Raw genomic sequence first — 72,089 nt, 5'->3', positions numbered from 1 at the left:
CATTCCGTATTTTCCTGTGTTTGTTTTGTAATTATCATTATATTCTGCCCCCTTGTTGCTACGAGGGATAGATATCCAACCCCAAAATAAAAATAAAAACAATATCTCACGGCATGTTTTACTTTAATTGTGTTGCACTATATAGACCTTGTCAAACTTCCTTACCCATCACCATCACCATCACCCCCAACAAAAAAAGACAATAAATGTTTGGTTCATAATCGGATTACATTACCACTTTGTACCATACATGACGCGAAAACCAGAAGGTCAGAAAGTGTTCAAGTCCCCTATTCCCCCAAAGTCCCAAACAAATCACAATTCCAAAGTGCCCCCCCCCCTCACCGGGCAGTTACTAGGATTATGGTCCGGTTCGTCAGCACAGGAGCAGGGGATTTCTCTGTATAATTATCAAAGATAAAAGGTGAAATATACCTACTACAGTGTGAGTCAAAAAAAACTTTACACCTAGAAAAATGCTAATAATTTTAAGAATCATTTATGAAAAGTAAATTATTATACACCATATGAAAGAGTGTTTCATCCCAAATCGTTTGGTACCATTTTGGGTGGTATGTGTTCACGCTTGGATAAATAGGAGGCATTGTTTGCGAGAGTGCAAAAATCGACTTGCGCCAAAATAATGCTTATGTGATGTTTGAATAAAACAATTGGGATTTCGGTATTAATTCGGTCTTTGCAGATCCAAATAACATCCCTACCAAAACTAATCATGTCACACATATCAAAACACACACAGAGTCACACTCAATAAGTCACACAAACACACGCACACACTCGCACACGCATACACACACACACACATACATACACACACACACACACACACTCGTATAGCAAATTTAGATGCAGACTGACTGAGTCCTTTGGGAGAAACAATTCATTATGATGTTAATGCACCAAACTTTCATTTAATGGCATTATGATTGAATTTTAATTCCATTTTGATATCAATTGGGAAATTTGCAAATTTACAGTAATGTTCATTACGTAATGATGTCTTGGTTCCAAAAAGGTAACCACAACACATATGAAGTTATAAACCGTCTGAATACACGACAGTGAGAGAGAATAATCAATGGTCGCCTCTTTTATTCCCAAAGAATGGCAGCTTTCAACATGCTTTTGTCCTTTTGTGTGAGCTTGTGCTCAAAAGGCTTGCCTGACCTGGCAGGCATCACATAAGAACTGAAGATGGCAAACGTGATGCGTCCTCAGTTTACCCCGCAACAGCGATCTTTTTTGGTGACAGAAAAGGCACGATGTCAAGGCAATGTGGCAGAGGTCTTAAGACGCTTCCGACGACGTTTCCCAAACGTCAGGCGTCCTTCTAGGCAAACTGTTTATAACAACTTTAATAAGTACCGCAGAACGGGAACGAGCCACAACCTCAACAAAGGACATTCAGGCCGTCGAAGAACAGCTAGGACACCAGAAAACATTGAGGCAGTTCGAGATTCGATACAGCAGGCACAAGGCGGTCAGAGGATATCATCCCGTCGACATGGGCTCATGCTAACACAGAGTTCATTCAACAGAATCACCAGACTCCAGCTTAGACTCTATCCATTTCAGATGATCAGGAGACACGAGCTCTTCCCTCCAGACCACGCGCGCCGCAGAGCCTTCTCCGAATGGCTGATAGGTAGACACCCGCGCTTCCTTGAGGATGTCGTCATTGGAGACGAAGCATGCTTCTGCATGAACACTTCGCTCAACACACATAACGTTCGGCAGTATGAACCTCGAGGGCAGAAGCCCCTCAACTTTACCTATGAGAAGAGGAACTCGCGACAGAGAGTGACAGTTTGGATCGGCCTTCTTGGAAATGGAAGTCTTCTTGGACCCTTCTTCTTTGAACAGACAGTGAATGGGGAGCGCTATCTAAGAATGGTAGATGATCAGGTTGTCCCGGCTCTGGATCAGATGGCACGATTTAGGCGTCAGAGAAACGGTCCTTTCAGGCACCTTTGGTGGGCATAAGATAGTGCCTCTGCTCACAGGACAAGGATTGTGATGACCAGGTTGAGAGAACTCTTCGGGAACAGGATCATCGCTCTGAACGAACCTGTGGAGTGGCCACCTCGATCCCCGGACCTAACACCGCTTGATTTGTTCGTCTGGGGTTACCTCAAGTCTCGGGTTTACCAGAGCCCACCTGCCAACCTCAACGACCTACGAGAGAGGATCAGGATTGAGAGCGATGCACTTGGGAGAGACAGGCGCATGCTTCGTCGAGTGTTTCAGGAGATGCTCCATCGCGCTAGAAAGTGCATCGAAAGGGACGGAGGTCATGTCGAGGAGTAGATGAACGGACAGTTACTTGCTGGTCACAAATGAAGCTTCAAAAGATCCATGATGATAAGCATTTGAATTAACATTATCATCATAATTATGATGATCGTTAACAATTTGAAGATCAAGTAAAAAATAAAGTTTGACAAAGCATATTGAAACAGAATGTGTTTTTTTTTTGTACATGCGTATTTTACTCCAAATGAACACCATTATCATATGTTTGCGTGTGTGCGCGTGTGTGTGGGTGGGTGTGTTAGTGTGTGTGTTTCATATGTGCGTGTGCGTGTGTGTGTGTGTGTGACTTTGCTACTGAAAAAAGCATCTGCAATGCATCTCATTTCATACATTCAATTCATTCTCTCACTTTAATACTTTGGCGCAATTCGATTTTTGCACTCTCGCAAACAATACCTCCTGTTCATCCAAGCGTGAACACATACCACCCAAAAATGGTACCAAACGATTCAGGATAAAACACTCTTTCATATGATGTATAATACTTCACTGTTCACAAATTATTTTTTAAATTATTAGTAATTTCCTAGGTGTAAAGTTTTTTTTGACTCACACTGTATAACAAAAAAAAAGACATTTATTCAGGGCCATGTGTCGCCCCCACCCCGACAGCTACGCCATAGCCTTGGGGTGTCCTCCGTCCAATATATTCCCTTTGTTATAAGCATGTTGTTTATCATTTTATTCAAATTTTTAATAACACCCTCATTCCGTATTATGAATAGCGACCCTCACTTCGTATCATAATGATCATTCAACCAAGACGACAAGCATCTTTTCTGCAAGATGACCGTCTATACAGTCAAAAGTGCGTGGTGACCGTGGTCGTATCGATAACAATGGTTGTGTGATATAGTACTCCGAAAGCTGTGACTTAAATTAAGCTTAAATAAAATAATTTATTATTAAAATAATAAAAGAATTAATTAAACACAGTATAACATTCAAAGACCTACACTATAAGTTTTTTTTTTCTTGTGTCAACTCAAGCTAATGCTAATCCTTTGCCCCCCTCCCGCCCCCCCCCCCTTCTCCCAAAATTTAAAGAAACAGGTCTACTTATAGGTGTTCACTATTTTAAGTAGAGAGTATATTTCACCCCCATTCCGCCGGAACGAGAAAACAAAACTAAATAATACACTATAAGGAATTGAAAAAAAAGAAAAAAAAGATCGTCCAATTGAATTTGATTGGTTAGACCAAGACAAATCTAGGCAAGCCTGAACCTCCTTGAGCATGAGCTTGAGCATCATTCAATATAGATTTCTAAGCTTACTCCTAATTTCCTTTCTATATACTGATTGAATTGCAGGATCAACAGTTGGATTCCCAGCAATACATCTTAAATTCGATGCTACTTCGTGCTAAATGCAGGCGAGGTCTCCAAGAGAATTGTGACAATCCTGATGTAAATTTGCTCTGTCAACAGATGATCGAGGCTCTTAATATCAATGAACCTATAAGCTCAAGTACACCGTCACTTCCAGGTTTCTCCCAAGGAGGAACAAAACCCTGTCTCGGATCTGGATGCAAGACATGCACTCTGGTACTTGACGCCCCCTGTGTGAATAGTCCCAGTGGAGGGAATGTGAAGGTTGAAGGCAATTTCACATGCAAGTCTAAACGTGTCATCTACTACATCCATTGCACAAGATGCAAGATAGGATACGTTGGTAAAACTACACAGAAGCTGCAAGATAGAATGAGTCAGCATTGTAGAGATATAACACAAAGAAATGCAAGATCTTCTGTGGCCAATCATTTTAACCTTCGTGATCATACTATTGAAGACTTAAGAGTGTGTGTGATCACACGATTCCACAGCAGGACATCAGATGCGAAAATAAAGGAGGAAGAGAAGAGAATGATGATGATTCTAAGGACCATTCATCCACATGGTTTGAATCAAGGTTAATCGAATTTAACTGAATACTATTTACTCAATTTTGGGGTTAAGTACCATGAGCCCCAAGCTGGCGGATACAGATGCTACTAAAGACATCATCATTATTACTTTCTGTTTTTCTTCTCGTTTTTATAGATATGTTTTACTGAGTTTAAAAAGTATATAACTCAAAAAAATATAAATTACATCATAAAAAATAGAGGCCTATAAATTATCTTGTTATGAATATGTTTTATTTATTTAAAATGGTATAACATTATACAGTGCGTCCCAGAAAAAACGAGACCGAGAAGTATCGATGTTCTATCATAACTTAATCACAACTTTAATTAATGAATGATACATATTTGGAAAGCTTAGAGTCTCCTCTTTCATGTGATGCTACTAAGATAATGCATATTTCACGTATGAGTGATTAAAAGCAATTTGAAGAAAGGAAACCAACAAGACATTTGGCGGGCGGTATCTGAATTTCGAAGAAAAATTCACATTTCTAGAAAGTTGAGTTTCTGCCCTTTCATATGACACCTCAATCAGGAAAAATGAGCAAGAAATGACAAAGTTCTGTATGTTTAAAGTAGTGCTTGCATTTCCATTATTTTATTAAACGAATTCGTTTTCACTGGCTGCCTGCCGTATCAATAAACGAAATTAACAAAAGACTTAACTCCGTTTCGTTGAGAATCAGCCGTAGACGAGAGTCTTCATGCATGGATGATTGTCAACGAAACGGAGTTAAGTCTTTTGTCAAGTCTGCTTTTTGCTACGGCAGGCACCCAGTGAAAACGAATTCGTTTGTTAAAATTATGAAAATGTAAGGGCTACTTTAAACAAACAGAACTTTGTTATTCCTGGCTCATTTTTCTTGATTGAGGTATCATATGAAAGAGCAGAAAATGAACTTTCGAGAAAAATGAATTTTTCTTTGAAATTCAGATACCGCCCGCCAAATTACTTTTTGGTTTCCTTCCTTCAAATTGCTTTTAATCGCTCATGCGTGAAATATGCATCACGCGAGTAGCATCAACTGAAAGAGGAGACTCTAAGCTTTCCAAATATGTATCATTCATTAATTATGGTTGTGATTAAGTTATGATAAAACATCGATACTTCTCGGTTTCGTTTTTTCTGGGACGCACTGTATAAAAACAAATATAACACAACAATGTAATGTAATGATCAAATACAAGAGAATCATTAACAGAAAACGACAACAATAAGATTACCTTCGTTTTGTCGTCCCCTGTCATTTGCATGTTTTTGTTTAATTCTAAATTTACACTTTCTTTTTCCTCTCTCTCTCGAACGTTTACTTTCTATAATTACTTTGTGATGCCTACTAGATCTTTAGTGACATATTCAGGCCCAGGTGCAATGAGGGATAAAGCAGGTAAACACACATTTGTATTGCACTATATCGCGTTACGGTGAGGGAGGGAAATAACGCTCCAAATTATTTCATTATTTGGAAAAGAAACGGAGAAGCTGGAATAGCTTTATTCCAAGAACTTTAAAGGTAACTGCGAGAAAAATATCCTTTGTTTGTTTTCTCGTTTTTAAACAGTTATGATTGTTTATAATATATAATATTATGCGAAAAATAATACACGTCCTTATAAAACACATATTCAATAAAATTTAGATTTTTTTGCAACCAAATAATAAATCTGTAAATAATTAACTTTAGTTTTATTTTCGTTTTGGGACCAAGTCTTTTTTTAAAGAGATAAGTTTGAGTTCTGGTCATGCGATTTGGATTGGGAAAGAAAAAAAAACTGAGTGGAAGCGATTGGACATGGTTGATAATGTAGCACATGAGTATTATTATATACCATGAGGTTTTGGAACCGTCAAAATTATATGGAATTTGTAGCATTCCAGCTAAAAGTCACATTAACTGTACACAGCAATGTATATACATATAGGAATACACAAACGTAACGGCCCGAATTCACAAAGTAGGTTTGTCGACAAACCTAGGTTTACGTGCGTCATATGACGCGTTTCGACGCGTTTGTACAAACTTTGTAAAAACGAGGTGAAACGCGTCATATGACGCACGTAAACCTAGGTTTGTCGACAAACCTCCTTTGTGAATTCGGGCCATTATGTGGCATGAAAGTAAGGGCTACAACCTGTAAAGCTATCACATTTGTCACAATGCTTCTATACGAAAAAATAAAACCACAAAAAATCATCCCAAACCGTGCAGACTTACATACAAAGAATAAAAAAAGCCCACGAATTGTATTTTGTTCGACTACACCAGAGCTCAACCGTGTCTTTAAGTCATTATAAGGCTATATAAGTCTATAAAACGTTAAAGTTAATTGTTAATTTTGAATTCCAACGTTGTTATGCTTCCTGCTTATAAATTGTAAATTTGTATGCCGACACCTTCATGTATATTCTCTTAATTACTATGATGAAGGGATTTTGCGGGGTTACGACTTATGTTTTAGTCATATTAATATGGCCACACGTGGTATGCTGAAATACTAATGGGGAATGAATACTGATCATATAATACCGACCTTTGTGGTATTTTAATGAAAGTATATTTTTTTGCTGAATTGTGTATCGTGGTCAAAAGTCTTAATACTTGATTCCATTATCAATCTTTAATTTGATCTTGCTATTGAAATATTTATTGTGCTATTTTACTATTTATTAAGTTGTCTATTGTTTCACCTTATATTGGTGTTGCGCACGTAGACGTCGTTTTACATGTGATATAAAGAAATTGCATATTTTATTGAATACTTTTGTCTTTGCCAGATATTTTATGGTGAATCGTGTTAGTAATTGTTTTCTTAAATGAGAAAGTGTTATATTGTACTTCGTTGAGTAGTCTAGGTTCAGTTTGTATGAGCCTGTATAATGCAGAGTCTCTAATCCAATCTCTCAGAAAAGCGACAACAAAAAACAAAATATTGCAAGTGTGTACATGTGGGTTTGCAGGTGAAGTAAGTCTTCGTTTCGTTTTATTCATGAACTGATCATCTTATATAAATTTATATAAACAAACAACTAATATGGTTTAGACCCTTATAATGTACATGAATATTGGGATATTAATTTTTTTTTCATCGACGCCTTGGAGATATGTAGAGTGTTTGATATTGTCAGGTTAAGCATTCCAAATGTTTAGACCATGGGATCCTAATAATTTATAGGCCATTCTAAATTGTCGGTTAGTTATTAAAATGGAAGTCAGATGTGTGTCGTGTAGGATAAGAATGTATATTACTATTGGACACAAAACTATTTCGAAATGTTAATGGTATTAGTATTTATCCGAAATGTATACATAAAGATTGAAGTTTGAAAAATGTGAATATCAGCAATTTTAAAAGTTTTTAGTTCATACAATATTGGATTAATATGGGCTATATAATGTGGTTGTGTACATTATACTGAGAGCTTTGTTTTCAAGACGATCTCATACTATGGTACAACAATATGTGTATAACAAAATGAAAGTATTGTAAACAGTGACTTTTGTGAAAGATAATATTTTAATTTATATAGAATGCCTAGCCCCTCGGGACTGTTAACATGCAATTGTTGTATTATATATGACTATTTTAAGTCAGATTTGAATAAATCATTACACCAAGAATTTTGAAATTTCTTTTTCAATTTGGTCATGACATGTATAAGAATATTATGAAGTATATGTATATAATTGTTTTTTTTTGTAAATAAGTATAATTGATCGTATTACTACCCCCTCAAAACAACAACTACATAGACAAAGCAATATAAAGAAACAAAGAAATACCAAAAACAACGAAACAACTGGTATCAGCGTGCTTAGTTATACGACAAAATTCTCACACAAAAAACATAAACGATGGTTCATGCCCTTTCGTACTTTGTAACAATTAAACAACAAAAAATCATCAAAATTTACCGATGTAATGTAGTGTTTAAATTTGGGTTAAATGAGGAGAAGGTTTGTCGCGCCCCTGCCCACGCCCCTCTTCAAGCGACCTCTTTGTTCATTACCAAAACACACATTAAAAACCCCGTCATTCCAATCGGAAATTCAGTGTTTACATGTATACAGGATCAAAGAACTAAAATTAATTTTGTTAAGAGTTTACGAGACATTTCCCGTTTTTTATTATATAAAATATATAATAAAGACACATTATAACGATAAGCAGTACAGTTATGTTTTTGTGAATGAAAAAAGAAGAAGTTTATTTTAAGATAGCTTACGTTGAAACATGTATTTGAATGATATATACAAGTATTGTTTGCAGATTGGTTGAATAGATGTAATTTTTGGTGATTTATGTTGGTGTTTTGTTATAACAATACAAATTTCCCACTGAGGAAAACATATGAAACTTGCCATTTTTATTTAAATTGTGATGTGAGAGTAGTACATATTAATATTTCATTATTATTCCGTTATTCAATATCTGTTATCATTAGTATCTATTTTTATATGTTTGATTAATGCAATCCTATTCAGTGATAGGTCAACATAGCATCATGTGTCCATAAATAACATTGCTATGATTTAACCGATAAGAAACATGTGTTAGACCATGACGTCATCCATGCACAATGCCATGGCATTATACCGTGATGACGTCATAGATATGCGATCGATCTAGATCAATGTAATATCGGTTTCGGCCCGCTCGCGGTAGCGGTACGTCTGCGCTGCTCTCAATGCACTCTACACCACTTCAGTGACTGTCTACATTATTGTTTTTATTATCATTAATTTTATGAAGGTTGGTTTGAAAAATATATCACAAATGTATTAAGCAAATATTAATCGACTACGAGGGTAATGGTATAGTATTAATGACTGCTTGAGAGAAACAGTTGTTTTTATACGCTCAAGGGAAGGTTATAATTGTGCTATTGCCCGAGGCGTGCCGAGGGCAATAGCCCATTGTAACCTTCCCGAGAGCGTATAAAAACAACTATTTCTCGAATATTAAAGCAGTCATTAATACTTTTATATGCCGAAAAAAGAGTCAACTTATGACACCTCGATCCATAATTTCAAATACAGCCTCTCAGTGCATGTTTTTTTTTTGTTTATTATTATCATTATTATCATTATCATTATTATTATTATTATTATTAATACTATTATTATCATTATCACTATCAGTACTATTATTATCATTGTTATTAATTGACATCTTCTTTCACATGTACAATTTATGTGAAATTTCGTCATCAAATTTGAGGCTCCAAACACTTAAGAGGGACTTTAATTCATTACGAAGATTGAATGTTGATAACATTAGATTGAAAACAATGTCAAAAAGTTATTTATCAGCTTCTGAATATCCAAATAACATGAGCACTGTGGGATATTGGCGAGGACTCTTGAATCTCATACAAAAGGTTCGTTCCTTATCAGCGCTACTGCTTACACTCTTGGACAAGGTGTTGTGCCAAAATATTATATCGAGAGACATAAGCATGGAAATTTGGTAACACATCCTAGTTATGCTGAGATTTCTAGCAACTGCTCTATCAGACATGGCTATTATCTAAACAAAAATCTTCTGGATCTGGATTTGAATCACAGACACGACTATTTCTTGTTCATACTAGTCAGTTACGTAAATATTTTCCAAAATATTTAATTTCTTATAAAACGATTTTAAGTATTACAATTTTTGTGTCTACCTTATCGTGACCTCAAATGGATCAGATTGGATTGCAATCAAACCGGAATCTAAAATTACACAAACTTGGATGCTTACATTGTTTTGTAAAAATTAGAAATAGGGGTATTTATACAACTCAAATTGGTAAAGGCCATGGTGGTCACACCCACCACCAACGTTATGACAAAACTAGTAGATTTTGATAGCTGAGGTACTACATAACAAACATGTATATTTGCTATTGTTTGTTTTCCGCTTGTTTTGTTTTAAGTTTTGATTTGCTACATTTTTTTTTATTTTTGAGGGGGAGGGAGGGGGGGGGTCCTCAGATAACAGCTTATTTAACATTCCGTTTAGTAATACATGGAAACGGCCTTATTGTCTTAATTGAAATGAATCCAAATTTAATAATAATCAAAGTTATTAGATGCTTTTTATTTCTTGATTAGTTTTCATTATAACGGCCCAGCGCTCATGTCCATCACCTACTTTATGGCAATTAACCAGACGGATAATCATACCCGAGCGACCTAGGAAACAGAGAGTCATCATTTTAACTCATGCAGACTTTTATTTAACATTAAACACAAATCAGTTTCAGAATTTTATTTTGTTTAGTTATCTTTTCCATTAATTTTTCTAAAGTAAAAAGAGTATGTCTTGACATAATTACTTTGTGTTTTAACATTAATTAGGAAACATGGGACATTTTCTTATCCTACCACAAACTCTAGAAGATGAAGATTAAGATAAATGGTATTTTATTGCATCTTTCATTGCAGTTTCACAAATGAATTACACCTGAATTACACGAATTGGATATATACATTGTAAAAAACTTACAAAACATTAAGTTAAAAATTATTTAAACGTGTCACGTTACTACTGCCTAAATACCATAAACAATTAAAAAACATTTAATGAACATAATTTCTACCAAAGAAAGAAGAAAAAAGGTATAAACATAATTACATGCCAACATATGTTTATACCTTAGGAGCAATAAGCATATTCTGATAAGGAAGGGTCCTAACTAACACATTGTGTCTCAGGTGGTGTGTGTGTTTTCTGATTTTGGCCTATGGACTTATACTGCTAATATGTTGAAATTACCATATACGGTACATGTACAGTGTGTTTCCAGTCAGAATGCGCATCCAAGACAGCAAGTCGAGTCACGACCTGAAGCACGTTCGCGGCACTTGTGGATTTTGTACGGAGCGGGGGTGGAGGGGGGGGGGGTGAAAATGGCACTCAGTCAGGTTTGTGTCATATCACCATATGGAACCATAGTAACCTCGTCCATCTTTACGCGTTGAAAAGTGGGGGAAAACAAATACCCGATGAAATAGACATCTAGGTGGGAACCCTTTGTTGCATGAAATCTTGCAAGCCTTGGTGCGTGAATATGGGAAAAGACACACAGCAAGACAAATAGATACCTGATGATATAGACCTCTGGTGGGAACCCTTGTTGCGTGAAGGTTACCAATCCTTTGTTCGTGAAAAAAGGGAAAACACAGTAAGAAAACAAAATAATAAAAAGCAACCCACACATGTTTTTGTTGTCGCTTTCAAAAGGGAGCACACCGTATTTGTTCGTGCCTACATTTCAATCAAAATTTCTTGTCGACGTTGCGCTTTCATTAAACCAGGGACGTGATAGAGAAGGACTGGAATCAAGCCGTTCTCCTTTGACCACATGCTCTAAGCCACCCAAAAGTTATTCTGCGACTGTTGACCAGGTGGTGGGATAAAAGAGCGCATGAAATTTCAGGATTTAGAATGCCTACATCAGAAAATGGTATCACAGCAACTGTTCGCTGTCCCTTTCAATGATTTATCATCCATTGTTGAATGTGTAAAGAGTAAAACAAGCGAACACAGACTTTGTGTAATGTCTGCCTTTTTTCCAACTGCAAAAATACAAAAAACACGCGAAAACACGCGAAAACACGCATTAGTAAACTGAAAGTTATCGAAAATTGTAAATCATGGATTACATAACGGAACATTAAAACATGCACAAATTAGCACATTATCCTAAAATATTGAGTTTTTGTCAGGATCTGATATTTCTTTTACCAACTCTGGCACACAAATTATAGGAAGGACGGAGTCCTAAATTTGAAAAATTGTTTGATGCACTACTCCCAATACAATCCCCATATAAAGTTTATAATCTACACTGACATTTTGCGGCTAATTTAATATTTTGTAATAAATGTGAAACTGGTGCCTGGCCTCCGCAGTGGAAGCGCGGCTCGGAGCGTGGTACTTTAAAGCCAAGTGGAATGTTGCACATCCCATTGTTACGCTTTAGAACTCACCAATGTGTTTGAAAAAATTACAAGAGTTTCGCCTCCTTTCTTTCACCTCCTTGATTAAACAAATAATAAGAACAAATATAGGCATTGTTATCTTTTCCATTATGACTTTCATGGAAGAATGATAGGTTCGTGCGAAATGATCGAGAAATGAATTTTGTTATAAAGAAACTAATCGAGAAAACAAAAATCAGATGCAAGTCACTTGCAGATATTCAATTTGAATGGAATCGGGATTGGAAGGGACCTAGATAATAAGGCTCGCAAGATGACGTGCGTTTGGCCACCAAGACTACGCATGCACAATTTCAACGAAAACAAAAGGACGGAGAGCGAAAAGCGGTATGAAAATATGACGTCATGTAGCCGATACCTGTTATTAGTAGGCGGAAACTCGTATAATGGCCCTTGTTAAAGGGATTGGGTAACTTTGTCTCAGATTCTGAAATAAAATCTGGATTTAGCTCATGCTGCAATCATAATTATAAACATTTAGGTCAGTTAGGAACCCCATGGCGTTTACAAGCCGATCGCCTGTCTGATTATTGGGGAAAACGAGTATGGTAAAACCGGTCACTCAAAGATTTTTTTACTTTTTTGAGGCACTTCTTGATCATTTTGAATCGCATTTTTGTTAGGGCTTCACTATTACACCATATCACTGACACTGATAACACGAAGAAAAAGGCTTTGACGAAAGTTAACGATCATTAAAAAAATGCATTGCTAGGCATGAGTCCTCAATTAATTGGGAATCACGGGCGTATGACCAGGCGTCAGTAGAGGGGGGAGGGGGTAAATTGCGCTGCCGTCGGAAAAATGAGAAAAGAGGGATTTGTTGGTAATTGGTAGCTAGTTTTGTCGGTAATCGGTTTTACAAGAAAAAATGCTTAGTACCCCCCCCCCTCCCCCCCCCCCCCCCCCCCTGTTGAGCAAACACAAAATTGTGTTCCTTATTCCCCCACCCCCCCCCCCCCCCCCGTCCCCCGCTTATTCGCCGGCTGGCTGATTCACCGCTACATATTCCGTCCTTGTTTTCACGAAGTGACGGTAGTGAAAAAAAAATGCATTCACTTTGCGTTACGATTTTTTTCACTACCGTCACTTCGTGAAAACAAGGACGAGATTTTCTCACGAATTAGGGGGGGGGAGGATATAGTGCTCATTACCCCCCACCCCCCCCCCCCGGCCCCCGCGCTTATTCGCCGGCTGGCTGATCCGGCTAATTCGCCGCTAAAAACTCTCTTACAAATTACCCCCCCCCCCCCTTGCCGCAGGCTGGATCCGCCCCTGTCTACACCCTTACTCAAAAGGTCTAGCGATACCGCCTGCGTATGGCAGCATTTTAATGAAGGGCGGGGGGGGGGGAGGATATGCCAACAAAATGAACAGAACTAATACACTCAATCATTTGCTAATGGAGTGTTTGTAATATCCTTTAAAGGAGCTACACAAAGAAAATTCACTAACAACTCATAATTAGAACAATTTACATATGGATGGAAAGATTTTCTCTTGAAAAACACGAACAACTTGCTGAGAAATCGTATAGATATCATGAAAAGGCGTAAAATGCAATTTGTCATGACCCTCCTTAGACCCCGAACGCCCCTGAATGTAAGTCAAACACACAAGCGTAGCGAGCTCTGAATTGTGACGTCACACACTGGACGAACAGCTCAGTGCCGTGTAGCAGTATGCAGCTAGCCAGCCGTGTCCCGTATGTGACGTCACAAATATTGACGCTCTACAAAGGACCGCTGAATGCAGAAAATCTGGATCTCAAAACTAACATTTTTGAGAGATGATTACTGCGGGCCCCAAACATATTTTTCAGAGAAGAGTTGTTGTATTTGATCGGCAAGGCTTCACCTTCGCAATTATATGAGTTTTGCATCAATTCAAAACACTTTTGATTTCTTCGTGTGACTACTTTAAGGGAATGATCCACCGGTGACTAGCCAAATGTTTCAGACCCTTATCTCCAAGCAAAGTATGAGGAAGAAAAATACAAAAGATTTCCATAATCAGTTCAACTAAGTTCCAGATAAAATCTATTTAATCCAACCGCTTTTCTATTCGCATTGTATCCTTCTCTCTATCTCCTCTCCACTTTCCTAAAGCTGTTTGAATGTATTATGAAATGTCAATGTATTATCTGATTGTTATACTCACTGTATGTTTTCCGATTGGTCAAATAAATAATAATAATAATAATAATAATAATGTTACAAAACAATCAAATGTAGAGAGTATCACGAATACATCCATAGATGCATTAAACAGCTTGTGTTGAGATAACAAACATTCATAATGAGTTCTTGTTTCTACAAATTTGTTATGTAAAATAATCCAGTAACAAGGCGATTTTTGGATTAACAGCTGTGATTAGGGAAAATGATACGCACCCGCGCGCAAGAGAGAGAGGTAAATTATGACGATCGGTTGTACGATAATTATTCAAGCATGTATTTTTGGCCGGGGCAATGTCACTTCCCTGCATTAACACCCACACTTTGAGAAGAAAAAATGGTTATTCTTAAATGTAAAGTCACTTTACAACCTTTTGAGCAGCACATAATACCCGCAGACTTTCAGCTAAACTTCACAAGAGGTTTTTTCCGCCAAATGTTTATTGTGTATTTTGTAGAAAGATATAAACTCTTGTATAATTTAACGTTGGAAATTGAAAATGTAATTTAACTGATCAAAAGTGCGAGGCAGTTTCCATTCCCCTAGGGACTGTTAAATCTATTATCTTGTCTGCCTTTACGACCCGGAGTATCGACGGACATTCAATTTAAGATTAGACCTTCAAAGGGTGATTACATCTTAATTTGAACTGTAAAATTTCAAGCGTAAAAAAAAAGGCTTCTTCTTCTGCGTCGATCACAATCGTCACGTGATTAAGTACCCCGATAGCCTCGAATTCAATTACAAACGAACTAAAAATAAAAATAAAGCAGAAACTGCTACAGTAATGTTTGACATGTTTCCACAATTATTCACCCTAATGGTCAGTACAACTCCTTAAATAATGATTATAATTATATAAGATATCATTTCTACATTTCTACAAACGTAAAACCACTGGCTAGTTGCTTAAGTCGGAACATTTTGGTAGGTCATGCAAGGTTTTTGTATGTACAAGCAGAGAGGGCCCTCCCCGGGGGGCAAGGGGGCAGAGTGCCCCCCCCCCCACTTTTTCAAGCACCCGAAAAGTGCCCCCTTTTACGTAGGAAATGTGCACCTTTAACTTTGTAAGAAGTGCCCCTTTTTACATAGGAATAGTGCCCCTATTAATTTGTAAAAGTGCCCCATCCCCTTTTCACCACTGATAAGTGCCCCTTTTATTTCCACACGTGCCCCTTTTCCTTCTACAAGTTCACATTTTCCTTTGCAAAAAGTGTCCATTTTCCATTCTCATAAGTGCCCTTCTTAATCTCTATAGTGAGTGCTTCTTTTCAGGTACGAGAAGTGCCCTTTTCACTTTTGATAATTGCCATATTCAAATCTGAGAGGTGCCTCTTTTACTGTGACAAGTGCTCCTTTTCCTTTGTAAGAAGTGCCCTTTCCCCTTTTAATGACTACCCCCATTTTAACTCGGATAAGCGCACCATTTATTTTCACATGTACCCCTTTACCCTTCTAATAAGTGCCCCGTTTCCTAATGAAAAGTGCCCATATTACAAAAAGAGCCCCTTACCCTTCTCATAAATGCCCCTTTTCATCTCTGGTAAATGACCCTTTTCTGGTACAAGAAGTTACTCCTTTTCACTTTAGATAAGTACCCGCTTCACCCCTGATAAATGCCCCTTTAGAATCTGATCGGTGCCCATTTTCTTTCAACTAATGCACATTTTTCTTTATTATAAGTGACCTTTTCTCATTCGCATAAGTACCCCTTTTTATATTTAGTCTTTGCCCATTTTCAGGTGCGATAAGTGCCTCTTTTCACCCCTGATAATTTCTCTTTTAACAATGATACGTGGCCATTTTCCTTCCTAATGAAGGACCTATCCCCTTTTCATAAATGCCCTTCTCACCTCTTATAAATGCCCGTTATCAAAATCTGATGGGGCCCCTTTTCCGTCGACAAATGCCCATTTCCTATTCTCCTTACTGACTTTTGTCATCGCTGGAGAGTGCCTCTTTTTGAAGTTGTAAGAAATGCCCCATTTTCACCTCTGATAATTACTCGTTGCACATTGACACATGCTCCTTTTCTTTTCTGATAAGAGTCCCCTTTTCCTCTCATCATTAAACGCGCCCCTAATTTCAAGCGACTAAGAGCAATTTCCCCCAAAGCTCGCTCGTATCTCTCGAACGCATTTTTAGATGTAACTTATCAAAGGTCTTTTCTTTGCTTATAACCCCATCAGGATTGGGTTTTTCCCTCTTTATAAGATGTAATTTTTCGCACTGCCACCTCACAAATCTAAAACTTTTTCCTCGCTCGCTTCGCTCGCTCGCAAATAATTTTTCAGACCATCACACCCAGCTGCAAAGTATGATGCTTAAGCAATATCTTGTATGGTTTGCAAAGTGGAACAAATATTGAAATCATCCCTGATGATGTAATCACAATGTTGGGGTATATACCAATGTCTAAAATATTTGTCTATATTTTCGCTTTGAGATTTCCCTTTGTAGGTGCCCTTTTTTCTTGGTGCCACCTCCCACACTTTGGAAGTCGTTCGGCCGCCCCTGTGTACAAGTATTCTCAAAATTGACGAGACACAGTTTTCGTTAGAAGGACTGCCACCGTGTTGAATTATTTGATTTGATTTGATTTGATTCATTGGTTTTTGCATCTCTTTTTTTTCTTCATCCATTTTCATGAACATAATATGGTTTGATACAATATTTCATATGCAGTGGTGGATCTAGCTTTTTACCAAGGGGGGGGGTTTGAACGGATCCAGGACTTTCGAAAAATCGCGCCGACCGATATTTCGCTCAGTGGGGGGGGGGGGGGGGGGGGGGTGAGCACTAACCAAATTTTGCTCCCCGAAACTTTAAAATCGCGTCGACGAATATTTCGCTCAAAAGGGGGTGGGGGCGGGGCGGGGTTGTAGTGAGTATTAAGAGTATTTTTTTCCCACTTGGCAGCCCAAGGGGGAGGGGTTAAACCGCTGAACCCCCCTAGATCCGCCCCTGATATGTATATATACAGAAAATGTACGAAGTTAAACAAAATTATTGATGCAGAATTAACATTGGATTGATACAATATTTCATATGTATATAATTTTTATACAGAAAATAAACGAACTTAAACAAATATATTAAATGCATACTTAATATACATAAGATGCAGGAGGGCTACAGCATAAGCAGAGTAGCCTATGTTGTTGTTGTTTTTGTTGGGTTTGGGTTTTTTAAGATTATTGCCGCCTGGCTATAATGTTCTTCGAATTATTCATCAATGATGATTAGATGGCGCTGTTTCCTTTTCTCTGGCTCAAATATTGATTCAGTCATTTCAGTGTTTCATTTCAGAGCGTGCAGATACATATAAATATATATTCATGAACATAATTATATATAACAATAATGCACGTATAGCAGTTTGTTTCTTTTACATAGTATTTATCAGGCGCACTAGACATGGAATGGTCGAGTTCCTATAACGCTCAGTTCGTGTCTTGGGGATATAAAAATATGCGAGGAATCAGTTTGAATTTGTCAAATTACACTGTACAGTATACAATTCAAATCGAATTAATGTTAATCAATAAAAATATCACTAACGACGATGGAGATAAAGATTATGATACTAAGGCCCTTGTTTGAGAATTAGTAGTATATTTCTTGCGTTTCAATAAAAGCATTCTTAGATGCATTGACCCCCCCCCCCCCCCCAAAAAAAAAAAAAAAAAAAAAAAAAATGATTGTGGCTGCAATTTTACTTCCATGAGAAGGGGCAACACAAAATGCTACTAATAATATATTTTCAAAAAAGGGCCCTCGAAAAGTTGTTTGCTCGTTGAAGTGACTGTATAGATGATCGTAAGCAGAGATTTTTTGCCCTGCCCAAGGCCAATTAAGGTCTCGATACGCCACTGATCTAAATGTGTGTACAGCGTAATAACTATAGCTACGTTCACACAAAAATCGTCTTAGTTATGATTATGATATGATGGAGCGGATTCTTATCAAATGACTGGTTGAGAGCGGACACGTGACCAGGCATTTATTTTTGCCAAACACGTAATTTTACTTCTGACCGGTCATCGACATATCATTTTATAAAACACATCATAAAACAAATAATACAGATCATTTCGTTCGGGCATTTATAGTAAAATTACCTAACACTCGGTAATTTCGAAACAGTCCAAACACCGGATATCGCCTCAAGCGTGTTAGACTGTTCCAAAGGCACCTTGTGGGGGGGGGGGGGGTAATTCTTAACAACCCTGCTGGAAAGAACACACTCATTCACATTCATTCACAGTGTGCTCCACAATGTTAATTGGGGGCGTTTTCACATTGTGGTCGATTCGTTTCACACTGTGGTTCACAGTGTGGATAACCGGAAAAGGAATGAACACACTCATTCACACTCATTCACAGTGTGAATCACAGTGCGCTCCACAATGTTCAATTAGGGCGTTTTCACATTGTGCTCGATTCGTTTCACACTGTGGTTCACAGTATGGATAACCGGAAAAGGAAAGAACACACTCAATCACACTCATTCACAGTGTGAATCACACTGTGTTTCACACTGTGAATCACAGTGTGCTCTACAATGTTAAATTGGGGCGTTTTCACATTGTGCTCGATTCGTTTCACACTGTGGTTCAAAGTATGGATAACCGGTAATGGAAAGAACACACTCATTCACACTCATTCACAGTGTGAATCACACTGTGTTTCACACTGTGAATCACAGTGTGCTCCACAATGTTAAATTGGGGCGTTTTCAAATTGTGCTCGATTCGTTTCACACTGTGGTTCACAGTATCGATAACCGGAAAAGGAACAAACACTCATTCACATTCATTCACAGTGTGAATCACACTGTGTTCACAGTGTGAACTGTGATTTCACACTGTGATTCACACTGTGAATGAGTGTGAATGAGTGTGTTCTTTCCAGCAGGGAATGCCTACACCGCTGTGTATTATTTGTATAATATTTACACCTCAGTCACACCATGCAAGGAGGATGATACCAGGCCGAATAAAGATCATTAGTCGCGAGTGCGTATTTATGGTCCCTAATGATAATGATTAATCTTGTAAATAAAATGGGTTCAAGAATGTAGCCAATGAGAAGCGTCGAAATGGATCACGTGTGCGTCATTTTTTTTCCATATGCACGGAGAGTGCATTTTGGCGGTGATTAACAACCGTCAATATCTCGACTTTATACTCGTATTGTAGACCTATCTCATATAACAAATAATACATGTTATAGCTCGTGCATTAAGAGCACTGTACTTGGTTACGTTATAAAGAGACGGACAATGAGTCTCGTTCATTATTCTACTCTGACTATAACCTGTGTGCAGTGCATATTCACTGCTGCAGTCGAAAATATGTATTATTTGTATATTATGAAATGGGTTCAAGAATGTAGCCAATGCATGTAGCCAATGGTTGTTGTCACCAAAATGGCACACCCATTGTATATGGTAAGAATTAATGAACGCACACGTGATCCATTTCGACGCTTCTCATTGGCTATACATTCTTGTACCCAGATTATGATATACAAATGATACATATTTGCGAGTGCATTTGTGAAAAATGCACTGCACTTGGTTAAGGCACAATGAGACGAACAATTAACTCGACAAGTTTCGTTCATTATCCTACTTTGAAATAATCTGCGTGCAGCTATATACTGTAGCTGCACGCAATGCAGTTCATATTCACCAATGCATTCGTAAACATGTAGCGCATGATGATTATAGAAAAGAAAATACTTTAAAATAGTTTACTAAGTTTCTTTTATCTGATTAAAATTTGGAATAAGTGTGTTTAGGGGAAGAATTAAACTTATCGATTTTGAGGGAGGCTATTCGATCCGTAAAACTTCGAGATCTTTATAACCACGACCGTCGTGTGAACCTTATAGATGTTGCATTAGACCCGGATATCATTGCGCATCATGATAGGTAGTCCAGATTTTGTCCGTTTTTATATCTTTTTGTATAATACGCATCCCACACACAGCACGGTGTGATCCACTCATCGCGCGATCCCCTAAAACAACCGTCGATAAGAAACCAGTTCTCGGGATCGCGCCGTCACTAAGGATCGCGCCATCACTCGGCTTAATGCTTATAGTCAGCGGATAAAAAAAAATGGTAAAAGGGTCCAGAACTAGACTAATAAGAACGTCATCGGGACGTAAATAATTATATCTGATTGATACAAAAACCCAATACACACACACACACACACACACACACACACACCTGAGGTACTTGAGAGTCCAAGGACAACTGTCATCGGTTCAGCGTTGAGGGTGTGTTATTTTCTCAGCTGATCGGTTGTGCGCACGGCACGGAAACGGTCCAGGCTGCGGACTACGCATATATATGCGATCGAGTCTCTCATAATATTATAGCAGCCTCATGCATGGATACATAATGACGGACATCAATCTGAATACATGTACTGCTTTTAAGGCATAAACGTGGACCAAACCGCGAAATATTTTACTAAATGTGATTATCATGATAACAATACTGTTTTTGGTACGAAACCACGACCTGACGTTCCAATGGCAATGGCTTTAGCAGGCACACAGTTTAGACTTGTGTGCCAACTGTGCGACAAAATTTTCGAAGAGGACATACCAATTGCATGTGTACACCTCACGTTCTGCAGAAGGTGTCTCGAGAAAAACGGTTTGCCTGATGATCTCGGCCATGACATGATCTGCACTCGGTGCTCGGGGATTTCTGTTAACAGGGCAAGTACCCAAAATTATCATTATTTTGAGAATTGCTCAATGCAAAAAAGCATGACGACAGGTAGACAGAAAAACCGTCAGGTATGGGGAATTATTTGATAAAACTGACATTCGTCTACCCAGGCGCGTACACAGGGGGGGGGGGGGGGTTACAAACATAAATATACCAAAGGGGGGGGGGTTAACCCCCCCCCCCTGTGTACGCGCCTGGGTAGACAAATGTCAGTTTTATCAAATAATTCCCCATACCTGACGGGGGTTAAACCCCCCCTTTGGTATTTTTATGTGTGTAAACCCCCCCCCCCCCCCCCCATAACTCCCCAACCCTCCCCCCTTCGGATTTTTTTTTTTTTTTTTTTTAATAATTAAAAAAAAAGCAAAATGACCAAAAAAGAAAGTGTCCTCTTACCCGTAATTTCCTGTGTTTGTTTTGTATTTATCATTTTATTCTGCCCCCCTTGTTGCTACGAGGGAAAGATATCCAACCCCAAAATAAAAACAAAACAATTTCTCCCGGCATGTTTTACTTCGATTTTGTTGCACTATATAAACCCTGTCAAACTTCCTTACCCATCACCATCACCTTCACCCCTACATAAAAAGACAATAAATAATTGGTTCATATTCGGATTGCATTACCTCTTTGTACGCTACATGACGCGAAAACCTTCAAGGTCAGAAAGTGTTCAAGTCCCCTATTCCCCCAAAGTCCCAAACAAATCACAATTCCAAAGTGCCCTCCCCCCCCCCCCTCACCAGGCAGTAACTAGGATTATAGTTCGGTCAAACCCCGCTATATAATTTGTAGGTCCATAAGTCCTACTAAGAGCAACTTTCAACAAAACATTATTGTCGTACGTATAAACAATTACTATTTTCTGAAATAGCAAACTCAGTCCTTAAATAATTATAAGAATTGGTTTGCTTGGTCTACTTAATGTCTCAGGCTGGATAAGATCAGTCGGGGACAGGGTGGTGGGGCAAATTATCCCACAAGGAGGACAAATTACGATAGGATTATATGTGTTTATGTTTTACTTTTTTTCGTCACCACAGGAGCAAGGGATGTCTCTGAATAATTATCAAAGATAAAAGGTGAAATATACCTACTTTAACCAAAAAAAAGACAATTATTCAGGGCCATGTGTCGCCCCCACCCGACAGCTACGCCATAGCCTTGGGGTGTCCTCCGCCCAATATATTTCCCTTTGTTATAAGCATAATTTTTTTAACAACGACCCTCATTCCGTATTATGAATAGCGACCCTCATTTCGTATCATAATGATCATTCAACCAAGACAACAAGGATCTTTTCTGCAAGGTGACCGTCTATACAGTCAAAAGTGCGTGGTGACCGTGGTCGCATCGATAACAATGGTTGTGTGATAAAGTACTCCAAAAAGCCGTGAATTAAATTAAGCTTAGATAAAATAATTAATTATTAAAATAATAAAATAATTAATTAAACACAGTATAACATTCAAAGACCTACACTATAAGTTCTTTTCTCTTGTGTCAACTCGAGATAATGCTAATCGTTTGTCCCCCCCGCCCTCTCCAAAAATTTAAAGAAACAGGTCTACTTATAGGTGTTCACCATTTTAAGTAGAGAGTATATTTCACCCCCACTCCGCCGGACCGAGAAAACAAAACTGAATAAAACACTATAAGGGATTGAAGAAGAAAAAAAAGAAAGATCGTCCAATTGAATTTGATTGGTAAGACCAAGACACATCTAGGCAAGCCTGGACCTCCTTGAGCATGAGCTTGATCATCATTCAATATAGATTTCTAAGCTAACTCCTAATTTCCTTTCTATGTACTGATTGAATTGCAGGATCAACAGTTGGATTCCCAGCAATACATCTTAAATTCGATGCTACTTCGCGCTAAATGCAGGCGAGGTCTCCAAGAGAATTGTGACAATCCTGATGTAAATTTGCTCTGTCAACAGATGATCGAGGCTCTTAATATCGATGAATCTATAAGCTCAAGTACACCGTCGCTTTCAGGTTCCCCCCAACCAACAAACAGAGGAGGAACAAAACCTTGTCTCGGATCTGGATGCAAGACATGCACCCTGGTAATGGACGCCTGGGAACTGACTGGTCCCAGTGGAGAGCCTGTGGAGGTTGTGGGCAATTTCACGTGTAGGTCTAAACGTGTCATCTACTACATCCATTGCAATAAATGCCCGAAAGCATATGTTGGTAAAACTACACAGAAGCTGCAAGATAGAATGAGTCAGCATTGTAGGGATATAAGACAACGGAATGCAAGATCTTCTGTCGCCAATCATTTTAACCTTCATGATCATACTATTGAAGACTTAGAAGTGTGTGTGATCACACGATTCCATAGCAGGACATCAGATGCGAAAATAAAGGAGGAAGAGAAGAGACTGATGATAATTCTAGGGACCATTGAACCTGAAGGTATGAATAAAGGATAATCGAATTTAACCGATTATTATGTTCTCGATTTTGGAATAAGTGCCATGAGCCCCGAGCTGTTGGATATAGATGCTACTAAAAACAACATTATTACTTTCTTTCTTTTCGTTTTTATAGATACGTTTTACTGATTTTAAAAAGTACGAAATATAACAAAAACCCAACATATCACATTCATTTGATGGAATATACGTTTAATTAAGTTTGTGTGAATATGTTTTTATTCATTTAGAATGGTATACAATCTATAAATACAAATATAACACAATAATGAAATATAATGATCATATATTAATACAAGAAAATCATTAAAACAACGACAACAATGAGACTACCTTCTTTTTGTCGTTCCCTGATTGTTATTTGCTCCGTCTACAACATCATAAGCATGTTTTTCCTAATTTGAATTTACACTTTCTTTTTATTCTCTCTCTCTCTAACGTTTACTTTCTGTAATTGCTTTGCGATGCCTACTCGATCTTCAGTGGCAAATTCAGAGCTTACTGAATACTGTGATCCGTAAAGTTAAGAAGGGAAAAACACATTTTTCAGAGTACTATTTCGCGTTACGGTGAGGGAGTGAAATAACGCTCCAAATGACTTATTTCATTATTTGGGAAAGAAACGGAGAAGCTGGAATAGGTTTATTCCAAGAACTTTAGGGTTACTGCGAGAAAAATTCCATTTGTTTGTTTTCTAGTTTTTAAACAGTAATGACTGTTTGGAATAATATTATGCGAAAACTAATACACGTCCTTGTAAAACACATATTTCATAAGATTCAGATTTCTTTGCGATTAAATAGTAAATCTGTTAATAATTATGTCTAAATTTAGTTCCGGTTTGCGACCAAGCTTTAAGTCTTTTTAAGGATATAAAGTTGAGTTCTGGTCATGCGATTTGCTTCGGGAAAGAAACTGAGTGGAAGCAATCGGAAATGGTTGATAATGTAGCACATAATATTTTAATTTATATACTGTAGAATGCCTAAGCGTCTCTAGACTAACATGCATATGACATTAATATCAATATTCAAGTTTGATAGATTTGAATGAATCATTACACCTAAGAATTTTGTAATTTCTTGTTCAATTATGGGCATGTCATCTAAAACAAAGTATTATGAAGTATATGTAATAGAGTGTGTGTTTTTTTAGAAGAATATAATTATTTAGAGAAAGTACCGGTATTGGACTTTAACACAGATGACAATATATTTAATTCTAAAATGAGGGTTGAAATTTGAATGTTTAAGTCTTTGTGAATAAAATGCGTAAGTATCATCTGCATAAGAAATATCATTCGCATATGTTAAAACAGTATAAGGGACCTAACACTTGTGGTAGTCCGCACTTAATGGTGAAATATTAAATGTTTTATATTTTAAAATAACATATTGACGTCTATTACGCATTGATAAAAGTACTTGTAAATTTCTAGCTGAATTGTGTATCGTGATCAAAATATATTTGTTTCCACTATCAGTCTATATTATGATCTTCCTTTGTTTTATTATGTAACGTACTATTTCACTATTAAGTTGTTTATTGTTTCACATTGTAGTTTAATTGTATTATGTAATATAGGACTCTCTTGCAAAGCAGTTTTTATGCACTGAAGAGACTATCCAATAATTATAAATACACAGAATAAATAATATGTGCGTTCCCAAGAGAAATCGTACCAAACTGTTCAATTCAAAAAGATTCCCTCACCTGCTTACTAGAAGTTAAGGTAAGTCTATGATTTTAGGATTTACGGCTTTAAAAAAAATGATATACATGTATATACAAAATTATTTCCCCTTTTATTGGTGTGTCGTACATGTGCTTTACAGATATGGCATATTTTATTGAATACTCTTGTCTTCATAACATATTTTAGGGTAAATCGTGTAAGTAATTGTTTTTTTTAAATGAGAAAGTGTTATCTTATACTTGGCTGAGTATTCTAGGTTCAGTTGCATAATACTGGGCATTGTACACCTAGTGACATTAATGCAAACAACAGCTATAACATCGTTTTCATGTAATAAATAAATCGAAGGTTAGAAACAGGGGAGTATGTTGTTTCACGCTTCTAATGAGTCTTTTTTTCTCGCTCTCTTCACTCGTTCACAATGTTTAGAAAAATATTGATTTAAGGCAGCCAGTTGCCTAAATGCTTCCTACATGGGCAACGAGGTGCCCGAAAATCCTTCTTTTTGACAGCGGGGTACCCAAATATACTTGGTACTTGGTAGGATTCCTCCAAAAGACGCCGTAAAGGTGTTTAAACTGGAGGTGTGTCGTTGTGTGCGGCCACCAACTTAAGGTGCTGGTTTTAAGTTGGTTTTAAGCGCAGATTTCAAAGTATTTAAGGAAGGTTGGGCTACAATTGAGGGAGAAAGACTGTTCCAGTCCCTAACTGTCCTTGGGAAGAATGAGTAAGCGTATGCGTCCGTCCTGACTTTGTTGATATAGAATGTTGGTCATAATGGTGGAACAATTATTTTTACCCCAATTTATTAAATGATATTGACAATGATTTATTCCTAATAGATCTAGATAATAGTATACATTCTAAGATTTTATAGAATGACAATTGGGGAGTGCTTGTTTTGCGTGACTGCTAAAGCATGTGTGTGCTACTATGCTAATCAACTAGGGGACCTACGTTCTTAAGTCATAACTGACAGTAATGGGGATTAATGCCTCATAAAAGGGCACTAATATAGCACATTGACACGGTTTTGATCCTGGGGGCTCACAGTAACGAGGCCATTGCTTAGCCAATGAATCATGACTGTACGCAGAGGGTGGTAGGGTACGTCGACGCCCCCACAAATACAAAAAGACAAAGAAAATGCAATAAATTTTCAATAATTCATTGCATTTTCCCCCAGTTCCCAAGAGGAAAAATTCCTCTGTGGGGCCATGCATTATGGTTCAAGGCATGCCCACATAGAAGATTTTTTTTTTTATGTTGGAGGTCAAAAATTAATTTGGGTAAAAATAATTATTTCACCATTATGACCAACAGTGTATCTTGAATCTTTTCTATCGAAATTGCAATTTTACCACGCTCATTCGCTTCACTCGATTGTAACGAGGTGGTTAATTGTCGTTTTAAAGAGATGTGAGTTTGTTCAGTGGTCAGTTTTTGACTTTCCACTAAAACTACTTTGACGGACATTGGTTTGAAGCTGTTTCATGCCTGGTAATTGGATTCGATCTGGAGGCATGTGAGAAACAATATAATAATAGGATTTATGCTAAAGCACACCTGCAAAAACCCAGTTGCATACATTATAATTATCTACATTTTTACCTTTTTCCGCATTCCACAGTATTGCGAAATGCCAGTTTTGACTGGGATTTTCCACCTTCCACGCTACTGCCGTGTATAACCTTATGCTGCTTCATAGTTTATTCTCCTTCAATTTTAATTTTTAGGGAAATTGAATTCATTTATTTATTCATTCCACATGCTCGAATGCATTCCAGAACATAGAAACAATATAACAACATGAAGGATATTACATCTAGAAAAATTATTATAAACATTGCAATATTGTAGTTACAGTATTGAAAACCAAACAAATTTGACAGTTTAAACATTATGTTCCGCCGGGAACATAATTTAAACTTAGCATAAGCCTTCCCTAAGCCTATCTACGTTATTTTCCGAAAAGTTTCGGGTCATTGTTCGGGCAGAGCATACTATAGGGAGAGGGGTAGAAGTGAATGCAAATAAGGGAAATGGTCAGACATATCACTTATTATTATCCCGGAGTTAATTTTTTGTTCAAGGAAGTTGGTGAAAATATTGTCAATAAGGGTTGAGGAATCATTGGATATTGATGGTTATTTATTTCTTTATTTGTTCATGTTTTCTTTATAAAAAGCAGGGTAGTCCCATTCAAGCCTCAAGGCCTGCTTTACAAGGGAGCCCTGCTGTACACAAACAAATTACATTTCAAATATCTTACAATACACATACAAATATACAAAATATACAATAATTAAAAACAACATAATATAAACAAACTATAAAACATTTTATACAAATAGGAGATTAGATGAAAATGGAAGAGGAGAGAGAGTAAACGAAAGAGAGAGAGAGAGAGAGAGAGAGGGAGAGAGAGAAAGGGTGGTAGCAATACTTCATGTGAGCGATCGCAAAATCAACTCACTTGAATTGAATTTCACGGACATTTCGTTTAAAAATGGGTAGTGAGGCGGAACATTTAGTGAGTATGGGTAGTGAGTTGAAGAACTTTGCTGCTGTGTACGTGAAGGTCTGTTTTTTAAAATCGGTTCTGGGTTTGGCAAGGTACAATTGATGCATTGAAATTGATCTCGTGGGATACGGGTTAGCACTTTGAGGTAGAGCTTGTTTTTAGATAAACAGGAGCAAGATTATTCAGGATTTTATACATAAGTACTTGATAGTTATATTCCAATCTGTGTTTGACGGATTGCAATCTTAAAGAATTTAACATAAATTGTACAGGCGTATAATAATCTGCATCTAATACTAAACGACAATATTTGTTTTGACATTTCTGTAGTCGCTTTAAATCTTTCATTTTCAGTGATCCCCAAACAGTTGAACAATAATCAATGTGAGGAAGAATTAAAAAATAGTATAAATGAGGAAATAAACGTTTTGTCAAACAGCGCTTAATCCTTCGCATACATATAAGCGAGTTCATAATCCTCTTGACAACATCATTGACATGGGGAGACCAATCTAAGTTCTGATTTACAATAACACCCAGATATTTAAATGTTGTTACATATTCTATAAGTTTACCATCCATTTTTATTTGTAATTTGACTGGATTCTTCCTCCTTCGACTTGAAAATAACATAACTTTAGTTTTGTCTGTGTTAACAACTAGTCCATTTTCATTCATCCATTCACATAAAACTAGTATGTCATTTTGTAACTGGGTTTGAACAGCTTGTACTCCATAATCAGATGAGAAAATGGCAGTGTCATCTGCGTACAAAGAAATATTAGTAGTTGAATGCAAGGCTAAATCACATATGTCATTAATGTACATACGAAATAGTAGCGGGCCCAAAATTGAACCCTGCGGTACCCCATAATGAACTGGAAGGAAATTACTTCTAATGCCCTTGTATGACACACATTGGTTTCTTCCCACTAGGTAAGACTCAAACCATGATAATTCTGTTCCACTGATGCCGAAATAACTAATTTTTTCATAAGAAGATCATGGGGGATGATATCCAACGCCTTTCTCAAGTCTAAGAAAACAGCACCGGTAAATCGCCCTTTGTCAAGGTTATCGTATAACAATTCACAAATCTCCGTTAAGCATGTTGAGGTGGAATGTTTACTCCTAAAACCGGACTGCCGATCGGACATCAATTCTTCATTATGAAGATATTCCATCAATTGAGAGTGGACTGCTCTTTCCAACACTTTGGAAACAGTGGACAATAGGAAGATAGGACGAAAGTTACTCAATTCGTGACTAGTCTTTGTTTTGGGAATAGGGACTATGTTAGCCATCTTAAAGTCATTTGGGATACGCCCAGATTGTATTGATTGATTGAAAATACGAAGAATAGGAATGGAAACCAATTTAGCACTAAGTTTCAACAATCTAGGGTGGAGGTCGTCAAGACCCTCAGATTTCGAACAATCAAGATTATTATCTTTTTGAAAGCGAAACTTGATTGTACTTTACTGAGTCTTTTAATAGCATTTACACCGTTATCTTTTATTTCATGAGAGCCTTCTTCTCCATGAATCGATTGAAAGATATTGCTGAACATTGTATTAAACTCTGTTGCAATTTTTAAGGGATCGGATACAATTTCGCCTTCAATTACTATGTGTGAACATTGATTAGCCTTGTTGTCAGGCAACAACTCTTTTACAATATTCCAGGATTCTTTCATATCTTTGCTACTCTCTATTTTACTTCGATAATAAGCCCTTTTCAACTTTTTATTAAGTATATTAGCTTTGTTTCTCAATGAAGTATACTTCTTCCATAGAGCGGTAGTTTTATTTTCATTTCTAATGTTATTGCATTTAATTTTATAAAATTGACTTTTGCAATAGTCTCTATCTCTTGCTAATTCTTTATAAGCCGAGGTTATCCATGGAGACCCTTTAACTTTTTTACGCACTGATACATAGGGTGCATGTTTGTCAGAGAGTTTCAGAAAGACATCTCTAAACTTGTCCCACATAACATTAATATCAGTAACATTTATAAACATTTCACTCCAATCAATATCGTCAATACCATTGAGAAATGCATTTTCATTGAAAAGTTTAAAAGACCGAAAGCGTGAAATTTGAGGCAACGAAATGGGTGTTTTCAGTTTTGTAACAACATTTACTAAGGAATGGTCGCTAAACCCAATAGGCTGTACACCTGAGTATAATTCTCCTAGTGCCTTTGATACAAAAATCAGATCAATCAGGCTTTTACTGAAAGGAGTCACACGAGTTGGCCTGTTAATAAGCTGCATTAAACACAGAGATTCACCAATTTCAGTTAACCTATTGGACAAAGAATTAACCGTTAGCATGTTACAATTTAAGTCACCAAGCAGTATTATTCTATCTGAGAGCGAAAAGACTTGTTCTAGATTTTCCTCTAATTCTTCGAAAAAGGATACGGAAGAATTTGGTTTACGATATATAATGCCCACGTACAAAACTTAAACAAGCTTCATTTCTGGGCTTTAATTCAATCCACAGTAATTCTAAGCCTTCGCATTCTAAATCTTGCATGCCTCTTTATGTAGGATACACTATTTATAATGTAACAACAAACACCTCCTCCTAAATAGTCTCTGTCTTTTCTCTCCAAATTATAACCTTCTATACAACATGTATTACTACCAATAGTCTCGTCCAACCATGTTTCAGATAAGGATATCAAATCGTAATGATAGCGTTTTACAAAACAGTTAATGTCAGCCGTTTTATTACGAAGGCTTCTTACATTTAAATGAGCAACTTTAAGCCCCTTTTCACTGGGAAATGTAAAATCAGCATGGTTCAACTCACCCACATCTTGATTTGACCTGTTAACATTACTACCAGACAAATCTTCGTTTGTCTCTTGTTCGTAGTCTGTATCATATAGAAAAGGTAATTGGGAAAATAAACATCTTGTACACTGCCAATTAACACATTTCTCGCTAGGATCATTACAATTAGCACGTCGAACATTTGCACATTTAATATGACGCATTTTGAACAATTAGTACACAACACTGCTTTCTGATTTCTCTTTACAGAGTTTTCACATTTAGAACAGGGATTGCATGTAGTATTTAACCGGACTTCGTCCAAGTCACCAGATATAGCAGGAATATCATCTATGTCTTCTAGTTGTGGTATTAATGTTTCAGGTTCACAATGATCATAAAAACGGTAGTTCTTGAAATATACATTTATTACAAGTCCAATCAATTTCTCGCTCATAGTCAGATATTGGGACTCCACATTTAACATGGCACCATTGTTGACATCCTATGCACAAAGCCGCGTTCTGGTTGCTCCTGACTGAAGTATTACATATCAAGCAAGGATATTTGATGTTAGCACGACTGGCCATCTTTAATTATGGTATGAAGAAATAAACTTGTATTTTGATGGATAGATGTTGATGGTTGTATCAAAGCAGCAATAACTGTTATATAATAATAATGTGACCAATATTTGACATATGAATGATAATTGCCTACTGCATGTTGAAATCAATTATGTAGGTACTTCGATACAAGAGTTTTTAAGAGATGCTTTAAAAGAATATAGAGATGAACAATGCCTTATTGAATTTGGTAAGGAGTTTCAAACATCTGGTCCATGATGTCTTACTGTTTAACTACAATTACCCCCATACAATATTGCAATATAACACATTTGATAACATTAGAGAATTGTATAATATAATCATAGATCTTTCATAATTAAAAAAAAAAAAAACTTATACAGTATTCCAATATTCCTTCATACTGATGTATGTATATTACGTATATGCTCATTAAAATTTAGATGAGAGTCAATAGTGACTCCTAAAAAATTTACAGATTGTTTTTCAATGAGAGGCGAGCCGTCAATTTCGATATTACAAATCCTTATATCATGTACGTTAGTCTTTTTAAAATAAATGAAATTTGTTTTACTAAGATTGAATGATAACTTATTAAATTTAAACCACCTAGACATTACATTAATTCACAATTTAAACGTGTTATGAGCGTATCAATTTTTTTATGGGAGTAAGAAATACTCGTATCATCAGCAAAAATTATAACATTTAAAAGTGAAGAGGTTTCAATAATATATTTATATAATAATGAATAACATAGATCCTTGCGGTACTCCACATTTAATAGTTAATTTGTTTGATTCGTGATTTTGGAAAGATACGTTTTGTTGTCTGTCTTGTAAATAATTAGTAAACCATGAAACAGCTTGACCTCTTACGCCATAGTACTGTAATTTTGAATTAATATTTTATGATCAATCGTATCAATATCTTTTGACAAGTCCATAAATACTCCAATAATATGTTCACTGTTCGCAAAAGCCTCAATTATTTTATCATACATATGCAAAATTGCATCATCGGTAGAATGACCAGTTCGAGATCCGAACTGATTAGGAATCAATGAAGTATTTTTGTAAGAAAGTGTTAAGTCTTTTGTATATTATATTTTCAAGAATTTTAGAGATACTTGGTAATAATGATATTGGTCTATAATTACTTATTAGTGAGGAATCGTCCTTTTTATAAATAGGAATCACTTTAGCGATTTTAAGCAAATTGGGGCATACACTCGTTAAAATTGATAGGTTAAATATATATATCAGGGAGGTTACGATATTAAAGATTATTTTTTTCAATTAGTGAACACTTATACTATTATGGCCACTAGATTTTGTAGAATTAAGGTGTTGGACCACATTAAAAAATTCATCATGATTGGTTGGAGTACTAGAAACAAGGAATTTTCACGTGGGAAATTTAAGGAATTATTGTAGTCCATGTCACCTGAATCAATATTAGCTGTTAAATTAGATCCTACATATATATATATGTATAGTAATCATTAAAAGCTTTTGAAATTTTAATTTTGATATGTTATTTCTTGTTCATTATTTAAGAAACATTTATCACTTTCTGTGTTTTTCTTGCGAAATTTGATGCGAAATTATGATAGTGATTGGACAAAGTTTAAAACAGATGAATGACCTAAAACAAAATTGATAAGCAGATGTGCAAGTTTAAGAAATTTCGGGACGAAATTGAGTGAAAAAAAAGTATAAAAAATCAAAATCAAAGTTATTAGATGCTTACTATTTGTTTCATTTTGTTGAAAACCATAGTGTTCCTTGACATTCCAATATGTCTCGATTATTTTTCATTATGACGGCTTAGCTCTGACGTCCATCACCTAATTTATGGGAACCAGACATATTATCATACCCTTGGGTCCTAGAAAACAGTAAGTCATCATTTGAAATCCTGCAACCTTTTATTTAACTTTGAAGGAATTTTTTTAAAGATTACTATTCTATTTAGTTATCTTTTTAATAAAAAAAATAAAAAACACACCGTATATATTGACAAAATTACAATGTGTTTTAACTTGAATTAGCAAACATATGGCATTTTCTAAAATTATAAAAAGTAATAGCCCTCGTGGTCACATTCACCACAAACTTTAGGGGCAATAAGCATATTCTGACAGGAAAGGGTCCTAAATAACACATTGTGTCTCAGGTGGTGTGTGTCTCTTCCAGGCGCGTACGCAGGGGGGTGTTTGGGGGGTTAACCCCCCCCCCCCTTTGGGATTTTTTTTATTTTTTTATTTATTAAAAAACAAACAAAAAACAAACAAACAAACATGACCGACCTAAAAAAAGGTGACCTTACCCCCCCCCCCCAACGAAGCAAAATGTCAAATTTCCAAATTTCGAGACCAAAAAAAAGTGTCCTCTTACACCCCCCCCCCCCCCCCCCCCCCCCGCTTATTCAGCGATCGGGTGAGTCGTTGCGATTTTTTCGGGACCCCCAAAAAAAAAATGTCCTTGCGAAATTTTCGGACCGATTAATAAATGTTAACCCCCCCCCCCCCCCCCCTTGAAAAACTCCTGCGTACGCGCCTGGTCTTTTCTGATTTTGGCCAATGGACTTATACTTTTAATATGTTGAAATTACCATATGCGGTACATGTACAGTGTGTTTCCAGTCAGAATGCGCATCCAAGACAGCAAGTCGAGTCACGACCTGAAGCACGTTCGCGGCACTTGTTGATTTTGTACGGAGCGGGGGTGGGGGGGGGGGGGTGAAAATGCCACTCAGTCAGGTTTGTGTCATATCACCATATAGAACCATAGTAACCTCGTCCATCTTTACGCGTTGAAAAGTGGGAAAAACCAAATACCCGATAAAATAGACATCTAGGTGGGAACCCTTTGTTGCATGAAATCTTGCAAGCCTTTGTGCGTGAATATGGGAAAAGTCACACAGCAAGAAAAACAGATACAGATATCTGGTGGGAACCCTTCTTGCGTGAAGGTTAGCCATCCTTTGTTCGTGAAAATGGGGAAAAACACAGTAAGAAAACAAAATAATAAAAAGGAACCCACACGTGTTTTCATTGTCGCTTACAAAAGGGAGCACATCGTTTTTGTTCGTGCCTACATTTCAATCAAAATTTCTTCTCGACATTGCACTTTCATTAAAAAAATACATATTAAAAAAATAAAGGCATTTTAACCGTTTCAAGACTTTTAATAAAGAATAATAGATTCGTGCACAATTATCTAGAAATTAAATTATATATTTGTTTAAAGAAACTAAACGAGAAAAAAACAACAGGTGGAAGTCGCTTGCAGATATTCAATTCGAAAGGGATCGGGATAACGGAAGGGACCTTGATAGGGCTCACAGGCATAAATGGAATTTGGGTGAATGAAAAAGACGTGATGAACACGGCCGTCCATATTAACATAATCAAGCAGAGTACATCATGAAATGGCGTCTAAATCGGGAAAATGTCGCTATTCATAAGGACCGCTATTCTTAAGGACCGCTATTCATAATTTGAGAAAATGGTCATTATTCATAAGGGTCACATTAATAAGGACCGCTATTCCTAGTCAAAGAAGAGGGTCGTTATTCTTAATATGAGAAGAGGGTGGCTATTCATAATCCAAAATCGGGGTCTTTATTCATAAGGGTCCCTATTCATGATACTGGATAAGGGTCGCTATGCATAATAGGGGAAGAGGGTCACATTCATAATATGAGAAGAGGGTCACTATTCATAATTCGACAGGAGGGTCGCCTTTCATAATATTGGAAGAGGGTCGCTATTCATAAGACGACGAGAGGGTCCAATAATGCGGAATAAGGGTCGCTATTCATAAGGGTCATCATTCATAAGGGTTATTATTCATAATCGAAGAAGAGGGTCGCTATTCATAATAGTAAAAAGGGATCAATATTCATAATACGAGGAAAGGGTCGTTATTCATAATACAAATTAAGGGTCGCTATTCATAAAACGAGAAGAGTGTCGGTATTCGTAATACGAAATGAGGGTCTCTATTCATACTAGGTAAAGAGTGTCGCTATTCGTGATGCGAGTAAAGGGTTGCTATTCATAATACGAGAAGAGGGTCGCTATTTACAACAGCGAAAAAGTGAAAATGACATAAGCAATAAACAAAATTATAATAAGAAAGCGCTATAATGTATAGGGGACACCCCGTGACTGTGGCGTAGGCCATGGCTAGGACGTAGGCGGGGGTGGGGGGAGCCACATGGCCACGAATATTTAAAGAAAACATTTATTGAAAACTCAAATTTCTAAAGAAAAAAAGGGGGAAAAGGCGCGCCCCAATAATGTACGTGTCCCATCATTACGGGTCCCAGCCCCAGCTCCCCCCCCCCCCATCAGTCCGACCACGCTGCGCCATTCGGCCCACCCTCCCCGCAGTACTCCTTTGGTACATGTCCATATTAGTTCAATAATGGCATACTCTGTGTGTGTTTCACGGGGGGGGGGGGGGGGGGCGGTGAGGTTGTAGCAGCGTTGCCTTCAAGGGGTTGATCTATCATGTCCCTATTCCTTAACAAAGGAAGAAAGCGACAGAGAGGGGGTTGTAGGGATTTAAGTTGTATACCATATTCAAGCTTTTTGTAAATATACCATGTTGCACGACATATTTTCCATATAGTAAGGAAGTTAGATATTCAAGATTTTAAGCCAAATCAGGTACGATTTTTTTTTTACCGTAAGGCATTATGCAAACGGTGGCATCCCCTGTATTATGTCTTCTAAAAATATATTTTACTTTTTAGCTTTGATAATTATATAGATACATCCCCATAATCTAGCTAATATATTTCCCCCGCTCCAGTGGTGATAAAACAAAAGGAAAACATAACACACACATAATCCTATCGTAATTTGTCCCCCTTGTGGGAAATCTTGCCCCCCCCCCCTCAACTGATAATCAAACTTAAGAAACTCACTCTGGTGGCAAGACGATATATTTTATAAGGAAACTACCTCAACCCCCCCCCCCCCGAAAATAAACATTAACGTCCGCTACATGAATGTCCTAGTCGTCATCATATAGGGGTAGGCGGCGGGTGTGTGTGTGTGTGGGGGGGGGGGGGGGCTGGGGATATTTCATAATTCAAGTGTTATTGATTTAAATTCTCAATTTTGTTTATAACACTAGATAACAAATTTCAATATTATAGTGAAACATAGATTGGCTGATTTGAATGTAAGAGTAAAGATGACCTGGAAGAAAAACATTAACCTACTACTGCATGTCTCTTTCATTATAATGACGCAGGGATAACAATAAATTATTTTTCTGGTAATAATTTTTACAACCTATTTTCTTACTTCTCGTTTTTCTATTCAAATAAAAAGGAAGAAAAGAAAAAGGTATACGACTTGACAGTACGATTATATATATATATATATATATAAAAGTGCGAGAATTCTCAACTCTGACATGACATGACATGACGCCTATATATATATATATATATAATATATATATATATATATATGTGTGTGTGTATGAATTAGAAATGAATAAATGATTCCATCAAGCTTCGAATTTTCGCCCTTATGTACGAGATATTGCATATTAAATATTAGTGTTGAAGCTATCCTAAGTTAGATTTTGTGTAATGTGTAAATCATGAAAACAATCTATTACTAGTGTAGATTCAATGTTACGTCATTAATAAGGCATATAAGGGCGGTAATTAGGATTTTATTTGGGGGTGCAGACATTATATGAGGTGCACCCTATCGAGGTCGCAATAAGTGGCAAAGCGAGGGGGGTGGTAGGGTAGGGAAATCTCTCTGTCTGAAAATCAGGGTTTGTGTACAATTTTGAATATCAAAACGGTTTCATTTCAGGCGCGGATCCAGGGGGGCCGAGCGGGCCTTGCCCCCCTCCCCCCCCCCCCCCCGCAAAAAAGAAAAGAAAAAGGAGAGAGAGAGAGAAGGAAAAGAAAGGAAAGGGAAAGAGGAGAGAAAGCGAAAAAAAAGAAAGAAGAGGAAGAAGACAAGAAAAGAGGGAAGAAGAAGATGGAGGGGGAAGGACTTGCCTCCCAGGCTGTTACCTTCCCCCCCCCCCTCCCCAATCAAAAAATAAAAGAGAAGGAAGGAAGGAAAGTTGTTTGTTGGAAAATGACAAATTCCTAAATTTTCAGCCAGGCAAGAAAATGCTTTATGAGATGCCTACATATCAGGGCCGCGGAACGGCGGGGATCAGGATCCCCGAGCCTCCCCCCCCCCACTTTTATTGAAAAAGTATATTAAAGAGAAATCGAAAGAAAGAGAGCATGAAAGAAAAATAGTTAACTGCTAGTGTCACATTATAATGAGGTATCAAAATATGCTCATCTGAACATAATTAAATGCCTAAAACCCCGAGAGCTCTGCCCCTGGATTCCACCTAGGGCCCTAAGGCGGGCCCTTAGATGCTCATCTGACGGCAATTTAATGCCCCAAACCCCTGATTTCTTGGGGCCCTGCCCCCTGGACCCCACGCCAAATAGTGTCATGCCAGTGTCACAAAATGGTACAAAAAATGCTCATATGACCGTAATTAAACGCCTAAAACCCCTGAGCTTCCGGGGGCTCTACCCCTTGGACCCAACCAAGAGCCCTAAGACGGGCCCCTTGATACCCATCTGACCGTAATTGAGTGCCTAAAACCCTTGAGCTTCCGGGGGCTTTGCCCCTAGAACCCCACGCCAATTAGTGACCCGCAAGTGTCACAATTAGGTATCAAAATAATGCTCGTCTGGCCGTAATTAAATGCCTAAAACGCCTAAACTTCCGGGGCTCTGCCCCCTGGACCCCGCCTAGGGCCCTAAGGCGGACCCCTGAATGCTAATCTGACCGTAAACTATTGCCTTAAACCCCTGAGCTTACCGGGGGCGGACAAGGTATCAACATAAGTTCATCCAGGGGGGCGTTGGGGTGGTCCCCCAAAAAACGCCAGCCAAAGAAAGAGAGGAGTGAAAAGGAAGAGGACGTAGTAAGAAAAGGGAGTAGACAAAGAACATTTTTGAAATTCAGACAAGGATTAAGAGTCGAGAACGGTACAACGAATCGTCTTCTTTCTCTAATAATTTGATAAAAGGTCAAAGCTTCCGCGCTTCGCGCAGAAGGGGGGGGGGTGGAACTGAATTCAGACAAGGATTAAGAGTCGAGAATGGTCATAAGAATCGTCTTCTTTCTCTAATGAATTAATGAAACGTCAAGGCTTTCGCGCGGGGGAGGGGAGGGGAACTGAATTCAGAGGAGGATAATTTTCGAGAACGGTACAACGAATCGTCTTCTTTCTTTTATAATTTAATGAAACGTCGAAGCTTCTGTGCTTTGCACGGGAGGGGGGGCTGAATTTAGACAAGGATTAAGAGTAGAGAACGATACAACGAATCGTCTTCTTTCTCTAATGATTTGATAAAAGGTAAAAGCTTCCACGCTTCACGCAGAAGGGGGGGGGCTGAATTTAGACAAGGATTAAGAGTCGAGAACGATACAACGAATCGTCTTCTTTCTCTAATGATTTAATGAAACGTAAAAGCTTCCGCGCTTCGCGCGGGAGGGGGAAACGAAATTCAGACGAGGATTATTTTCGAGAGCGGTACGATGAATTGTCTTCTTTCCCTAATAATTCAATGAAACGTCGAAGCTTCCGCGCTTCGCGCGGAAGGTCGGGGGGGGGGGGGAAACTGTTTTTAGACGAAGATTGAGAGTCGAGAACGGTATAACGAATCTTCTTTTTTCTCTAATGATTTAATGAAACGTAAAAGCCTCCGCGCTTCGCGCGGGAGGGGGGGGGGGACTGAATTTAGACGAGGATTAAAAGTCATAACGGTTCAACGAATCTTTTGCTAATGATGTAATGAAACGTAAAAGTTTAAGCGCTTCGCGCGGGAGGGGGGGGGAAACATAATTCAGACGAGGATTATTTTGGGAACGGTACAACGAATCGTCTTCTTTCTCTAATGATTTAATGAAACGTAAAAACTTCCGCGCTTCGCGCGGGAGGGGGGGGGGGGGGGTCGTAATTCAGACGAGGATTATTTTGGGGAACGGTTCAACGAATCGTCTTTTTTCTCTAATGATTTATTGAAATGTGAAAGCTTCCGCGCTTCGCGGAGGAGGGAGGGGGGAACTCGCCCCTCCCTGCACCCACCCCCCCCCCCAATTACGTCACTGCTGGTCACCATTACGTACCAATATTTGGCTCACATAATTTAAAATTTGGGCCTTCCCCCCCCCCCCCCTAAGAAATCCTGGATCCGCGCCTGTTTCATTTATATACATGATTGTATCTTACATGTAAATTGTTTGCATTTTTTTCTTTTACATATATAATAAGACTGAGCATGCAGCATTCGCCTCCTTGGATGGCTCTTTTCAAGTTTGTCTACCACTTCCTCCAGGCTGATGAAATTTTCGTAAGGAATGTGCATTAGCAGTGGCGTAGCATGGGCACAGTCTGGTGGGGGAGCAGGGGGACCAACCTTTAGTCTATTAGATCAGTGTTTAATTTTCCAACTTTTTTCAGTCACGGCACCCTTTTAGGAGTTCAAAAGTTTCGCGTTACCCAAATTCAAACATAATCAAAGAGGATTTATTTTCCATCCCTCGTATAGAAGGCCGTACAGGAACATAGCTCTTTGTAGGCTCATGAGTACGGAAGCCCCAAAGTGCCACCATGCGAATTAAAATCTAATGGTAATTAACTAGCGCCACAATTTACTTATCTTGCGGCCGTCACATAATTAACCTTGTACATGAGCGCTTTGAGCGGTATAGATATAGCCCTTTTATGTTCTATAATATAGGACAATTATTACGCCCTGGGCAATCACAACCCCCCCCCCCGGGTCTATTACAAGTGGGACAATTACCCCGAACAATTACCTCCGAAAATTATCCTCGAGGAGGAAGGGGGGGGGGGGGGGTTGACGGGCGTGATTGTCCAAGAGGAAAATGTTCACCGGAGGTGGATAACTAGTCTTCAGGGGTAATTTTCCCGGGGGTAATTGTGTGTTGGGGGGGGGGGGGAATAATTGCGCTGGTAATTGGCCGGGCCGGGTTGATTGCCGGTAGTACGGTAATCAACTGTCCTATACCTAAAATGGCTATACCGTGTGGGCTAAGTTAGTTATCTGGCATGCAGCTGCCAAATGATTATGTGGCGGCCGCCAGATAATTCCTCTTTAATTTTAATTCACATGGTGGCTCTATATTGGGCATCCGTACTTGTACTTGTGCTTGCCGCACCCCTACTATGTTGATTTCGTTCTAAAATTAGAAGAAAACTGAGTGAAATTGCAGTAATGATGATTTGACGTGTTCCATGTGGAGTCAAATCATGTTTTACATTATTAGGTCAACAAATTGTAATATTTTAAATTTCAGATAATAAAATACATATGGAATAGAGAGTGTGTGATGGCATCGGTTAACTCATTTGTAAACCGCCCATCTTCCATGTGCGTAGCCAGGGGGCGTCGGTGGGGCGGTCGCCGCCCCCCGAAAAAAAACACGAAAAAAGAGATGAGAGAGCCGATAAAAGAAAAAGTAAGAAGACGTAGGGAGAAAAAGGAGCAGACAAAGAAACATGACAAAGACTGTGTTAAAAAGATTATTAAAAAAAAACGATTAACAGATATACATCATCCTTTATTTAAAAATATAATTGTGAAAAGAGCTTTGAAATTTATATAGCCATCAGTCCAGCCCAGATAACATATCATGCGTATCTGGGCTGGACTGATGGCTATGAATACACAATAATATGACTATCGTGTTCGTCACAGCTAGAGGTCCAGACGGATTCTACTTTGTGCAGTTGAGGAGAGTGTAGAAATTGCTAGCCCGCATACAACCCCGCTCTCATACCAGAAATAAGTCAAAATAATGTGGCAAATAATGAATATGAACAATAAATAATGAACATTATTTCCCGGCCGCAAGCAATATCATGGAAAACTTTTGATGGAATGCTGATTGTTTGGTGCCGAATTGGTTGACGTCAATATATTCATCACATGCATGATGCTCATTTCTGAAGATGTCCTTTAAAAAAATATTTTAAAAAATATATTTTTTTTTTAAATCAAAAAATTAAAAAAAAATTAAAAAAAAAAATCTTGTATCACGTACTGGCGTGCTTATGTGGGCGGCGGCGGGGGGGGGGGGGGGAGGGTTGAGGCCGTTTAATTCTAATTCGGTACCAGCAATTTAAAAGCGAAATTGCTCTTAGGAGTGATATTGAGCCTAAGAGCAATTTTATCGTATTTGGGATTAATTTTAGCTTTTAGATGTGTTAGTGACCGGTCCCTGCGAACTCCAGAGCCGTTGTGAAAAGCATGACGTTATAAATTCAATGCGTACGCGCCCACGACCTAATTCGATTCTACTATACTGGCTCAGCGCGTGCGTATACGTACGTACGTGTTGACATATCACTAAAGTCTAAATATTGTTTTGGAGGTCAATACAAGAAAATTTCTGCTTTTTCACTCGTGTTTTCCATTTATCAGTAAGTCATATTTATTATATCCGTACAGAAATATCATCGTTTTGTCAGCATCCAACTGTCATTACGTATTTTACTCCTAAAACCTTCAATAATTATAAAGAATAAACGTCTTTTTTCATAAATGTTTGTTCTCATGTCCCATACGTTTAAAACTGTGTTGTTTAATTCGAAGAGTCTCTACTTCACTGACGGTCCGATGTCAAGTGTTATCAATCATTGTTATGCCTTGTGTAGTAGATCTGCAATCTATACTATTTTTCTAGATTTTATATCTACCAAGAAGTTGTGTTTTATTTAAGGTTGTGTATCAGGACGGTTATTATCCAAAACTTGAAAGAAGAAGAAGAAGTTTACAAGCCACGAAACTTGCACAAATCAGGCAGCTGAGTTACTTATCCTAACTCTCAAAATTAAATCAGGTATAGACTAGGGCCCCGGAAAGATCTCCAACCTCGAAATCGGTTAGTGACATCAGTATCGCACAAGTTTCTGCACTTCCGGTAACTCCAGGTAGCTCTGACGCTGAACTGTTCCTTCTTCTTTCGGAAATATTTTGCTTATCATTCTATATTTTAAGTGACTTTATTCTTTAAAATCCTGTTAGAGGACCAATTTTTTTTCTTTTGATGGGATAAAGGAGGTAAGAATTCAAAATATTTGCGATTTCCCCTTAAGTGACTGAATACCGGGCGCGCTTCCCTACATGCAATATTTCATAAATCTTTTAATTATAATCTAGATCTAGATCTATAAAGGATTAGGTCTAAAGCCTTTAAAAAAAAAAAAAGGCTTAGCAGCTAGCAGTAGGGCCGGGGCGCGTCTTTTTTTTAACCTAACCTTCCCTAACCTTACCTTGCCATCCTATCGTTGCATTTGATTGGCTCAATAGGAATCATACATCATGTGCAAGTCATAAATATTCATGATACGCACGCACACAGAATCTGATGCAATAATTTATCAAATAATGAGATTTCATACAAAGATTACAAGTGCAAAGCTATGTTTATTTAAAATGAATGACATTGCGAGAAAATCGGTTGGCTTACCGTAAACGAATGACTAGCCAGGTCATAAATTGTCCATAATCATTGCAACATACTGGTTAAGTTCAGAATCTGGCCGATTTAATTTTGATCTCCACCACACTGTACCAATGCAAATGTTCATATATTCAAATATTAATATGCAGCGCAGGATGGCTAGGTTAGGTTTAAAATTGTCGCGGCTGAGGCGCTATCTTCATAAACAGGGACAAATCACTCGACTAAAATGAGACACTGTACTGCTGTTGGTTAATAATTGATAGACCTTGTGCCTGTGTGAGTGCTTCGAGTCAAGACAAATGGATTAAAATGCTTAAACTGTCTCCTTTTCAGGTCACGTTGTGTTTGATAGATGGATACATCGTCCGGAGGTGTAGGTGCCTCCGAACCTCGTCACCATGAGCCAGTTCCAGAACCGGCCATGATGGATGTTGTCCTCTCTGCAGAAGGAGTACAGACAGAAGTAGAGTTGCCTGGATGCCACAACTGCACAGTCTTACAAAAGGTATGACCAAGGCAAGCTTTGACTTTAATACATCCAAGAGGTATTTTTATGAATAGTGATACTGTGAAAACCCATGATTTAAGACTGCTCAAGGGAGTCAATAAAAGTTGTTTTTATTAGCAGGTGGTCTATATGTACAGGTTCCTTTAATACAGGTTTTAATGGGAAACTCTGCTCAAGGAAGACTAAAAATTGTGGTCTTTTAAAGCCCCACTGAACTACTTATAGCTACTTAAATAATGCCTAATGGGTGACCATTGGTCCCTTTTTTTCTTATGTTAATTACGAGCTGATTTGTCGAGATAACCACCTGTCTAGTGACCTTGCAGGGTGGTCTAATCCCTCCTGTACACTAGTACAGATAGCCTTTAAGATAGGAGGTCATAACCGTCAAAGTACAAGATCAGCAACATCTTTACGCTGTTCTCGACTAATCCATTAAGTGTTTCACAAACCCATCCTTGCCAAGTCGAGCGAAAAACTTCCCCGACAAGAGAATTGTCACAACTCCAAACCTGTCATATCTTATTTCACATTTTGGTATTTATATAAAAGCATTATTCAAGCAAAAAAACTTTTCTCATAAAGTTTTGATGCCTTAACAAGTAGTTGAGATAAATATTATTTGAACATCATCATTCTATCATAAAAAAGTCGTCAAAGATGGAACCATCTGCAATTACAGACCCATTAGAATAACGACAGTTTTCCCATACCGGTAGGTATTTCTCTAGATAATTTTGATTTTCAAGCACCTTGATACAAATCATATCACATAATTATTTGATTTAAATTTTTGTTAACTGTTTGTCTTATTTTCTTAACTTTAATAAAATCAGGGTCTTTTCTTCAATTGGATATGAGCAGCTTCATGTATAGTATCCTCTTACTTGCAGATTCTGATTCGCCCGTCGCCAAAGCAGCCTCTAGTTTCAACAATATTTATAAATACTTAGATGTCTTTTGGTACAAAATAAGATAAATAAAGAGAGATGCAGGACTAAGACCTTACATTTTTGATTTATTTTAACAGGAGCTTGAAGACTGCAAAAGGGACAGAGCATTCTTTGTAGATATCAAGAGAAAGATGATACTGACAGAGTGAGTGTATATTTGGACTATAGAAATACAGTTTATTATTATTGTTGTTGTTGTTGGTAATAGTAGTACTAGTAGTAGTAGTAGTATTCTTTTTTGTCTTTTTCTTGTTAATATTGTTATTATAATAAGTATTATTACTATTATTCTTATTGTAATCTATGAAAATGATAGGTCATTATGTTCATATACAGTGTAGCATAAGGTTTGGTCATAATAACACTCGTGTTAAAATTCCTTTTTTTGTTTTGTTTTGTTTTTCTGGGATGCGCTGTAGTGTTGCCACATTATCTCTGTAAGGCCTGTTTATGTTTTAGTGATGTGTAATGTCTCCCACTAGTATGATTTGGGTTGTGCCAAGGGGTTTGAACGTGTAACAGCTGCAGGTCTACATTTTGATATTACATGTTTGTAAATTAAGAGATTGATTAACATTCTTTACCTACCAACATTTTGTGTCACAGCACGTCCAAGTACATACATCTTCCTAGAGGGAATCACTAAACGTGGCCACTGTAAACAGTTGGTCTTTATACTTAAATAGAGATATGTCCATTATGGTATTTTGACTGTTCTCTTTACTATGTCCCATTTGCAGGCCAAAAAAATGAAAAGGTTAAATTCCAACGGCATTTGAAAGATGATACTAATTTAGAACTTCCCTAAAAAAGGTGGGGCTTGAAAATGTCTTCAAGTGGGAAAATAACGACTATTAGTTGTCAAATTGACTTAGGAGCTATAGAGCCAATAAGTAATACTTGATTTTCAGACCATTGTACCAAATGGTCATACGTTTTATGCTGCGCAAAGATTCAATCAGTTTAATTTTGGCCATCACAAGAAGTGGGTTATTGATGTAGACAAAATGCTAATGTACCCTTTACAGCTCATTTTATGTATGTTATTACCAAAGAAGCAGAAAAGCCAGTCAGTCACTCAATAGTGTCTGACAGTGAAGTCTAGCAAGTAAACGGGTTTCCTTGCACAAGTTGAATATTAGGACACTGCTAACGTTTAAATTTCACAGATAGGACATACATGATATATTCATAATTCCTGCAAAGTTCTACATAATTTGAGGTTGGCTGCAAAAGGGACATAGTACCTTTAAAGTTCTATTTATGTACTGTATTAAAAGTAGGAACCTTTAAATGTGCACAATGTCTTGGTAAGCTTGGCAAGTGGTTCTGGCTCGGCAAGTATTAGGCCCGCAAAATAAATTGATGATCATATTTGACATAACACTGGATTCTTTGCTATTCGTGAAAGTTTATTGCCATGAAAGTGGCTGCTCATAAACAATTGCAAAAGTTTCTTGATTCAAAAGTTTCTTGTTGCAAAATTTCTGATTTTATAGTAATTGTCAGATGATAATTTTTGTTTTTCAATCTCTCTTCTTCTTTTTTTTTCTTTACAGCACACTTATCCAGAAACACCAGAGCAAATGTCAAGATATCCTTTGAATAATATTTAAATAATTTGCTTAGATACCGGTATTTTTGAGAATAATGATAAAGTTGATCTTTCTCGTTCTGCAAATGGAGACTTTTTCTTATTGTTTTAAAGTAGACATTAAAAGAAAATCCCAAATATGGCCAATAATGTATCACTAGAAACCAGGAAGCTTACAGATCACAATCATATGTTTTGCGTATTGCATTGTACCCTTTCTAAGTGATATCTGCAAAAATCACTAGACATCAATTTTGAATCTGAAGAATAATTTAGAGATCATATTTCCTGTTTAAAGCTTAAAAAGTCAAGTTCAACTGCATAAAATGCTCTTGAATCAATGCCACAACATACATGTAAATAATAATAATAATAAAGGATAATAATGGGTTCTTGTATAGCGCTCATGTCAGTCAGATGTACCAATATTATAACGACTACTACTAATAATAATGATATCTGTTATTTGTATAAGACCTCATAGTTTCGAGAAAAATAGAATTACTGACTTGATATACTGAATTTAATAGCAATTTTTTCTTTAAATTGAGAAGCACTCTACAAAAAACAGTTATTATTATTAGAAGTAGAAGTAATAGTGGTAGTAGTAGTAGTAGTAGTAGTAGTAGTAGTAGTAGTAATATTAGTAGTAGTACCAGTAGTATCATTAAAAGTATGTTTATAATTATGAGTATGATGATAACAATAGTATGTATAGTATTACAAACATTTGATAATAATCATAATAATAATGGTTATTGTTATTACTTATTATTATTATTATTATTATTATTATTATTTCATTGTTGTTGTTGAAGAGAAGTTTTGTTAACAGGGCTACATGTACTGTGTATCTATCCTGTATCATTTTCTTTAACTCCACTGCACCATTCGAAGAGCAACAGAAGAGCATTCAAAATCTGACTGCGAGATTAGCTCAATCCAAGAGGTAACATACTTTTTTTCTTTGATTTGACTAAGATTAAGGCTTGTCACATATGACATAGATCACATTTCTTCTTTTTCTTCCTCTCTTTTTTCTTGATCTTTTTATACTTCTTCTTCTACTTCTTCTTCTTCTTTCTCTTCTTCTTCTTCTTCTTCTTCTTCTTCTTCTTCTTCTTCTTCTTCTTCCACTTCCACTTCTTCTTCTTCTTCTTCTTCTTCTTCTTCTTCTTCTTCTTCTTCTTCTTCTTCTTCTTCTTCTTCTTCCACTTCCACTTCTTCTTCTTCTTCTTCTTCTTCTTCTTCTTCCACTTCCACTTCTTCTTCTTCCACTTCTTCTTCTTCTTCTTCTTCTTCTTCTTCTTCTTCTTCTTCTTCTTCTTCTTCTTCTTCCACTTCCACTTCTTCTTCTTCCACTTCTTCCACTTCTTCTGCTTCTTCTTCTTCCACTTCTTCTTCTTCTTCTTCTTGTTCTTCTTCTTCTTCCTCTTCTTCTTCTTCTCCTTCTTCGTCTTTTTCTTCTTCTTCTTCTTCGTCTTCTTCTTCTTCTCCTTCTCCTTCTCCTTCTCCTTCTCCTTCTCCTTCTCCTTCTCCTTCTCCTTCTTCTTCTTCTCCTTCTCCTTCTCCTTCTCCTTCTTCTTCTTCTCCTTCTCCTTCTTCTTCTTCTTCTTCTTCCTTGTCTATGTTGTTGTTCTCCTCCTCCTCTTCCTCCTCAATCTAATGAAAACAATTCATGTACAGGCGGGTGTACCAAGGCTCCATGATTTACATTGCATTTTTACAATAAGGGGGTTTGCTTTGCATGTGCAGTGTCTGAGTTAGGCCCTGAATAAACATGAACATATTTACATCAAAAAGCATAACGTTTATACAGAACAGTTAAAAAATAATACTAAGAATTATTCCTTGCATTCTGGGGGCATGTATGCCTGTAAAAAAGGGCGATTGGGTGAAATGCTCCCCAAGGGAAGTTTGAGGCTGTAATTTTACCATGTCATAATGTGAACAGTCTTTGGTTTGGCTTAAGGACGGCCCGCAGTAATGTCCGTGCGCACCTTAGCTGCGCACTTATGTATTTTTCCATGCATAAGGCTTGCAGTTCCTGGTATCCTTCAAAGTAAATACATGATCAGCTGGCCCTGTGCACAAATACTACTGTGGAACGTCCTTATGGGGTATAATAATAATAATAATAGTGACTACTTGTATAGCGCACAGGTCCACCTTTCGGTGCTCATGGCGCTTTAAAAAAAGGACATGTAACAGACATAAGAAAGGGAGAAAAAAAAAATCGAAATTCTCCTAGACATGGTAAATTAAAATATTACAATATTTACAACGAAAGAAACAAATAAGTTTTCAGTTGTAATTTGAATGAGAAAAATTTGTCACTGGGAAGTTTATGTTTCTATGAAAACAAAAGGGGAAGTGGGTTGTATTACAGTAATTGATACTGAATGAACATGCAATACCGAGGTCCCTGGCTCAATTGCTGCAATCTAAATAAACATTTATTTATGATATTTCTCTTTGTTTGGAGCTTTATTGATAATTGTACTTGTATTGACTATCAGTTCAGAGCAACGAAAGAGGAAGTACATGTGGACTGTATTCTGCTGATAAGAATACCAATGACCAGGTCCCAGAATTGGGTGCTGATATGTACGTTTGTACATATACCTGTAATTATTCATGCGAGCGGTTTAGTCCAAATCTTTACAGTAGTGACGATTTATAAAAAAGATCTGTTTACTAATGTCATGAATACTTCTTGAACTGAAGTTCCCTGTGACTGCTTGAAAGCTTGCCTAAGGCTCACCGGATATAGCAGCAGACAATGTATCCTAGGTGTGTTTGATTTTGTGCATGGCAGGTGAGTCAAGTTAATTCTTGAGCTTAGGTTTTTCTTGACAGCTTGAAAGCTTGCCTGAGGAGTGTCAGATATAGCTACAATCAATTTATGCAAAGTGCATTCAATTCATGCCTATGCCTTTGTGCACAGCAGGTGAATCAAGTACAGTGAAACCTGTATATAAAGACCACTAATGGGGACAAGAAATGGGGCCCTTATGACCTGGGACCCGTTTCACAAAGCCTTTTTCAATGACGAATGACAAAAATCTGTGACAAATCTGTTGATACCCAATCAGAAGCAAGGATTTCAGTAGCTTATAACAAAAACTGTCAATTGTCACTGATGACAAGTTTTGTGAAACACCCCCCTGGTGGTCTTTATATAAAGGTCTCTTTGTTTAAATGGGAAACACTTTTCAGGAAGAAAAAAATGAGGTCTTTATAGACAGGTGGCCTTTCCGTACAGGAGGTCACTAAAGCAGGTTTGAGTGTAGTTAATAAACAGGTCTATTTGTCTCCGCCCACTAAAGGTGAATTAAGGTATGTAGGTCAAAGGTCACAGAGGTCAATTTATGAAATTGAAGGATTTTAGTCTTGCTATCGCAATATCTAAACATGGTGACATTATTACTATAGGAAGATGATCCAATTACATTTTGGGGCTAGAAGGTTAAAATCATAGTCGTTCGTTGAAATTTGATGATGGGCTTTTTCTTTTCATCGTCATATGTCTACAGCTTTACAAGCGTGCTTTCATGTACATGTACATGTAGGTCCCATCATATTCCTCTCAGTTAAATCAGTACTCTATATTGACCACTTATCTTTATGTTATTTATTATGTATTATTGATTGTTATTTTATCACACAAAAAACAACTTGTACTTTATTTTGAAATGTATACATGAGAAATATGAAAATAAATGGAATGAAATGTCAGGAATAATTCCATCCATTTCCCATAATAAATCTCGGGCGGAGGCGTATACATTTTTGTAGGAGACGCAGTCACATTTACCGGTATCTTGTTTTGTTTTTTATCCTGACAGGGATTGTAAAGTGTTGGAGGAGCAGCTCGCCACAACCTTGAAAGACATTATTCCATGGAAAAAGGTCAGTATTGCAGTTTGGTCAGAAGTTTCTAATTTGTGCGTGAATGGCTAGTCCATACCAAAATGTACTTTAATATCAGGGAGGTGTTTCACAAAGATCCTAAGTCGAACTTAACTCTAAGTTGGACTTAAAAAATATGGAGAGCCATTAGTAGCATTTTAGAAATATATATTTAAAAGCAAAAATTGAAGTATTTTAGATTTTTTAATAATTCCACATCAAGAACATGAAAACTCCTTGGTAATGGAAAATATGAATGATTTGAATCAACATTTTATGCCTTTTAAAATAATTTGTACAAAATATTTTTATAGATGTTAACTGCTTTCCATAATTGTTAAGTCCAACTTAGAGATAATTTCAACTTAGGATCTTTGTGAAACACCCCCCTGGTCATGGGTCATGGAAAGTCATGGAACATGCTAAAAATATTAATATTTCTGGAACAATTTGGGACGCGATAGCTTGGATTTCTCCCAATATACATGTATGTACATTTTAACCCTTAATAAAAGGCCGGGTTATATTGGAGTTCGCTCGGCCGTCTTTGGGCAATGACATGCGCAAAAGGAAGGGAGAAGAAATAAAATACTGGTATACAGGCTTTGGAGGAGACCCCAAAACAGGAACCAGAGTAGATCATAGAATCATTTCATTAATCAATAATATATGACAATGGATATCATTATTTGAAATACACAAGAAATACATTAGATTTTGCTTCATTTCAGTACAGCTATAGATAAAGAACAATTTTTGCTCGATAAGTACGTCTTATGTAACTGCACAATTCCAATATAATATCTGTTGAATTAAATAGCCTTTATTACCATGATTACACCTTGTTTCATAAAATCAAGGATAATTGCGATCTGGTGCCTTGTTTGTTTCTCAAGCCATGCAGCCTTCCACGTCTTATGCGCATTGCTAAGACAATGCAAACAATGGGTATGCGCCAGTGCACGCAGGGTTAATTGGATACGGTATGAAGCAAAAATAGACTCATTTGACCTGGGGAGTGTTTCACAAAGACGAAGATCGACTTTAAGTTGGACTTAACTATGACCGGCCATTCATGCCACTGGTTGCTCTCACCATTGGTCTATCAATTATGATCTTTAGATAATATTCTTTCCTTCAATAATAAACTATCAAAAAAGCTCAATTCTGTAGATGTGTGAACATGATTTGTACGTCCCTTGAGAGACCATTGCCAGTAAATGGTGAGAGCAACTAGTGGCATGAACGGCCTGGCATAGTTAATCCAACTTAGAGTCAATCTTAGTCTTTGTGAAACACCCCCCTGGGCAGTCAATATAACATCGAAAAATGAATAGGAGTGAAATATGTGAATTACGCTCCTCTCAATCGATATCACAAGAAGAGCTTTGAACCAATCACAACTTTGTATCTGTAAGAGCTATCTAATAACGAAGAAAATGTCTAATTTGCTATCGTCACCTTTGTTACAGGATAAAGAACGATTCCTTCAGGAGTCCCAGGAGAGCAAGAAACAATTTGAGGTTCTTCACAATAAACTCAGCGCTCAAGAGGTAAGGAGAAAGAAATCAACTCTTTATATGCCACATAAATAATCTCTGAAATTAGCGGTAAAGCCTTACCCAACTATAGACCAAGTCCTGTTTGATGTGGGACCCGAACAACATGGTTCATTCACATTATTTTGGTGCTGAAATTGCAAGTAGAGGGTACCACGTACATAAGCCATTATTTTTGCACAGATCTTTATTTTTTGCGAATTTTATATGTGTTTTCACATTTTTACATGTTCGTGCACCCCAAACCAGGAATGGCACAGTCATCTGGATACTACTTCACAATCCTTCAGATATTGTTTTATTTTTGCACATGTTTTTATTTGTTTGCGAATCTTAAATGCGCTTTCACTTTTGTACGTGTTCATGCAACCCAAACCATGAATGACGGAAAGCGTGAGATACACTAAATTTTCATTTTCTGGTCGACGCATAACCTTTCATGCAATTACATATGATGATGCAGTATTATCTTTGACTTCAGTGACATTGAAAACCGTTTTCTCCAGTCTCTTACGTATTGAAAGTAGCCTGTGTTAATTATTGTGGTAATTCTTATAAATGACAATGTCCTGTCATACGCAATTTTAAACAAAAAAAATGTACAGTCAAGCAATAAAGCGCAATGGCTCAGTGGTTGAGCAGGTCATGCTTTCTTAGCAGTCGGGTCAAAGAACAAACCAACCAACCAACATGTATCTTTGACTGTAACAAATTTGATTTCCATTTTCTCCTCTCAGTCTCTGATCAGACAGTATGAGAGTAAGCTCGAGGTGTGTGATGAAGAGAAAGCTACCTTAGAGTCGGACATCCTCATGCTCAAGTCTCAGACGGATGCCATGAAACAGAGGTGAGAATCTGCGTATCTACCTCTCCTGGACTACCCCAAGCCCCCGCCCCCTTCCCATCCCCCCTCATACCCCTCCCTCAAAACCCCCCTCTCACTCCCTCACACCCCTCCCATTGGTCATGTACCCGCGTTGGATGCTCATTGGCAGATGAAGGTCATTTTTTACAAAATCTTAAAGATGCATACCCGGTAGTAATGGGCTCTCATGGGGAATCTGACACCATTCGGGTGTTTACTCATTCAGGTGTTTCATGACCAACAAGCCTATTTTCCACTCATCCCTCTATTCGGTAAAGCCTACCCCATTTTTTATGTGTAGGTAAATGAGTCACAGCTGTGCGCTACGAAACTTCTTCACATATTGACTTAGCTCTGTGTTATAAGGAAATGAAATGTAGGGCGTATTACGCTTTACATCATTTAAACAATTTAAAATATGCCACAGTTTACTGCTGCATTTCTCATGTGCTTTCTACTTTTTGAACTGAATATTATCTTGTTGCTATTGTATTTTTTAATGTCAAGTGTGCTTTTTCCCCAAGGCTATTCACCAAGTATTCAGTTTTTAAAACATGCTTGTAATTAATATGATATCATATTATTGAATAAAAATGAATTTTGATGATTTTCTCTTTTTTTTGTTTTTTGGTCAGCTCCAAGAAAGCATCCACCTCATTGGAAAAGGCAAAGGGTGAGTGTATGCCTTAAAAATGATTTTTTTTTTTCTTCTTTTTTTCTTCCTGTTTTCCCTTTTTTTTCTTCTCTCTGCCACATGACCTGAGACTAAATGCGATCTTATTTTAGAATAATTGGCAATTGTAATGTTCATAATAGTATATTTAGTAAAACTCTGTGTTGTAGCCATTAAGCTGAGTTCTACAATGTTTTACAAATAAAAACACCCTGCAAATACAGTGTACATGCATGATATAAAGTAATAATCAAAAATAGTGAAGATGGTTCTCTAATATTCTATGCGAGCATGTACAGGTGCATCAACTACAGTAAAACCTGTATATAAAGACCGCTCAAGGAAAACATGAAATGTGGTATTTGTAGACAGGTGGTCTTAATGTACATGTTCCTTTAGTACAGGTTTCAAAGAGCAACCATATTCAAGGGAAGTAAAAATGTGTGGTCGTTATAGACAGGTCGTCTTTCTATGCAGATGGTCTCTAAAGCATCTTTGACTGTAGTCTACTCAACAAGTTTCTCTTTATAGAATTAATATCTGAAAACCTCTATTTTTTTATTGTAGTATCGCATCAAGGAAGCACTTACATGCAGAAAAAATACTCGTTAGCGATTGGTACACTTTAACCCTTACTGTACTGGGGGGGGGGGCCTGGGAGGCCCCCCCCCCCTCGACATTTTCGGAGATTGCGCCGCAACCGCTTGGAATTTTGAATTGTCGTTTCATGACTTTTTTCCCTCAAGTCTTACGCACATTTTGATACCATTTTCTACGAAATCGGATATACCTGTAAGGCGTTACATAACAATTAGTATGCGCATGTCATCAAAAAAACAAACAAAAAATAAAAATCGCATCAAAATTTGCATAAATTATCATTATTAATTACATTAAAATAACTTTTTTGTGTTAGAAAAGAAGTTTCATATGAATAATGAGTTTCCACATTCAAAAAGTGGAGTTTGACACGTTTTCTGTAAAATGCATAAAATTAGCGCATTTTGCATAATTAATTAGGCTAACGACAAAAATTTGCATATTCGGAAAAAACTAATTATACCATCTTGTTCCTTACGTAGATATACATGTATACAAACATGCAAATTTTTGTGTTCATCGGACAATCAACGGCCGAGATCATAGGGGGAAGCCTCCCAGGCCCCCCCCCCCCCCCCCCCAGTCAGTGGGTGCTCAAAATAGCCCAGTACAGTAAGGGTTAAAGAGAAGGTTGAGTTCTGGGAAGAGGTGAAAAATAATTTGTGAGCATTACTCATTCTTATTATGCAAGTGTGGAAGAACATCAGATAAGACATGTTCCCTGAAAAGCATGGCTCTTCAAATGCCTTCATATTCTAAATATACATGTAACATCGTAAAAATTGGGGGGCCGGCTTTTTACGCCACGTGTTTGTGTAGTCCCATATACATGTACATCTTTCTGTGTACAGTGTTTGTAACTTTACCAAGACTTGGCCAAATTTCTTATCATTTTGATGATTCCAGAACCTTGTAATACACACAAATTCTTATATGCTAGATGATCAACATTTTCTGGTCGGTTCCACACCGTTTCTTTCACAATGCAATCGCATGACCAGAACTCAACTTCATCTTTAACCCACCTGTTCACCTGTATACCTACATTTAGTCTGGTTTAAACCTGTTTGCCCTTGATATCCGGGGTTCCATGTCACCATACTGTATTCCAAATGTGAGCACCAAAAAGTTCAAAAGATTACTTTTACAAAGAGATATTGCTGTCTATCTATACTTCCAGTAAACAGTAAATTGGCTTGTTGAGCAGACTAGTTTATGCTTGCGTAAGTGCTTGTGTAGAAAAGGGCACATGGAACCCAAGTCTGACTTGGGTTTCTTACGCGCCATTTTATTTTATCCTTTAATCACTTCATTCAAGTTAATCATTAACTTTTATAATGCCAGGTGAAAGTTTTTCTTGAGGTTTTTAGCTACAGGTATACACATTAAGACCACTAACCTTTAACCTCTAACCTCTAACCTCAAACCTTTTGCTTGTACTTTCAGAGGACACCAGCAAGTTGAGGAAAGAGATGAGTCAAGTCCGGAAGTCCAAAGCCGCTGTGAACATGAAGTTTGAAAGAGCTAAGGTACGTCACTCCAATCGGTTGTAACCCTTCAAACAAAATCAGAGAGGGACAAAGACAATAGCTTCATCAGCTCCTTCTTTCTTATTCCCAAACCCCCCAAAACAGATTCGCTTCAAATCCTTTCAATCCGCTGCTACTTGCCTGTGGAATAAACTCCCCGCATTTTTGAGAAATTTTACTTCACTTGATTTTTTTTTTTTAATCAGAAAAAAAACCCATGTAGATTTCATATAGATTAAAGGTAAAGACCAGTTATGGTCATGAGATTGCATTGTGAAAGAAACGTTGTGGAATCGATCAGAAAAGGTTGATCATCTAGCATCTAGCATCTGCAAGGTTCTGGAATCATCAAAATGATAAGAAATTTGGCCCATTCTTCGTAAAGTTACAAGCACTATACACAGAAAGATGTATATGGGACTACCCTATATCTCTCACAGACCATGAGAGAAACAAATTTACCAAATATATGAATTAGTAGGCGGTTTCCCGGCAATTTTGTTGTCATCATGTATTAGTCAAAACATATTCTTTCACATGATTGGTAATGAGAGCTTCCATTTCATTTTTTGAAATTGGGGCGTTTCCAATACTAGTCTTTACCTTTAATGCCTTTCTGATCGTGTAAAATTTTCTATTCTATTGACCAGACAAAGATAAAAAGAATTGTGCAATCTTCTGATGTGTCTTTATAAATCACCATCATTACCATCATTGTTATAATTTTTTGATATCATTTCATCTTTGTGATTCTATTGAACGTACAAAGATTTTAAAGAAATGTGCAATCACCTTATTTGTCATCATCATCATCATCATCATAATCATCATCATCATAATCATCATCATTTTCATCACCATCATCCTCATTGTTATTATTATTTAATATTATTTCATTTTTTTTATTCTGTTGTCTAGACAAATATAAAAACCCTTTTTTTGCAATCACTTGATGAGTCATCATCATCACGTCATCATCCTCCTCCATCATTGTTATCACATCATTTATTATCATTTCATCTTTGTGATTCCATTGACCAGACAAAGATGAAAGAACTGTGCAATCTCCTGACCCGTCACGGCGTCAGGGCCCCAAGGATGAAAGGATTCGGCTCATCTGACAAAGAGGAAGAAGAAGAAGAGGAGTACATGGAGGAGACGGATTCAAGCGACCAAGGTACCAGAGGGAAAAATATACGGGGGCTAGGGGCGAAGTAGCCCCCATAATGTCCAAAAGAGCCCCCGAAAGTCACAAAAGAGCCCCAAAAAATTTGCATAGAGTTCAATACAAAACAAATTAAAGAGTGATATTTTCATGCAAGCAAGCTTGAAAAGTAGCCCCCGAAATTTTTAAAATATTTTTACAAGTTACAAACAAGATCATTCTAGGCACTCATTTTGAGTAATATTCATGAAATATTAGATGGCCACAGGGGGGGGGGGGGATATCAGAAAAAATTGCCTTCAACAGAATTATAAATGTATTGCCCCAAGTCAAAATCAAGGGCAATATGGATGTTTAATTAATGAGGGGCACTTTTTTCAATATTTCCCCAAAGCAGATTCAGCCAATATTACTACATGTATTCGTATGTATATGTATATCGGGTACATCCCTATAAGTTTGTTTGCCTGTTGTCCAGGTCATTTATTATTTATTTCAACTAAGGAGAACAACTATGGCATACAGTGTTACTACATTTTCAATTGTTTTAGCATTTGTACATCTTGCTTACATACCCAGTTTGTATTACTACAAGCATAGTAGAGATGTAAAAAGACAAGGAGATGAAATTGTTGTTGTCCTCGGGCATGATTAAGTGGAAAATGTGAAGATATCGCGGAAGAAGCAATACGTTATGAAATATATTGAACGTTGTCTTCAAGAGTGGGCAAAATATGTGTATTCAATGGGGAAGTCCACCCTGATATTAAGTTGGTTTTAATAGAAGCAGAAAAAGGAGAGAAACGGGTTAGTGAAAGTTTGAGCAAAAAATGATGGAAAATAGTGAAAACAAACTTATGAACTTTTAAAGGTGCAGTCAACCAAACAGAAATTGGCAACTCTGTGACGTATCTTATTATCATTGTTTTTATTATATGTATTATCATTATCATTACATAATTATTATTAGTAGTATTTTTACTTCTAGAAGTAATAGTAGTAGTAGTAGTAGTAGTAGTAGTAGTAGTAGTCGTAGAAGTAGTAGTAGTAGTAGTTGTAGTAGTAGTAGCAATTGTAATAGCATGTAGCAGATGATCTGTTGATGAAAAATCCTATCCTTTTATTTCACCTTTCAGATGAGGATGGAGGTGGCAGAGTTACCATGGTGACGAAGGAGAGGACCCCAAGAGATGCGGTCAAACCCGTTACCGTGCCAACGTATCGTCCTCAACAGTCTGGTGTCCAGTCTCAGCCTTCAAGTGCTCCTCCAAGTAGGAGACCTTTTCCTAAGATGGATTTCACCTCCGTGGCCTGTCTCTCACCTCTCCCACCCTCACCACCGAATGTAAGTTTATAATAATAAAGATAATATATAAGGTAAACAAGTAATATATGAATGATAATAATATTGAAATAATTGTATTAATGATAATAATAATAATGGTAATTTTAGTAATGATAGTTAAAAACAATAATGCTCAAAGTCATGCTAAAGTTATAATAATGATAATGATGATAATAATATTGATAATGATAATATTAATGATGATAACGATAATAATCATAAAAGCAATGGTAGTAATAATAATAGTAGTTGTTGCGCTTGTACAATGTTTAATATTGTCTTTATATTTAAAAGTGCATTATATTGTGCACACAGTGTGTGCGGGCAATTATTGAATCCAATGACCGGGGTAATATAATAGAGACATCATAGATGTATTAAGCGCTATATAAAAGCTGAATATTATTATTATTATTATTATTACTTGTCATTGGATTCCATTGCTCACCTGCGCATGATAGTGCACATGCTCTGCTCCCTAGGGAGTATTCTGGTCAAGGCCCTTTTTACAAGTGCACAAATGCCAATCCCACCACACCCTACAGGGTACCACCTGAGCGGAGAGTTGTAAACGTAGGTAAATGACTTGCCAAAGGACACTAGTGGCATGCTGGGACTCAAACACATGACCTGCACATTTTCAATGAAGTGTTAAATTCATGCGACTATGAAACTAGTATTCAGTTGTCTTTAAAGATAAAGTTGATTTTTGGTTGGGTGAATGTGCATACATTTTGAAAGAAACCATGTGGAAGCAAAAAGGAAAGTCTATTTTAGAGCATATAAGAAATGGTGTATACTGTGAACTACTCAGCCTTGTTGAAAGCCCCTTGCACTGCACACAGAAACAGGTATATGGGACTAAGTGGCACATGTGGCATGAAAATTTGGTCCAAATATTTTTCTGAAGACAAAAAAAGTAATTGACATTGGTATATCTTTCATGGTAACAACCCTTTTTCATTTCTCTGTTGTAATATTCACAGACTCGAGTGGACAAATCCAACAGCTCTGACAGTAATGAGAGCGATACTACACTGGCAGAGGCTGCAGCCAAAATCGAGGCCCAGCTGTCCACTCCAGTACTTCTGAGGCGCCGAACTGAACAACCTGATAAGGAGCAAAGTAGACCATCAACCAGAGTCTCCTCGAGACGAAAAGCTCCTGGAAGAGTAGAAACAAAGAGTACAGGTGCAACAGAGGATCCTGAGAGTAATGCAGATGGAGCAGGATCTCGAAGGGGTCTTCGATTTTTGAGGAAGTCGTCTGAAAGTAGTGAAGGAACTCGTAAGCCTTCTACCGGAACATGTTCCAGGGAGTCGAAGAAACTTGAGCAGGAAAATTCAGCGGACGGCATGTCTGAGAAGAAGAGACCACGAGGAAGGCCTAGAAAAGTTAAGGATGTGTGCAAAGAGAAGCATGCCGATGTGGATAGTGATGATAGGGAAGACCTTGCGCAGAGACTGCAGGGGAGAGTTCAGACCCTGTCATCCTCTGACGAGGAGGTGGAGAGGAAAGAAGATGCAGGAGGAAAGTGTAGAAGGGAGCGCAATGGGGTATCGGCTGTACGCACCCGCTCAAAGACCAAAGGACAGGTTGCGAGTGGGCAAAGTGGGCAAAGTGTGTCGGAAGATTGCAACGTCTTGCCCTTGACATTGTCCAGTGATGAATCCAAGCGTTCGTTGTACAACCCCGGGGGCAGTGCTGCTAGCGATGGAAGTGAAACGGCAAGCATTGTTGGGAGAAAGAAAAGGCTGACTATGAAAAGGCAGACCCTGAGAAAATCAAGTGCACTGAGCGATAGCAGCGAAAGTGAAGATGATCGTCGGAAAGTCAATGGAACACACCCGAGCCAAGATGTGGTTGAACCGTCTGCAAGTACTTGTCATCAGTCAAGGAAGCCCGAAGCATCGCTGATTGAAGGTGTTGCTGTAAAGCGGCTTTCAGATGAATCCAATAAATCTAATAAACTGACATCAGACAGCGAGGCAGATTCTTTAACCAACGCTAGGAGGACATCAAGAAGGTTGGCACATCGACAGAGGAATGTCAAAACACAGGCCTCCAGTGAAAACACTGGAAACAAAACAGAACACTCCAAAGATATGACTGAAATACAAAGCAAAGTAGCTACAAACGATAGAGAAAGAGTATCTGATAATGATAAACAGTCTTTAGAAAATCCTCAAAGATTGCTAGCCAAAAAGAGAGTGACTAGACATTTGAATAGGAAGCTTTTGAGATCAATGAGTAGTCCACCAAGAACGAGCTGTTCCAGACGAGGATCTGAAGATGATAAGTCTGGTGGAGATAGACCTTCGCAATATCAAAGGAAGCCTGGAAGAAGTGTTTCTAAGGATGAGAACTCCATTTTGTGTAAATCGTCAAAAGAAGATGGTATGCCATCCAAGTTAGGACAAGAGAGTGTTGGCGAAGACACATCGTCTCAAGGAAGGACACTTCTTAGAAACTTGTCTTCACCAGCTCGTCTGACAAGATCAGCATCACGTAACTTTGATTCATCTGAATCTTGTTTGCCCTTCACAGGGAAGACAAGTTCAGAACAGGAAGACCAGTCTTCAGTAAAAGTAGATCGTTACTCACCTTCAGAAGATGAAAAATCCTCAAGACTCACCAGAGCTGCTGCAAATCCAACAAGGAGATTATCGCAGAAACGAACTCATAGTGATTCTCAAAGCTCTGAGGATGAGAAAGGGGTTAAGATCTCAAAATCGATGGACACAGGAGCAGTGGAGAGTGGAAATGGCGACAAGGTAGGGGAGGATAATGAGGAATTACCTGTGCGAAATGAAGGGAAAGTCTTAATGCGGTCGGAGACTGAAGAGTTTGTTGCATGCATGGATGATGTTCCTTGCATGGATGGAGAAGAGCAAATTGAGACTGGGAAACAGACAGGAGAGAGCTTGACAGCAGAAAAAGACAAGACCATTCCAAGTGATGTGAAAGACACAAAGAAAAGAAAACTCCCCAGCAGACAAAGTAAAAGAATCAAACTTTCTTCTGTGGATACGATTGAAAAGAAAGGAGAGGGCTCATCATGTATGGAAGGTGTGTTTGATGATGCAGGAGATGAAAACTCAACAATTGATGCCAACAGAAAGTTGAAGAATCACGAACATGTGGACAGACCAAGCACTAGCAGAGGATTAGAATCATCGGTGGAAGGTGCTCATGTAGAAGCGCTCAGAGCACAGCCTCCGATTCTAGTTCCTCAGCATCGGGAACGACATGCATCCATTGCATCACTGCCTTCCTCAGGGAGGAACAGCCCTGTGTCGCCTCTTCAAGAACCCTTTCAAGGATTTGACGCTCGGCCGATATCTCCCATGTCTCCTGAAAGGCCTGTCGAGAGGGTGTCTCCTATCATGCCTACATTCTTCTTCGATTTGCCAGCTTTCCCTAGAATGCTATCACCTTTGCCACCAAGTCCGCCACGATTCCATCCAGCAGAAGACACTGTTGATGTAACCGAAGGGGACATGCAAGAAGTGATGTCCGAGGAGAATCCTGAGGCGCAAGCTCAGCCAAGGATGATATCTCCGCTCTTCCCGACACCCGTCCCTTTCGCTGTCTCGCCCATACCTGAGATGTCCGTTCCACCTGCTATTTCTCCTATAGCCGATGTCCAACATCCCCCTGAGATTTCACCTATTGCAGATGTCCAACCACCTGTACTGGGTGTCCAAACAATCCAGACCGTTTCTCCAGGAAAGAGTCCCCAACTGCCTTCTCCTAGGATTTTCCATTCTGTAGCACCATCGGACGCCATCACAGTGCGACCTCAGCATAGTAGTCCGAGCTATAACCAGGACAAAACCACTGCCATCCGAAGCCTTAACGCTGTCCTGGACAGAGATGACAACAAAGGGGATCACCGAAGTAGCTTTTCAAAGAAATTGATAGCCAGAAGGTCCAGTGCTGAAGAACCTGGTAAGAAACCTGGAGATACCAGCCAGAATAATCCACCATCTCATTCTGAGGCGAGGAACGAAACTCGAGCCATCAACAGCGGAAACCTTGTGCTAAATTATACCCAAAGAATCTGTGCCAAACCTGAACCCGCCAACCAACCTCATAATTCAACTCGGGAGCGAAAGGCAAATGAAAGTTTAGTGAAAGAAAGCCAAAGTGTGACCTTGCCCCAAAGGTCTACAAATAATCTAGGAGAACTGCATGGAAAGAACGATGTGGTGCATCCACCGCTGTTACAGAATAAGAGTGGCTTTAGCGAATACCTGCGGAGGACGGATGGACATGAAGACGCAACGGCTTTTAGCAGGGTCATCCCTCACCGGGAGGAAAACAGATCCTCCGGTAGTGGAACCTCCTCCATGCAGCCCCCCAAGACTGAAGAAACAAAGATCCCTCATGATGAATGTGCCGAAGAGAAGACACGCCTTGTACCGGACAGGAGAATCCAAGGAGAACCCAACGAAGGAAGAAATGTGCCTAATGCTACAGAACCTGTAGTTCCTGATAAAGCCATCTCTAAGCTACCAAGCAAGACAACTGTCGGGAACATATGGGGACAAATGGCCTTTCATGACCGAGGAGAAAGAGCGAATCGAAGTCGAAAGAAGAAGCAAACCAGGGGAACTTCGGTAAATTCTCAGGTAAGTTGAATCCCTCTAGGTTTTGAAACAATGTATTTTAGCTTTAGAAGGAAAGGGTGTGAAATAATAGGAGTTATTGGCATATCTGCTTTGCATTTAACTTTAAACATGTGCATAACAATTAAATAAATTATTTGGTAGTTGAATTAAGTTTCAAATGTAACCTAGAACAAGGGCATAAGAAGTAAAACGCAAGACATTTAGTGTGTTTTAAGAGCAACAGGTACTTTAAATTTTAACCATCACCCTTTCAACAAATTTATAGCGATTCCCTTTTTGATATTTTGAATTTTATCTCTGAAAAATACCTTTTTTCTTCTGAAATCTGGTCTAGAAATTTAGTAGAGTTGTTGAAATGCTGTATGTTTAATCCATGATTTGTTCCTTATTTTGGAATGCTAGGTTCATTCTATTCTAGATGTGTATAGTATTTTGCCCTGCACTATTATAAAGACATGAGTGTGCTTCTTCTTATGAAATGCTTTTTATTTATTTTATCATTTTTATTTATTTTTTCCTTTCATTAGGCCAAGGAGTCAGAAAATGGTGCTAATCCCCAGTTTAAGGTTCCTTGTGAGCCTCCTATACCTGCCACTCATGTGCTGGTCCAGCATTCGGTCCAGGTTCCGAGTAAGGACCAAGCCCCGAGAAACAGAGGACTGGTCTACCCAGGGTTTGTTCCGGCTTCCAGACCAAAGCCCCAGGAAGCCCTCCATAGCCTTGCACCGAATGTAGCCCAACCTGGACCAGGACTTGTAAACCAGGTCCAGGACTTGGAAAAGACTATACCCTGCACAACACAAGCTGAATCCTCAAATTCAAAGGGGATCCTAAACCAGACTCCAACTTGTTCTCAAGATGGAGTCCCAAGCAAGGCCCAGGCCAAGACTGCATTTAAAAGACCAAGCCAGTCCAGGCTCTTGTCTGGTCCAGTAACGCCAGACCAAATTAAGGCCCTGAAGAAGCTTCATCTTCATGATGTACTTCGTCTGATACGAGAACACAGCCCAAAGGAATCTGTCTTTCCTATTGGCGAGTGCATCATTGAGGTTTGTCTAGATTCATTCTCAAAAATCTGAAAATAAATGGTCACCATTAATAAAAAATAAACAGGTTTCTCTACCAAGCCATTATACACTGGTTTGTTTGACTACATCATTGAGGTTCGTCTAGATTCATTCTCAAAAGTTTGAAAATATATGGTCTCCATTACTAAATCATAAAGAGGTTTCTCTACCTAACCATTATACACAGGTTTGTTTGAAATGTTATTGTTAAGCCATAACTACTGGCTACATACATTTTGTTATTATAAAAGTTAAAACAAGGTGCACTCAAATTTTTCAAAATTACTGTATGACAGAGTCATCGCACAGTGTTGGAATGAGAATATTAAGTGTCTACATCACAAGTACACATCTGTAATTACTTGTGTATGAGTTACCTACGTTTATATGTAAATTAAGTTTTTTCATGGATTGCAAGAAAAATACATGTGTAGCACTTCTCAATGACTCTCAATCATTTTTTGTGTGTCTTACTTGTTTCCCCATCTTGCTTCTCGTCTTTAATGTTTCAACAGTTCTTGGGGCAGAACAGCGTGAACCTCTTCCCAGCGATCTACGCCAAGTGCATTGTGGGTAACACATCGACGCAGCCCGTGATCTCTCCTCATGAAGAGCAGATTTCAAAGACCATCTACTTGTGGACCAGAGAAAAGAAAAGAGTGAGTGTATATATATGTATATATATCCATGTACATCTCCCGCTTAGTCAATAGTCCACTATGGAGATTGCACTCGTACGAATGACCCTCAAATACCCACAGATCTTGTTAACATGGAGGAGCCCCACTTTTGTGCTTTTTTTAGAATACTGAATCACAGCCATAGTGATGGTGGTGCAGCAGGAATTATTTTTCTTTGCCCTTTTGAAAAGAATACTTCCAGCTGTGTATCGTAGAATGTACATATATACCATTAGTGGATCAATGAAAAATGAAAGATTACATACATTAAACATGTATCCAACATTTGCCTCGATGGGTTTTAACTCTTCCCCCCCCCCCCCCCTTTCTTGAAAAGCTCTCCCAGTTTTCCCAATCTAGAGGTAAATGCTATATAATACCAGGTACTTGGACTGGTACCTTTAAAAGCCGCTTATTGACAACTTTCTTGCTAGCATACTTTGTTTCGCTTCACTTTTATCACAGTTAATACTTGTACAGTGAGTAAGAATAGGCCAAGAGTATCTCCGCATTGGGTGTCACGTCTTGGATATCAGGCTTCTTTCTCGTGCTGTCGATGTACACATTTTTTTTTTTTATGTCTGCAAATTTTGTGAATGTTTCATGCGATAAAAAAAGGCCATCTACTCAATTTTTATGTTGTGAAAGTTCTGGTTTTGAAGTATTGCTCTTGGTATATATTGTCTGCTGAAAGCAGGAAGGATGTTCACTCATAATAATAATAATAATAATAAAGATAGATTTATTGAGCGCATAATAAACAGAAGTTTCTTTATGCACTTTACATAGATCTAAATAAACACCCTTATGCTCTTAAACCTATAACAATCATGTTTACATTGTACGTAGTACTGATGGAAAACAAATATCTTTCAAATATTTTTCAAGCTGTTCCTCTTCTTTTTTTTTCTCAAAGCATCTTGCTTTAGATATACGATTGCCTCTTAAAGGCTACTTCAGAAATAACGCTGCAAAATGATGATGATGATGATGACATATAATGATGACGTAAAGCGCAATGCCATCCACATTACTGTATCTAATATCACAGAGCTCGGTGAAGACGCACAAGTCCTTCATTACTTGCAGTTTCCATTCAGTTACACGTTGAGAAACCGAGTGCAGCTTTTTTGCTGCGATTTACCGCAAAATATCTGAACAAGCCCCAACTCTGTATCTTAGTATCAGATTTTGAGCCTTTAACTATTTTTTGTTGCCACAGAAAAATGTGATGCATTATTTGATGAGCGAACTTGGGCAAAGACTAGCTAGTCAGGAAGGCGTGGACCTCAGCCGAACTCTGACCTTCAGCCGACTTTTTGCAGCCATCTGCAGAGAATCAGGTAAAGACGAATTGTTATTATCACTTACGATACGTAAAAACAAACAGACTAGCAAACAAACAAACAAATAAGCGAAATAAAACTATGTGTTGAATAATGTTTTGGTTTGTGTAGAGGTGGATCTTGTTTTCTCATTCTATGAACTGAAGATTTTAACACACCCTAAAGAGTACTTGAATCACTTCCAAAAGTTATTCATGCACAGCTAGAAAGAATTAATCTGACTGCAGATAACTTTACTCAGATTCTTTGGGTTTGGGAGAATGAATTAAAGGTAAAGATCAGTTCTGGTCATGCGTTTGCATTGTGAAAGAAACATTGTGGAATCGATCTGAAAAGGTTGATCATCTAGCATATTAGGTATAAGTATTGGTGTGTACTGCAAGGTTCTGGAATCATCAAAATGATAAGAAATTTGGCCCATTCTTGGTAAAGTTACAAGCACTGTACACAGAAATATGTATATGGGACTACGCGATATGTGCGCAACACCTCGCGGTATCTATCAGCTCCAAATAAATATAAAAATTTCCCAAATACACACTGTATATCAGTTAGTAGGCGGTTTCACGGTAAAATTTGTATCATCACGTATTAGTCAAAACATATTCTTTTACATGATTGGTAATAAGAGCCTCCATTTCATTTTTTGAGAGGGGGGCGTTTCCAAAACTGGTCTTTACCTTTAAACAAAGAGTAACAGCAAAACCAAAAGTCAAACTTGTTATAAAGGGTGTACCCTTATCTATAGATGTGAGGGTGTATAAGTCCATTAACTAGTCTCCTCACAGTTATTGAGTATGTATTCAAAATTTGCGATATCTCGCCATAGAAGTTATATTAGAGTCTCATATTTTGAATATAGTATAGTGGCATTAAACTTAGAGTGGAATATATTTATTTTTTGTGTGATTTGTCTCCTGTAAGTTTGTCCTGATGTTGATACTCTGTACCCTTTTATTTCTTGGAATGCAAAATAGAGCGACACTTCTAGATTATATTGTTATTTTTCTGGCTTTGTTTGCACAGATTGGATGGTGCGAGCCAGGGTCATGTGTTATGATATCATCAGGGAAAGTCTACCCAATGGATATCATCTTCTACTGGCCATGGCTGCTGTTTGGCCAAGCATTCTGAGAAAGAAGGTATGGGCTGATAATGATGATGATGATGATGATGGTGGTGGCGGTAATGGTGATGATGATGATGATGATGATGATGATGATGGTGATAGTGGTGATGATGATGATGATGATGATGATGATGATGATTATGATGATGATTTTGGTGGTGATGGTGATGATGATGATGATGACGATTATGATGATGATGGTGGTGATGAAGATTTTGGTGGTGATGATGATTTTGGTGGCGTAAATGGTGATGATGGTGATGGTTATGGTGATGATTGTAATATGGGTAGTGATGATCATGAGCATGATAATGGGATGAGGAGGGAGAGGGAGGGGAGGATTAATATCAGATTGGGACTTTAGTGGTTATTACATTGATGATGATGACCGTGACGATGTTCACGATGAACTATCTTGGTTTGGAAAGTGATGGATGGCGACAAGGTCGTTGAGAATGGTTGAAGAGATGGAACAGACAATGTTTGCCCTTGATAATAATGATGAAAATAAAACTACGATGGATATTTGGGGTCATTTGTGCCATGTTGTTCAGGATTCATGAACTCCCCCCGTTGATTTGATGAGATCTATGTAGGCACCATCATAATCTGTTAATTATATAGTTTATTGGTTTTGAAACTATAATTTCTATCAGACTTGTATGGGAACCGGAAATGCCTTTGCCTAATACACCCATTGCTGGTGCTGCCCTCTACGGCCAAATACTGTATTTGGGGTAGCGAGAATTGTTATATTTTATTACAGATTTGAAATTGAAGACCACTTGGCTCTTCCCTCAGTTATCACCAGAAATGTTGTTACTAAGCAATGACTTTTAATTTTTGTTTCTTTTCAGGATGGTGGAATTCACCCCCTCATTTCAACGATGGAAATCTTGTTCATGCACCAACTTCAGACTGACGCCAAGAGCACTAATGCCTTTACAAGAGAAACTGCAGAGAAGGTACGTCCAAAATTATCTATATGATATCGGCTGCCCGTGAGTGGTATATCGGATATATTGCGTTCAGCTTGAGAATGATAATAATAATAATAATATTGGATTCTTATATAGCGCACGTATCGACCTTGCAAGGTCCTCAAGGCGCTCCAACATTACCCGGCTATGCTAGGCTGCCGATTTCGACGCATATTGCGTGAGTTGTATACAAGAGCAATATTCGTGCTAGCTGAATGCAGTTTGTCTGATATACCACAAAAGAATGCCAGCTTTTGTATTATCATAGATGCACATTCGATTAAATATATCTACAGTGAAATTTACTGTGCGCGCAAGTGAGCAGCTGGCATTGCTTGCGAGTAAATGCTCATACACATGCGCAAGATTAAATATGAGAAAATCACGCTCAGTTTGCAATATTGTAACAAATATTACATGCTGATTCTCCACAGGTGATGTAATATACAGAGAAAAAACAATATGCTAATAATATTGAACTTGATCAAACAAAGGGAATGGAATATATGATTTTATTCTCTTGGAAAACGGGCTTGTATGTATGATAATTGATAATAATGGTAATGATTGTATTTACAGAATACTACATAACACCATACAAATATTGAATGCTCCGGAGTTTATTATAACAAAATATATGAACAGACAAAGTCAGTGTTTTGTGGAGCGACGTTATATTTCACTGAGGCCACAGGCAAGGAATGCAAGGGATTCTTTCCTTCCTACCTGTATCCATTTAACACCCGGGTGGAGAGTGGCAAATGTAGATAAATGTCTTGGCAAAGGATACTAGTGCTGCCTTTGGGCTTGAACCCACGACCTCCAGCATCTCCAGTCAAGTGTTCAAACCACTAAACTACGACAACTGTAATATTATTATTTAGCTTGTGTCAACCATTATATACATGTAGATGGTTATTGAATTATAAAACATTTCAACTAGCAAGTTTACTTGATGTAATTTTTTTACTAATCTATTTTCCGTAGATTATTAAGTGTTTTGCCCATCTGTGCCATTGGAATCCCATGGCCTCGGAGTCGAAGGGAGATGCCCATGCTCATTGGCTGATAGGCTTGCTAAAGGATCCTGACATAGCAACGTTCCAACAAAGTAAGTTGAAGATGTTTCCTTAAATCACCAGAAAGTATTTTGCTCCAGATGTGAAAGGCGGGCTTCAAATATTACTTCTTTGAAGAGATATCGCACATTCAAATGATAATAATAATAATAATAATTATAATAGTACTGCTGGTTCTAGTATAGCGCTCATGTCTGTCAGACTTGACACTCTGGTGGCTTCACAATTGTTAACCTGGCTTTAGCATGGCTGCCATAATGGTGTTCAGATACAAATGTAGCATTTACCCCACCCGGGTCGATCATGACAAAGGACATTAGTGCCGTGGCAGGACTAGACCACAACACGTCTACATATACTCTCAATAATAAAAGAGCGATGAGTGAGCAGATTGATCGCATAGGGATATACTTTGTAATGTGTTGTACGCTATATAAAAATTGATTATTATTATTATTATTATGAATCGATGCTCCCTTATGTGCTCTACTATGTGCTCACAGTAAAATAGGGCTACTTAAAATCCATTATTCTTTCTTAAAATTTAGATAATGTTTATTTAATTTTGCATACATGCATCTGTACTTCATGACGTTACTCCAAACCCATTATTTTGATCTTGAAATTCAGATAAAACACAGATCCTTCTGGGTAACAAGTGCTTTGAAACGATTAAGGCTGTCGAGCTTCTAGCCTCTTCTCAAGGCTGGGAATGGACTAATAATAAGCTCATCATCGGACAGCTTTGGCCCGTTTTGAAAGACTGGAGCAAGAGTCTAACCAAGGGCACTGCTGAGAAGAAAGAGGATGGAACTCCTGGGGATGGAAGTCTGGCAGGAAAATCGAGCACCTCGTTGGCTACTGCTTGTGCAGTGATGAAGGTTATTGGTAAGCGAGCCCGTTGACTCCTGAATTCTCTCATTCCCATAGGCTTAATATATGAGCCACCTGTTTTCCATCGAAATGGGTTAAATCTGTGTGTGTGTGTGTGATGTATGGGTATATCACACTCAAGGGCATTCATTATATAATCCTTTTACTTTCTTCCTGTGTTACATTTCTAATATTAAAAGCTCTGATGTTAAAACCTCGTATTTTACATGTTTTTTTACTGGCATGTGGAGAATGAATGAATGAAATGTATTGAAATATTTTCTATATTTTTTTGTTCATAGGCAACGTTGGACAGATTGGGCTTGTACTGAATGTTCAGTCTGTTGAGCAGCTCATGAAAATGCTAATAGCGGTATTACAGCAGCCATCTCAAAGCAGTAAGTCAAATTGTTCTTTTTAAATTCCTTTTAAAGGGAATTGAATAGATTAATCTAACCTCCTGAATTCTGAATTATCTAATTCCCCTAGGCTTTATACAGGGACCGCTCGGCTCCTGTATACAAAGGGTTAAGCCAGTGTTTTTGATAATTCCATGCTTCAGATAATTTGAATTGTATGTTCGATGTGTTTCCTTTCCTATCTATATCCTTTGAAATTTATAGCTCTACATCGATGTAGCCTGTTGGAATATTTATTACAGCATGAACATTGATATAATTACTGCATTTCGTGTAAATGATTTAACTGAGTCTGTGGTATAATGAATTCTGTATCTTTTCTACCCCCTTTCGTAGCCTATATAAAATAAACCTCAGAAAATTTTACCAGATATGGAGTATTACAAAAATAAAGAAAAACATTAAAATCCGTTCATGGAACCCATGTCAGACTCTGGTTCTGTGCGAGCATGTACAGGTGGTTTGACTAGTCAGCTTTCAATTAGCTTTAATGTTAATTGAGAGTTTATAATAAACTTGCAATATTTCTTTATGATGATAGAAGTTACGTTTGGAGGTCAAAGCTTGAATACCAGTATAGTATAGCGACAGGAAACTGGAAACATGCAGAGAAAAATACTTTTTTAGGAGTGATTGGTGCACTTTTAGTACAGTTGAACCTGTCTATAGAGACCGCCCAAGGAAAAACATAAAGTGGTCTTTGTAGACATGTGGTCACTAATGCAGGTTTGACTGTATTTTTATCTCATCCACTTTCTGCTGCAGTTCCATGGCCCATGCAGCTCTACACTGCTCAATCAATCTACGACCTGTCGCCTAGCAACCAGGAAGTGGCCTCCCAAGTGCTTCGCCAGTGGGTCGCCAAGGCCGTCAATGCTGTCCCAGAGAAACTGGCAGAAGGGATCAACAACCTCGGTAGAAAACTGGAGAGCCCGGACGATACCAATCAGCCAGAGGTTGTCAAAGATAAAGTTTATGAAGAGACTAAATGATTAGTTTGCATGTTATGTGGAAAGAAAAAGTTAAAACTAAACAACAACAAAAAAAAGGTTAATCGTTGATGTGAGGCAGTAAACAGAATTCAAGCTATGAACAGTTCAGAAATGTCGTGGTACTTATTGACCCATTGTGAGGTATGTTTATTTACAATGTAACGATGTATCGTCTATACAGTAGGTTTACGGTTGCACCATGTGAGAGAAAGGGGAGGATTGGGGAGTCCTGAAAAAGACTGTCGGTAATCTTTCTTTCTTGAGTGTGTGTGTAGTCCTGAAAAGGACTGTTGGCTAATCTTTCTTGAGCTTATAGTTCTAAAGAGAAATATAGCGCCGGTTAGAGAGGATGGGTTGTAGGAGGGGCTCGAACAGGTTGAATATTCGTTGTCAGGAGTGTATCATCTGTTCAGATTCAGAAGGGCGTTGTCCCATATGCTTTAACGCAGATTAAAGGCTCTTAAAAGTGAAGATGTGCAACATATTTTATTTAGTTTAAGGTTGGGACTTTAGAAATACCTAATAGTATATTATTATCAGATCCGTCCCAAGTTTTTTATTTTGCTTCTTTTTTTTATAAGAACTATGCTTAAGTGATTAGCCTTTGATATCTATAAGATTGTAGTGTTTTATTCATTTCTAATATAAATGCCAGATAACTTACTTTATCCCATTTAAATTGGGATGTAATGGAATAAAGATTATTTTACTTGTTGATTCAGAATAAGCAATATTGGTATTGCACCCAGATGTGAATTATAGTTATAAATTATATCACTCAACCTATGGGTTGTCTTGTCTATAGCGACCGTCCAAGGGAAACACATAAAGTGGTCTTTGTAGACAGGTTCCTTTAGTACATGTTTCAATGCGAAACCATTTTCAACGCAAACAAAAGATGTGGTCTTTGTAGACAGGTTGTCACTAAAGCAGGTTTGAATGCTTTAGTCACAAAGTACCAGTATTCTGTAGAAAAAATGATAATACAGAGAAATGGGCTTTTTTTTATAGTGGCCATCTGTATAGAAAGATCACTTGTCCATAAAGACCACATAATACTGATGTCGCTACCCTAGGTACATAAAAACATAATGTATGTTTGAAACCAGATGGTCGTAATCTTGTATTGTTTTACACAGAGTTAAAACCCTTCTGGCTTGAAACATCAGCTTAAAGATAAGCTTGAGTTCTGGTAATGGTAGAAAATAAATTCTCACAGAATTCAACAAAACTCCCACTTTTTTGTGCCAAACGAATTTGGTAGAAAATGTATAGGGGCTGAGTAATGAGCATAGAAAGATAAGGAAATCAATGTAAGTAGGCCCGACACCATGTGCTTAACCGCAGGTCACTATGTGCAAATGAGAGTTGTGGTTTCTATTGAAGATGATTTCCAGCAAGTTTTTGTGAGTTTGTATTATTTTACTGGA

The 72,089-nt window shown here is 37.8% G+C and overlaps 2 protein-coding genes across 2 annotated transcripts; both read left to right on the top strand.

Moving 5' to 3' along the window:
- Window positions 1-41,615: 41,615 nt before the first annotated feature.
- LOC105438062 (microtubule-associated protein futsch-like) lies at window positions 41,616-62,118 on the top strand. Its single transcript, XM_030981810.1, has 13 exons — window positions 41,616-41,711; window positions 43,091-43,262; window positions 44,296-44,363; window positions 45,778-45,812; window positions 46,701-46,761; window positions 49,661-49,724; window positions 51,197-51,277; window positions 52,021-52,130; window positions 52,784-52,821; window positions 54,868-54,950; window positions 55,992-56,127; window positions 57,252-57,460; window positions 58,447-62,118. Exons 2-13 carry the CDS (start codon window positions 43,110-43,112, stop codon window positions 62,101-62,103), a joined length of 4,695 nt encoding a protein of 1,564 aa, XP_030837670.1. The 5' UTR covers window positions 41,616-41,711; window positions 43,091-43,109; the 3' UTR covers window positions 62,104-62,118.
- A 431-nt stretch (window positions 62,119-62,549) lies between these two features.
- On the top strand, window positions 62,550-71,764 carry LOC100887876 (little elongation complex subunit 1). The gene is made up of 10 exons (XM_030981355.1): window positions 62,550-62,555; window positions 62,622-63,143; window positions 63,677-63,820; window positions 65,064-65,184; window positions 66,214-66,329; window positions 67,174-67,281; window positions 68,284-68,407; window positions 69,006-69,263; window positions 69,551-69,646; window positions 70,433-71,764. Exons 1-10 carry the CDS (start codon window positions 62,550-62,552, stop codon window positions 70,657-70,659), a joined length of 1,722 nt encoding a protein of 573 aa, XP_030837215.1. The 3' UTR covers window positions 70,660-71,764.
- Window positions 71,765-72,089: the final 325 nt, after the last annotated feature.

Source organism: Strongylocentrotus purpuratus, unplaced genomic scaffold (assembly GCF_000002235.5).
Source record: "Strongylocentrotus purpuratus isolate Spur 01 unplaced genomic scaffold, Spur_5.0 spur5_scaffold_12, whole genome shotgun sequence".
Taxonomy (NCBI): Eukaryota; Metazoa; Echinodermata; class Echinoidea; order Camarodonta; family Strongylocentrotidae; genus Strongylocentrotus; species Strongylocentrotus purpuratus.
Note: the sequence above shows the minus strand (reverse complement) of the source record. Positions and strands in the feature narration are given on the sequence as shown.

Bases quoted from the DNA above. Each gene is read 5' to 3' on its own strand.
- LOC105438062 (XM_030981810.1), top strand. From the start codon at position 43,110: ATGGATACATCGTCCGGAGGTGTAGGTGCCTCCGAACCTCGTCACCAT. The intron at 44,364-45,777 runs GTGAGTGTATAT...TTTTCTTTACAG, and splicing joins AGAAAGATGATACTGACAGA to CACACTTATCCAGAAACACC. The intron at 54,951-55,991 runs GTACGTCACTCC...TCCATTGACCAG, and splicing joins TGAAGTTTGAAAGAGCTAAG to ACAAAGATGAAAGAACTGTG.
- LOC100887876 (XM_030981355.1), top strand. The intron at 63,144-63,676 runs GTTTGTCTAGAT...ATGTTTCAACAG, and splicing joins TTGGCGAGTGCATCATTGAG to TTCTTGGGGCAGAACAGCGT. The intron at 66,330-67,173 runs GTATGGGCTGAT...GTTTCTTTTCAG, and splicing joins CAAGCATTCTGAGAAAGAAG to GATGGTGGAATTCACCCCCT.